Here is a 72,089-nt window from a genome sequence, read left to right as displayed (position 1 = left end):
GTCTGCAGTTATAATATCACATATCATCCATTTATATACTTAAAACATTTAGTTGGGGAAACATATTTTTAAGGTAGAATGATCCAATAAACTTCTGTATGAGTCTAGAAATTATTCTCAGGATTTTAGCACCTATATAGGAAATTATTAGACAAGGGGGCTAGAAAAGAAAGTAGTTTCTCTTCAGATTTTTTTCTGGAATGTGTACATTAGATGCCTTTTTGAGAATTTAAGACAAGAAAAGTGTTAGTGAATTGAGAGTAATTGACTGGATAGAAGTAACACAAAACAGCAGTTGTGTGGGTCATAGATGTGGTGAAAAGTGGGAAGAAAATATGTACAAATTTCATGGTTTATAAAGAGAGAGCCATTCATATTTTTACTTCTTTAGTGCCTTCTATGTGGTAGATATTCTACACAAATAATAAATACATATTCAAATATTTAGATGAAGATGTGGAGGCTTCTAGAACCTTCATAATTTCTCCAAGTTAAACACACAGCTATCAGACTTAGTACATTTGGCAGTAAATTTCAAATCCCACCTATAATCCCATGCTGCCTCACAAGGCTCTTGTCACATGTAACACTTCCTTAATTGCCAAAATAGCTTTGCAAAGTTAACCTTTATTCTTTGCTCTTATTTCATTCAGAAAATAGAAATGATACACATATATGGTACTCATATAAAATATGGTGAACCGTGAACTTCAGGATCAACAGATTTTCTACTACCACACAGCACTGCTTCTATCATAGTATACAGCCACATCCATTTTGGTTTAGGAGACCCTTGTGAGTATATTTTAAACCTTGATAGATTGTAATGAGATTAACTGATAGATGTTTCCCTTCACCTCAAGATTTTACACCTATGATGTCAGGGCCCATGCTTATATGTCTATGGATGCCCCAAATCCAGCAAATAACTTGGCAGTTACTCAATAAATATTGGTTAAAAGAAATTATACAATTCAGCAATTGGCAGGTTGAGCTAAAATTAGAACAAGTCTGATCTCCTTCAGTTGAACCACTGTGATGTGGACTGCAATTAATAATAATTTTCAAATTAACGAAGGTGTTTAGTTAGAAATTTTACTGTGATAACCACAATAGCAAAAAGTTGATGGTTATCTGAATAATGAATTGAACACTGATTCTTTCATAGTTCAATTAAAGTCAGATTGAAACACTTAATTTTGATTGACCTGTACGTATAAGAAACCAAGAGTATATTACACTGTGAGCTTTGACAAGAAAATATGAGTCTAAGAGGGATTTTAACAAAAGGAGATCTCTCTGCACAGATAATTCTAAAATTTGCAGTCTGGAAAGCATAGTGAACTCAAACTTCTAAAAAAACAGTGACCACTTCTAAAATTGTGTCTTACCTATAATAGGTGGTCAATAAATTAATTCAATTTTTGCTTAAATAGATTAATCTATTGAGAATGTCTCTTAAATCCTCACATATTATGATTTAAAACATCTGAGTCTTTATAAATAAAGTACTGATTCTGTAGGTACAGAATATTTCCCATTAATCGATGGAAAACAAAATTGAAGGTGATTCTGAGAATTTCTTGTCAAGCACCATAATACTTCTTAGAAAGTTTACCACCATGAGTATAATAATCTTGGTTTCAAAAGATGTGTTCAGGTGTGGTGTAGTTATAGAAGGATGTAACTGATCCAATAAAGTAGTTTTGTGTAGGAATCAGTTGTGGAGTGAACTCTTATTCTCTCTTGTATTAGAGTTAAAGGTTTAATTACATTTGGCTGCCTAGCTGTGGGTGTAATATCCTGTGTAAGAATCAAAGGGAAGGCACAGCGTTTTGCTGGTAGTCAGCTTTAACTTACTTATACAGTATATTTTGACAAGTTAATTTTTTTGTTTGTTTTTCTGAGACGTTAGCCTTCTTGATGCAACTTCCTGACCCCAACTTTGATAGTGATAATACTTACCTGAAAGGATGACTTTAAAAGAGAAAAATGTGTTAAGTGACAATATGTTTATTTAGCAAGCAATTAATGACCATTTACTATGTACCAAACACAAGTTTGGGGTTTAAAACATTTCATTTCTTCCTTTATTTCTTTCAATTTATACTAAAAATTCTAACATCTAGTTATTGTGCATAATAATCTCTAATTATTAGCATCTAATTATTGTGTTTATATAGAGCATATATATCCAATCAGTATTTTTTAAATAATTAAAAAAAGTATGCTCTATATTTTATTTATGTTTAAGTAAATAATTTATGGATGCTTTCTTCTCAAATTGTTAGAAAAAAGTCAGAACATATCAAATATGTAAATCCTGAGCATGCAATATAATAGCAGATCTGGCCAAAAATTAAGGGGTTATAAAGGTATTCTTCATCTAATGAAACTTGAAATAAAATTACATTTCTTGTACATCACTAATTAAAAAGTTAAGGGAATCAACAACAAATATCCATTACTTCTGTAATTAGCCACAGTTAAATTGACGCATATTTGAAATCTTTACTCAAAATATTATGCTAACCTAAAGAGAATTTTAAGGCACAGAAGAAAAAGCAATACATTAAGAAATGAAACTGTATCTGTCTATTTATACAACTCCATGCATATTTATAAAACCTGAGAATAAAGTAGATTTATTAATCTAAAAATATAGATAAATCATTTATAGGTGACTATTTACATTAAAATTAAACCAATCCTCATGTTAATTATATTAATTTAATAGAAAAACATAGATCCAATTTATGGTATTAATCACTCCTTTCTTTATAGCTTTGTTCTATGGGGAAAAAGTAGCCATGCATTAAGGAAATGCCTTCACTATAGTTGTAAAACTATTATGTTAAAATTAATGTTATGTAATATTATGTTAAATTAATAATCATTAAGCCATCTCTAACTTACTAAATACAGCTAATAAATAAGATTTGAATGAGATAGGAATTTTACTGACATAACTTGACTAATGTTGTTTTGCACTTGAAATAAAGGAAATAAATATGTACAAAGTTTCAAAGAGAATAAAAATACATTCTATTAAATGACACCTGTAAAATTCTTTGGTCTCTAAGGTTGAGGCCTTTTAACAATAGAATATGTTAGCCCTTTTAATCCAATGGAATTATTTACAAATGTGTTTTTTTCTCAAATTTTGAAAAGGAAATGTTTCTTAAGACAGAAAATTTGTACTTTAACATAGAGAAAGTATAGAGCACACTTTGTTCAATTATTTGCAAAATGCTGGTTGTTTGGATATATATGTTTTATATAGGCACAGTAATTACTGTAATTTGACTTGATGGAAAAGAAGCATGAATATACAAAACATTAATTAACATATTCAAAATGGTAAACCTATTACAATTAAGAAAAAATAGGTGTAACATGACAATCAGAACTCTGCGGGGATAATGGACACTTGTTCATAGCACTTTATCAGTGTGTGATTTTTAAACAAAATTTTATTAATGGTGTTAGTTTTGCAAATCCAAAAAGAAAGAAATACAATTAGACAATATAACTGCATTGCTGTTGCCTTCTTTGTGAATATGTGAAACATTTTCATGAACCAGATTGAGTATGCTTATCTAAAACATTTCACAAACCATCCAGAAAGAATCACTCTCTATTTCATTTGTTTTTCCTTAGCACAAATCTCTTTTATATTATCTATCACATCCTCCCAAATTCTTTATTTGGCATGTCTTCCCTATTTGACTAATTTGAGTTCTAAGTTTGTGACTTAATTATCTCTGAAAATCCAGCACTAAGGATATAGGTACATTATTTTTAGTTGGGTGATTTTGCCAAAGAAGGATGAATGAATGAACAATGCATACATAGAATACTCACTCCAAAACCATCAAGTTAGGATGTTCATGAAACACAAAAATAATTAAGAATTCTCCTTCTAAAAATACAACTTAGAAAGCTAGACTGTATTCAAACCAAATTGACATTAACATGACATAATTATGACTGATATGTGTTCAATTATACCAAGATCTTATGCTAGAAAAATCTGTAAGATAACATTGCTATGTACAATATGTATCAGAATTAAATATTAACTAATAAGAAAAAATGTGCTTTATATTCTTTTAGATTTCATAAAAATAGCGAGAATATGAAAATGAGGGGATATAAAGGGTTACTCTAAATTTTTTCATTGAGGTTAAAAGAGGAACAAGCTGCCTAAAATATTTCATTTCATTGACCAGATATTTGTTTTGCTCGTAGAACAAACAGAACACTGTTTTTAGATTTTAGGTCCCATTTAAACACTTTAACATGTGATTGAGTAGAAATTGAAAACACTGGTAACATTAAGTAAATGTATTTTTTCCTTTTTTTTTTCTTTTTAAGTCACACTAAATTCATTTGTTTTACCTCCATTTCTCTAGCCAGTAAACTATAGTTAAATCTAGTTTACTTTCTCAGTCTAATTTCCATTGCTGGGAGGAGGCACAAACCACAAAGCTCTGTCCACAGTGATATAGAATGAAAGCCACATAGAATTCAATGGCTAGGAAGCTGAATGTGCAATATTTCACTCCTGACAGTTCTTTCCTCACACCCATATCTTGCTCCTTTTCTCCCCTCACTCCTGCTTGTTTAGAGTCATCTTTTTGTTTTGCCATTTTACACATTCCTTCCCCTCCAATTCCTTTAGTTTCCAAAATATACTTTACCTTTTCCTTTTCGGTTTCGTTATTGGAATTGACTGCCTTATCCACACATTTTAGAGTTCTTTCTTGAGATCAGAATTATCTTTAAGCAAAATTTTTGGACCAGATTATTTCCCAAGTGGAAATCAGTATTGAGCCTCCTTGGTAATTACTGAAATCTCATATCATTCAGAAAGGAAGTCACCCTGATAGTTTATACTTCAAAAAATGCATAGTATTTTTAAATAACATGATGAAAGCAATATCCAGTTATGTATGATTCTGCTTTCACTTGTGGGTATTCCATAATCCTTTAAGACTTGGGTGGCTGTCCTGACCATATTCGTTCAGGGTGACAGGCCACTTCCAGTAGTGCTACTGAGATTTAAATACGCTTATCACCACAAGGTGATATTTTTGCTTTACAGGCCAAATACCTTTTTGGAGATTTAAGCATAGATATAGAGTCTGATGTTCCATCTGAGTCCACTGCTGGAGGTGTAGTTTCAATCATGAATATGTATTGTTCATATTGGTCAGGAACAGAACAGGTATAAATATTAGTTTTCTTTTTCCTCCCATATTCCTGATGTAACTGAGTAGAGATTCAAATTATAAGTTAGAAACTGATGTGAATTCCAACTTTTGCAGCATGTATAACAAATATTGTTGATATCTCAGAAACCCAAGTGACTTAGTGTAAACTCAAGGAATGAAGTTCCTCTTGTTACTCTTATTGAGATCCACTACTTGGCAAGAATGCCCAAGGCAGTTGTGCCAGAGGTGGCTCAGGAAAGCTTGGACTATGTATTATAACTGACTGTGGGGGAAAATAAAGACACTGCCAAGGCATTAAAATTGGTCATTAAATATGGTAGATTTGGCTTTGAGGAAACTAAAAATATAAGGTGCCAGAATATGCCTTTCTTCTGTTTGCCTCCACTCAGCTCCATAGCTCCACTTGGCCTTAAGAAGCTAAAGGCTGGGCTTCATAAACCTTCAATCTATGTGGCAATGACATTCATGGAAACTTGTTGAAATAAATACAGTATAATGAATAAGATCACACTTTTGGACACAGTAGGACCTGGGTATGACTCTGTTTCTGTCACTACCTGTGTCATTTTAGGCATTGACTGTGCTTCTCTAGAACTCAGTATCTTCATTTACAAAGAGAAAGAATACTGTATACATATTTAAAAAACTAGTATGGTGTTAGATACGTGATACAATTTAATAAATAACTGTTAGTATACTATAATTTATTCAGTCTAACATTTTAATAATTAAAACCTTTAAGTACCATTAAAAAAAAAAAAGCACGGCCAATTCAAATTACAAGGCTTATCCTGATGTTATAGGTATATTGGAATCAATAAAGTATAGTACTACATACTTAAACATCACAATTTATTTCTAGTACTGAGTCCCTTATTAAAAATTTAATAGGGGGCTTCCCTGGTGGCGCAGTGGTTGAGAATCTGCCTGCCAATGCAGGGGACACGGGTTCGAGCCCTGGTCTGGGAAGATCCCACATGCCGCGGAGCAACTGGGCCCGTGAGCCACAACTACTGAGCCTAAGCGTCTGGAGCCTCTGCTCCGCAACAAGAGAGGCCACGATAGTGAGAGGCCCGCGCACCGCGTTGAAGAGTGGCCCCCACTCGCCGCAACTGGAGAAAGCCCTCACACAGAAACGAAGACCCGACACAGCCAAAAATAAACATAATAAATAAATAAATAATAAATAAAAATTAAAAAAAAAATTAATAGGATTTGACAGAAGTGTTGCAACATGGTTTTGTAAAAATTTTACTTGTTTTATTTAACATAAAGTAACATATTATAAAAGTAAATTTTTAAGAAAGCCTTAGTATTTATTTTACTAAGATGAGATGATCAGCAAAATCAAAACTTTTTCTTAGCTATTTTCTGTATGAAATATTATAATGAGACCCTTTCTGGGATTTATACATTTTTTTTAAAAAAGTAATAACAAATCAACCCAAATTAGACTGCTCCTAAGTTGTTAATGATCAAAGATAGATATTAATATGCAGTTTATTAATCTGAGAGTTCTCTTATCTTTTCCAGAGAAATGAGTAAAAAATGTTTACCTGTTTGCTTAATACTTATGGTGAATGCAAAAACAATCATTTTAAAAAATATTATGTCAAAACCTCTAGAATATTCATGACTAGAATAGATATATATGTTTACTGTTCACAAATTGATTAAAATAAAAGTTTGATATTGGAAGGAATATTAGATATTATGTTAAGTCATATTCAAAATATTTGGTTTAAATATAGGTGAAAATAGACAGTTAAAAAAATTCCAATATATTTAAGAAATTTAGTCCTCCACAATGTATTCAAAAAAAAAAAAAAAAAAAAAAAAACTACCTACTTACCTCTTGTCTTTACAAATCAAATCAAATTGGATTCCTAAAAGGTAACAAAATATTGTCCAGCTCTGATTCTTTTTATTCAAACCTGTTCCTACCACATTCTCCCAATCAGAGTTAATGTCCTCAAGATTAAAGACCTTTTTTTTTCTCTAGATTTATATCCAATCATTTAGGAAATCCTTCCAATTAAGCCTCAGATCTGTCACCATCAACTTTCCCACCACTATCACTCTAGTTCAAGACACAGGGTTTTTTTTTTTCACTCAGTAGATTGTAAAGACCTCCATCTGTTTTTCCTGCTTATATCCTTGTAATCTTACTCTTTATTCTCAATGTAGTCACCACAGTTATCCTGTTAAATATTTAATCACATCATCACATCATGTCAGTATATTTTCAACCTCCACTGCCTCCATGGCGCCACATTTTACTCCAAGTAAATGTCATACAAGATTTTATGTAATTCAGTCTCTTGTTAATCCCTCTAACTTTAGCTCCTTACTGAGTAGTTTATTCTACTCAGTCTCCTTACTCTCCCTTGAACACTCCAGACATATTCCCACATCAAGGCCTTTGCACTATTTCCTTTTCCTGAAGTATTCTGATAATATCCACTGGCTTACTTCCTCAAGTTCATCAAATATTTACTCAAATAGTATCCTTTTAATGAGACCCCACCTGACCACCTTATTTATAATTGTAACCACTCTCTCCAGTACACCCAGTTTCATTTCCTTCCTTTAGTTTTTCTCACAGCACTTTATTACTTTGTAATTTACTATATGATTTACTTATTTTTTTAGTTTACTATGTCTCACTCCAACTGAGAAGAACTAACTTGGGTTTTATTTTTATCATTGTTGATATATCTCCAGATAATGCCTGGAACATAGTAGGCACTCAATAAATATTGATTGAATGAATGACTGTATCTACAAATATACCTTAATATACTAGGGCTTGAACAAGTCCCTTCAGCCATGTCTCCATATACAAGAAACTGAGTCATCAGACACCACACTGAGACCACATTTCACTACCATTACTAAATGGTTGGTACCTAAGCTCCACTGATATGTCTATCGGTTACCAATGCCTGTGTTTACAATGGTTTGGGGCAGCAGACTATCAAGTTGGCTTTCTGATGGATTTCCCATAATAATGTTACTCTTACTGTAACTTCTCAAAGTTCATTTTGGAGAACGATTTTGATATCCTTTAAGTGGGTATATAGTTGATAAAAATAGTGGTATAAGATTACTCAAAAGTCTTTTTGCCTATTTGTTTCCAAGATTCAAATATAATGAGTCTTTCTGAATATTTGTAATTTGATAAGTTAAAACATTTTCTAAAATTCTGAGAGAGAAATCTATTATTAATCTGCAGTTTTCTTACAACCTCTTTAAAATTGTGTGCATGATGGATGGGATAAAACATGTGCTATTTGTTGCGCTGTTTCACTCCTTTGGAGATAAATAATGGCTTTTTCACAGCAGTTCCACTTCATCTAATTCAGTCTGATCTGATACCTCCATTGGGAAGTATAGATCACTCAAAACTGATTGTTTTGAGAAGTTTTAACAGATATTTCATATTCAATGGATTAGCATAAATAGCAGACTACGGTTTTACATTTGTTCTAAAAGCCAACTATTATTTGGACCCACAGCTGCCCTGTTTACAGGCAGAATGCAAAGCAGGATAATCTGTAGCGCTCCATGAAAACATAAGTGATTGGCTACACTTATGAAAATTCTGATTTTGTAGATCTGGATATACATCTCAATATTAAAAGAAAACTAACAAAACAAACAACCCAATCAAAAAATGGGCAGAAGATCTAAATAGACATTTCTCCAAGAAGACATACAGATGGACAAAAAGCACATGAAAGGATGCTCAACATCACTAATTATTGGAGAAATGCAAATCAAAACTACAATGATGTATCACTTCACACTGGTCAGAAAGGTCTTCATCAAAAAATCTGCAAACAATAAATGCTGGAGAGGGTGTGGAGAAAAGAGAACCCTCCTACTACACTGTTGGTGGGAATGTAAATTGGTACAGCCACTATGGAGAACAGTATGGAGGTTCCTTAAAAAACTAAAAATAGAGCTACCATATGACCCAGCAATCCCACTCCTGTGCATATACCTGCAGAAAACCACAATTCAAAAAGATACAGGCACCCCAATGTTCATTGAAGCACTATTTACAATAGTCAGGACATGGAAGCAACCTAAATGCCCATCGATAGATGAATGGATAAAGGAGATGTGGTACATATATACAATGGAATATTACTCAGCCATAAAAAAGAATGAAATAATGCCATTTGCAACAGTATGGGTGGACCTAAAGATTGCCATACTGAGTGAAGTAAATCAGACAGAAAAAGACATATATCATATGATATCACTTATATGTGGAATCTAAAAAATGGTACAAATCAACTTATTTACAAAACAGAAATGGAGTCACAGATGTAGCAAACAAACTGATGGTTACCAAGGGGGAAGGGGGGAGAGATAAACTGAGTGATTGAGATTGACATATACACACTACTATATATAAAATTGATAACTAATAAGGACCTACTGTATAGCACACAAAAATCTGCTCAATACTCTAATGATCTTTATGGGAAAAGAATCTAAAAAAGAGTGAATATATGTATATGTATAGCTGATTCACTTTGCTGTACACCTGAGACTAACACAACATTGTAAATCAATTATAATCCAATAAAAAATAATTTAAAAAAATAAAATAAAAACTTCTTAGGTGATTATAATCTACATCCTCAATGTGCATTATAGAAGTAAGGTAGGAATATAAACCTGCGAAAAAATAATTGTATATGTCTAGCTCATTTCCTTTTGATTTCTTCCAACTATCTCATGTTTCCCACCCCAGCAATGTCTGAAAAGTTAAAATTTGTCCACATTTGAGTATACAGAGATAAATGGAAATCCAAGATCATGGCCATTTAGCTGAAAAAAATGAATTGCTACTGTTACATTGAAATCTCTTGAAACAAAATTATTAGGCAGCTCACAGGGAACTATTTTTATTTGTATTCTTTTATTTAATAACTATTAATATTATATACCATGGGTCAGGCTTGTATTAGACTGAACTTATAGATGAACAAAAAAGTCATATTTCATAATTTCATAGAGTTTACTTTCTAAATAGTGGTGAAAATCATAATCCAGTAAACAAATAAACCACAAAATAACAAACTGAAAAATGCTTTATAACAGGTTACTATGATGTGCATAAGTGTGGTGATATGTGTGTGCATGTGTGTGTGTGTGTGGGCAAGTGTGTGTATTGATAGTAGAGATAAAATGTTGATGCTGGGATTGGTTCTTATAGTAGTTCAAAAAGAGATTTCTAAAGAAATATTTTAACTGGTATTTAACTGAGATCAAATCTTATAGGCTAAACAAAATTTGTGGATTTTATGGTAAGACCAATCAGAAGAACTTGAAGATTTTAAGCAAACATGTAGCCTAAATAGATTGATAGTTTTACTTCATTTTACTTGCTATTTGGAGAATGGATTTTGAGGGTTTAAGAGTAAAAACATAGAGAGTGGGTAAGAAGCATCTTCACTAGTAGACAGGAAAACACAAATACAGAGAAATAAGCATACATTCCTGACTTACCACAATATAGAAATATGACAGGAACAATAGGAGCTTAGCACAACAGAAAAAGTAGGCCCCTGAGACAAGTACTAGCAAGGGCTAACAGATACAGAAATTTTATAAATGCCATCTTTCATATAATCCTCACCACCACCTTATGGAATAGATCCAGCTTTTGTCATTTTACACATGAGAACATTATGGCACAGAGAATTTAACCATTGCAATGTTATACATCTAGTAAGTGACATAGCATAGATATGAGCCCAGAAACTTTATTCCAGAGCCTAAGCTGTTAATGATTATAAAGCATCTATGATATTACTATAATGCAATGGAGGAATCTCATGCAGATCAGCTAATACAAGGTATGATCCAAATTTGTTTCATAGTATAGACACAATAGAATCTTGGACTCACCTGAAATTATCTTTCCAATTACTGAGTATTTGCTGCATATTATTAATACTAAAGTTTAAATAGAGAGACAAAAGTTCCAGAATAGCCAACACAATATTGAAGGACAAGAACAAAGGTGGAGGACTGACACAATATGACTTCAAACTTAACTATAACTCTACAAAAATCAAGGCACAGTGGTATTGGTGAACTAATACACATAGAACAATGGAACATAATAAAGAGCCCCAAAACAGACCCCCATAAATATAGGCAACTGATCTTCCACAAAGGAGCAAAATCAATACAATGGAGCAAAGATAGACTCTTCTACAAATGGTGCTGGAACAACTGGACATTCACATGCAAAAATATCAACCTAGACACAGACCTCACACTTTTCACAAAAATGAATTCAACATGCATCATAGAGCTAAATATAAAATGCATAAGTATAAAACTTCTAGAAGTTAACATAGGAGAAAACCTAGATGACCTTGGTTATCCTGATACCATTTTAGATACAATACAAAAGACATGATCCTTAAAATAAACATTTGATAAGCTGCACTTCATTAAAATTAAAAACTTCTTCTCTACAAAAGGCAATATCAAAATAATAAAAGTATTGGGCTGGTCAAAATGGTTTTTTTGGTTTTCTGTAAGATGTTGATGGAAAAACCTGAATGAACATTTTGGTCAACCCAATAGAAGCCATAGACTTCGAAAAACTCTTGAAAAAGATGTATCCGATAAAGGATTATTATCCAAAACATGGAAAGAGCTCTTAAAACTCAATAAGATAATGAACAACTTGATTAAAAAATGGGCAAAAAACCTTAACAGATATCTTACCAAAGAAAATACACAGCTGGCAAATAACATATAAAAATGTGCTCAATATAACAGGTCATTAGGGAACTGAAAATTAAAATAACAATGTATTATCACCACATACCTATTATAATAGCAAAAATCTGAAACACTGATAATGCTAAGTGCTGGCCAGGCTGTGGAGCAGGAGAAACTCTCATTCATTGCTGGGGGGAATGAAAATTGGCACAGCCACTTTGTAAGATATGTTGGTAGATTTTTAAAAAGCTAAACATATGCTTGCTCTACAAACCAGCAATTTCATGTTTTTTTTTAAATTTTTTTGGAGTACAGTTGCTTTACAATGTTGTGTTAGTTTCTACTGTACAGAAAAGTGAATCAGCTATACTTATACATATATCCCCTCTTTCTGGATTTCCTTCCCATTTAGGCCACCACAGAGCATTGAGTAGAGTTCCCTGTGCTATACAGTAGGTTCTCATTAGTTACCTATTTTATACATAGTATCAATAGTGTATATATATATCAGTCCATGTTTAGAACTTTCCCAAGTGAATTAAAATTTATGTCCACACAAAAGCCCTAACAAGAATGTTTATAGCAGCTTTATTCATAATTTCCAAAACTTGGAAGGAACCAGATGCCCTTCAGTAGGTGAATGGCTAAATAAACTGTGGTACATCTAGACAATGGAATAGTGCTCAGTGGTAAAAAAAAAGAAGGATCTACCAACCCATGAAAAGGCATGGAGGAAACAAATAAATATTACTAAGTGTAAGAAACCAATCTGAAAAGTCTGCATATTGTATGGTTCCAAATATATGGCATTCTGTAAAAGACAAAACCATGGACACAGTATAGAGATCAGTGTTTTCCAGGAGTTAGCAGGAGAAAGGAGGGGAACACAGAGAATTTTAGGGCAGTGAAACTATGCTGTATGACACTGAAGTGGTGGATATGTGTCATTATACCTTTATACAAACCCGAAAATATATAACCCCAAGACTGAACCCTAATGTAAATTATGGATGTTGGAGCAAAATAATGTGTTAATATATGCTTAGCAATTGTAGTAAATGTACCACTGTAGTGTGGGATGTCAATAGGGGATACTGTGTATGCTTGAGGGCAGGGTAGTATATAGAAACTCTGTACTTTGTGCTCAATTTTGCTGTGACCAAAGACTACTTTATTTTTTTTAATTAAAAAAAAAATTTTTGACCTATGACTACCTTTAAACAATAAAATTACTTAATTTTTAAAAATCTTTCTGTATCTAATTTAACCATCAGTGCTTAGGTACATGATAGGGACATTCAAATTTTCACTTTAAGTGTTTAGATGGTATATCTTTTTATTGTCCTCAGAACATACACACTATTTATAAAATGTACTGTAATTTCATCCTCTTTTCCTATTTGGTTAAACCCATATCTCCTTTTTTTTTTTTTTTTCCTTAACTAAATTATATAATGTTTGAATATAGCTTCTCTTAAAAAATGAACAAACAGATGTTGGTATCATCACATCATTTACAGCACATGACTCAGTTCAATCACACTGAACACTATGACTTTTGACAATGCTGTGAAACATTTGTTAGTTTTTACCATCCTTAATATCATTGCATGATTCATGATGCATAAGTCACTTACATGTCTTTGGCAAAACAAATCACAGATTTTCCTTTTTATTTTTTCTGCTTTTTTTAAAAAATAATCTTCCTCTTAAAAATGTGATTTTTACCTAAGAAACAAAACATCTGTGTAAGTCTTTTGTTTTTTTTTTTGTTTTTTGTTTTTTGTTTTCTATAGCAAGTAATATTTACTTTGCATGGAGCTAATTTAAGTTGAATAGATCTTTTTCTTTACTCCTTGTACACTTTTTCCTTTCAATGTTATATGAAAGTGGAGATTTTTTTTTTTCAGCTAAGTGACACTTAGAACTCCAAATTCAAGTTAACTTTTGACCTGATGTGGTCATATCAATGCAAATCATTGATGTGACAATCAAATGAACAAAAATGTTGTAGATGTAGCCGGTTGGCTTTTATAGTTATAACAATTAATATAATTCAACTGTTAAGAAACGCATTTTCTCTAAAAAAAAAATGCAATTGCTGTATTTCGACCCTTAGCTTTACTGATGACAAGGAGTTTAATTTATTCAAAGATGGTTTCTTACTTAAATCCATTAGTTTTTCAGAAATTTGACTTAATAATTTCAACATAGATTTAAACTTTTCACCAATATCCCGCACCCTGCCCATAATGATGAGGTGGGAATAGACATTTCTATGTGTCTAATCAGTCTTCATTATACTGCCAAAACCTTTTCAGCAATACATAGTGCTCTTTCAGTTAAGTTTTGTCAGACCAAATAGCACATGATCTTCCTTGATTCAGCTCTCTCCAACTCTGCTGACCCAATGAGATTTAGCCACTTATTCCTTCAGATGAAGTTTGCCACATCATTCTGATAATATGCATCTTTTTGCATTTGCTCTGCCTCTCAGTAGACGTAATCTTGATTTCTTTTAAGTTTCCAAAATCAAAGACCCCAGAAAAACCTTTCTTGCATCAACACCTTGCCTCTTGAACACTGAGTGAAGCTTAATTATAAGTAAATCTATTATACACCCAGCCTTCCTATACACAGAGACTGGAGTGGGGTGGAAAAAGAAAGACTTCTGTATCATTTCTAACTCTCTTTTTGCATAAACATTTCTTTTCCTCTGCATCTTGAAGCTATTTTTTCCTCCCTAGGGCATAAAGATACAATAAAAACAGTGCAAGATGTTGCTTTACTAACCATAACATATTCCTATTTTACCTAAAGTTTTATGACAAGTTGACAAAACAACAAAAGATTGAGTTTTATGTTATGTGTTATGATAAAACCCAACAGAAATGGAAAAAGGAATCTTGGAATGAAAATTTCCCCCTGTAGTTATAATCCCTAGTGACATATTTCATTATCTCTGTATAACTAAAGGGAGGTTTTAAGGTCATGTCTTATACGTATAACAATGTCTTTCCAATTTCAAGAAGACATGGGAGTCAAAATGTAGTTGTGTACTTCTAATTATTGTTCCTATAGAATCACTTTCAAAAGTTTTGCTTCTCATCTCTAGTACTCTGAGGTCCGCTATTCTGATGGTTACTTCCAGGGCTGGAATGATTCCATAAGAGGAAAGTTATCTTCAAATTTTGAACAATTTTATCATTGGAGCTTTTAATAACAATAGGAAAATGTAGAAAAGAAATGTCATGGTGACTAGTCAAGTAATTAACTATATAGAAGTAATAAGGTAGGCACTATACAATCAAAACAATGAGATATATGGCAGAGAATCTAAGGGTCTAGAGGAAATTGAAAGTTTGATAGTCTATTTACCAGAACTCTCATTTTGTATTAAAGGAAATTCAGACCTAGAGGATGGTAGAGACTTGGCTGAGGAAAATATTTGACTTAATTGTAGGGTCAAGGCCAGAACTCTTGCCCTTGATTTAGCAATTGTCTTAAGAAATGTAATGTCAGGAAAATAAAGATAGAGAAAGGGATGGTGTTTTTGCAAAATCTAATATGCCAAGGACCATTTATGGTAGGATTATTTTGTGTAATTTTCAAAAAAGTCAACATGAAGTATTAATAATTTTGCATTAGATAATGATTTGCCTAATAATCTCCTTAAAATTGAAGTAAAGAGTACACTTGCAATGTCATTTTGGAATTATTTGACAGAAAAATTATTCTTGCTTTTCAGATGAAATTCAGGCATAAATATGGACCAATAATGTACTTAGGGTAAGAATCATTTCAATTATGTGACTACAAGCCATGACCTATTTTATTTCAGTCTAAAGTCATTATAAGAATACTAGCATCTAGTCATCAGAAGAATTTCCCTCATATATTCCCCTAAGATTATTCTAATGAAAGCAGAGATTTTTATCTAATAGAACACTAAGATGGATCCATCTGGTGGCCAAATCCAGCTATGTCCAATAAAAGGTAAAATGTAAGAATCACTAAAAGTAGGGAAGAAGCAGAAAGTCATGTTCTTGTCAGAAAGGTTTTTATTTTCATTTCCAAAAAAAATCAGTTTTCAAATATTTATAAAATATTAAACCTGATGGAAAACAATACATGTCATGCTTTGGAAGATAGAAAAGTAGGTCCTCCAAGAAGATTGTAAAAAACATAAAATGCTAACAAGTAGAAGAGTCTTTCATCAATCCTTGTATCTTAAGGAGCCATGTAGCTCTCTAATCTCTGAATCACCATTGGGGTCATTCTTCCTTTCCTTGAAAAATAACACACATTTGTAGCCATGATCCAATAACTCCATCATCCAACCCTGTAGAATACAAGAAGTGTAACAAACTTCTTTTATTCTGTTGCACTGTCTCTGTCCCTTTTAATTCAGACTGGCAGTGTTTTTTGCTGGTATAATTTCATTTATATTCCTGGCTTCTACTGAGATAGGTGATAAGTCCATGAGTCACACTCATGATCTCTTTATCAGCTACATCCCTAGTGTCCTCTTCAGAACACACTTTCTCATGTTTTTGAAATATGGATAAGCTGAGAATTTTCTAAATCTTAAGTTCTGGTTTCTTTATGCTTAACCTTTCTTTCTTTAATTTATCTCTCACTTTCCACATTTTACTATAAGCAGTCAAAAGGAACCAATCTGCTCCTTTAAAACTTTGCTTATAAACCTCCTCAGCTAATATCCAATTCCATTGCTCACAAGTTTTACCTTCCACGAAACACTAGAACACATTTCAGCTGAGGTGTGTTTTTTTGTTTGTTTGTTTATTTTTATTTGTTTTTGCCATTTTATAACAAGGATTGTCTTTTCTCCAGTTTCCAATACATGTCCTCATTTCCATCTGAGACCTTGCTAGAGTTGCCCTAACATCCTTTTTCCTTTTTTTCTAACTGGCACCTCAAAACTGTTCCACCTTCTACCCATTACCCAGTTCCAATGCTACTTCCATGTTTAGTAGTTGTTACAGAAGCACCCCACCCCCAATACTAAAATCCATATATTTCTGCATAGGTTGCCATAACAAATATCATAGATTGTGTAGCTCAAACAACAGAAATTTATTTCTCTCAGTTTTGTAGAGTGGAAAGTCCAAGGTCAAAGTGTTGGTCACTTTGGTCTTTGACGAGAGCTTTCTTCCTGAGTGGTCACATTGGAAGTTATGAATTCTGAGGGTACACAATTCCGTCAATAGCAGTGTTTTAGACTATAAGTTTTGTAAAGAATTTAAGGAAGTTGGAGGTACCTGGGATTTGGGTCATGAAGGCTGTGAAATTTGAATAAAAGTATGAAGAATGAGGAGGAAATTCTGTTTCTAGCAGGTTGTCTGGTTTTTAACCCGGATCAACCCATCCTCTGAAAACATGTAAAAATGTTGTTAAAATGTTTTGTTAAAATGCTCATTTAATGTTCACAGTTAATACTCTGAAGCCAAATATTAAGTGAAAGCAGGAACCCAGAGGGGCAAGAATAGACAAAAACTTGCATTTGCATTGAAGACATTTGAGGAAGTAGGTGAATTCAATTTTGTTTGTCTGTTTTTCATGGCCTTAGCGAAAATTGTGCAGGGTCCACCCATAGTAGAAGACTCCCACTTCCTTCTCCCTCCTGCAAAAAACCGGTATACTAAAACCCAGGGCATTAATGAAGTATAAATTTTAAATAATCTTACCCACTGCTGAGAAGATTTCAGAAAATATCCTGCTTGAAAAATATGTTAAATGCACAGGAAAGTTTCCACAGAGATTTGGTAAACACAAGCAAGCTCCCAGCCAAGTTTTCAGCCCTAATAAAAGTCACTTTGTTCATCATTAAAATTTCAAGTCATGAATATATTGTAAAGTAGTAATAAGAATTATACTGTGCACAAGTTCCTGCCATAAAAAAATCACCCATCTTCTCTAAGGAACACAACTGAAACTTAGGTATTCACAAAGCCTACACTTAATTTTTCAAGAAGTAGGAGTTCAAAAATATAAGGAAATAGGAAGCATGAATAAAAGCAAGAATTAAATAACAGGCAGGCTCATCTTTACTGTTATGATCACATCGCATATTAGAAGTCAAGAATGTGAAATATTTACTGTGTTTGATAAAACAAAATATTGGACTGAATGTGCAAGTAATGATCAAATGACTTTAAAACATAACCAAGTAGATTTAATCAACTAGAACAATAATTCTCCAAGAAAAACATTAAATTAGAAACTAATACCTGGGCAAATGGGACTCAACTCAAATGAGAATTTTTAATTTGGAGAAAACCTAATAAAATTAATATTACTCTGGTTAGAAGCAAGGCATAGGTCTTGTCCACATTCAAGAGGAGGATCTTATACAAGGATGGGGGGATAATTGGGACCCATCTGAGAGTGTATCTGCTGCAGATTACCATCTGTTCTCACACATGTATCCAACGTATAATAGTAAGATAGGTATAGATAATAGTTATAAAAATTACCTTCCAAAAAGGGGTAATCTTGGAGGACTAATGTAGCCACTGGTCTAGTGCAATTCTGAAATCCAGTCTGACAAAATAATTCTCATTGACCTTTTATCTCTGCCTTCCGTACTCTGGTTTGCTGTCTTCTGAGTCATCCTTTGTAGTTCATGAAATGTATCACATGTTGAAACTGAGCACATTTTATCAACTTGCTTCTTGATGATAGAATTTGGGGCCACAAAAAAAACTATTTTCATTTGTGCCCTCTCTGTCTCTTTCAACTAAATTGGCAGAGTTTTCACTGAAGTAATTTTCTCAATTTCTGGATCTTCCATGAAATTGAAGAGGTTGGGAATCAAGTCAGGTTTCCTTTTTTTGTTTAACAGTGTCTCAAAGTATCTGTCAGCTATTATACTTTACAATAAGAAACATGAAGAAACAAACAGTAGCTTCAACACTATGCCTGAAAAACTCCTTAGCTACCCAACCAAATTTATCACTTACATGTTCTGCTTCCTACCTAACTATAAGCAAACTTTTACTGTTTTCTGCCATGACATATTGGAAACACAAATTTTCAACATGTTCTTTACTTCCTTTTGCACTCTCAGTGACAGTATCCTCAAAATACAGATTTATAATAATAAAAGTATGTTCAAGACAAATTAAACTTTATATGTCATATCATCAAAATTCTTTCAGCCTCAGCACATTGCCCAGTTCCAAAGTTACCTTCACATAATTAAATATTTGTTACCACAGCAACCTCTTTCAAGTATTAAAAATGTGTTTCATACATTGTTGCATAAGAATAGTACCACCAACTTAGCAGCAAAACAAACAAATAAAAACCACATTTATTATCTCACACAGCTTCTGTGGGCCAGAAGTTTGGATATGACTTAGCTTGGTCCTCTGCAAGGTTGCAGTGATGGTGTTGGTCAGGTCTGTGTGCTCATCTGAAAGTACAGCTGGGGAAGGAGCTACTTCCAAGCTCATGTGGATTGTTGGCAGCATTCAGTTGCATGCAGGCTTTCAGACTGAGAGCGTGGGCATCTGACTGCCTGTTAGCCAAAGGCTGCCTTAAGTTCCTTGTCAAAAACCAGATTATAGCTTGGCAGTGTGCTTCTCCTCAGCCAGCAAGGGAGAGAGCTCGAAAAACTGACATTATAATCTTAAGTAACACTACTGTTACTTAAGTGTTACAACTTTTAACGCTGTGGCAACTTTTATCAAATTATCTTGGTTGGAAACAAGTCATAGGTCTTGCCCATACTGGAATAAGTTACAGAAGGGGAACATAAGGAGATTCAGGGGGTAGGAATAACTGTGGTCCATCTTTGAGATTTTCTACCACAGCTTCTCAGAAATAATGCAAGTTAGAAGATAATGGACACATAGCTTCCATATGATGAAATATTGCCTCATTTCATCATTTGTGAAAGGGACAAAAAAAAAAACATTTTTGATCAAACAAAAGATGTGTTTACTAAAATGACTCTCATTAACAGAAATTGTAAAGATGATTAAAAATAAAATTTATTTCAGTGGAAGAGCTGGATTACAGGAAGCATTAATAAGCAAATAAAATGATAAATATGTTAAACATAAATGATTACTGAATGTAAAAATTAATAATAATTGCTTTTTAGTTTCAAAGTTTTCAAACTAAAACACCAAATAAATAAATGCACAAGAAGAAGGTGATGAGAATCAAACTGTTACAACCTTTTGTGTTATTTGGAATGAGAGTATAGACACTGATTAAGTTCAAATACTGAAAACAGATATAGGTATTTTTTAATTAAAAAAAATTCAAATAGAATTATAGTGTTCAACTTTCAGATGACTTGAAGAAAAAAGTAAGTGCAAAAAAATCAATACAAAAAAAGCAATTAAAGAGGGAAAATAAATATGAAAAGCAGGGGTATGGGGAGGTAGAGTACAAATAAGATGATAGAGACAAACACAAATAAATATAAACACATTTGTATAAGCACATTTCTGAGTCACACATAAGTTAAAGAAGATAGTATAATACAAATGACAAAATATTACAAATTGAATGATATTGAAAATTTATAGCTTGTGGATCAATTAGTGTCATCCTGTTAATAAAAGAGAACAAAAAATGGTCATCTAAATAGATGCAGAGAATGCATTTGAAAAAAATATCAGTACTCATGTGTGACTAAAAAATAATCTCAGAAAACTAGGAATAGAAAGTGTTCTTCTCATTCTGATACTATATCAATGAAAGTCTATGGTAAACCTAATATGTAATAAAATATTGAGGTACTTTTTTCTGATTTGGAAATAAAGAATGCAAAATATCATCACTACTATTAAACACTATCCTTGAGGTTCTAGCTAGTATACTGTTCATAAAGAACAATAAAAGTACTTCTAAGGTGCCTATCTTTGTCCCTGGATGACAAATAACACTTCAGGCAGTACGTCATGCCACCAAAGCTCACTCTTGAGCCTTGACCATTTGTCTCAGTTTGGGATTTGGTTTTGCCCTGAGGTCATGGCTTTTTGAACTGGAAGACTCCTGATTTATTTGGAAGCTGTGGCTCTGTTTCTGTCTGCATATACATGACCACACATTGACCCAACTGTGGTTTCCAACAAGGTTGAACCAGTGTCACCCAGAGCTGACAGAATGACAATCTTTACAGTCCTTGCAAACCCTAGAATTAGAAATGTATAAATGTGAACTTCCCCACCTTTATTATCCTTATCTAACAGCTTTTCTCATGGTAAAAATAATTGGTAAATGTTCAATTTTTCTATTTAAGTTCTTTTTAAAAAAAAATAAAATCAAGGTTTAAAGTATGCAATAAAAAAAAGATATAAGAACCATAAAAATAAGTAAAATTGTCATTCAAAAATAATTTGATTACATTTTTTGAATTAATTAAAGATACATAAATAAGTGGAGAAGTATACACATCCTGGGCTGTAGGATCTAATATCATAAACATATCAATTATCCCAATATTTATCATGGATTCTAAACAAATTAAAGGAAAACACCACAGGTTTATGTGAAAACTTAAAAGCTGATCACAATGTATATGGAAGAACAATGGCTTACAGTAACCAAGGCATTTAAAAAGATCATGAACAGGATGCAGTAAGAAATATAGCTTACCAGTTATCAAGTATTATCATAAAGCTACATTAACCAAACAATAATTTATGGGTGTAGAAATAAATCATTTGATGAATGCATCAAAAACAGATCCACATAATTAAATTCTTGACATGACAAAGCAGTAAGTCAGAATAAAAAATATCTGTGTAAGTTTAACTACATTGAAATTAAGTATATCTGGTTGTACAAATTAGGAAAAGACTTTGCAGTCACATAGATAATAAAGGATAAAGAACTCTTAATCCAATGAAGAAAAAAGGCAAACCTGCTAATATGAAAATGGGCAAACATTTTGAACAGGGATAGCCTAGAAGAAGAAACCTATGGTCTATAAGCCTGAAATACATTAGTGATCAAGGAATCACAAAGTCAACCACATTAGATACACACCAGCTTGACAAACATATTAGAAGGCTAAAAGTTTTCAGTGTTGGTGACAATGTAGAGAAACAATAAATATTATCCACAGCAGAAGGTGGTGAATTTTCATAAATCCAACTTGAAAACCACTCTAGCATTGTCCAGGAATTTTGAAAATTTCTTTATAACGCAGTAATTTCATGACAGTGTTTCTTGCAGAGAATGACTTCTACATATGCACCAGGCAAAATGCACAAAAATGTTCATAGCAACGATTTTTTAAAACAAAAAGTAGTAACTGATGTATCTATCAACAGTAGCAGAGAGAAATAGATTGAAATACAGTCATGCATAGGATACCATATAGAGTGAATTACTGCTCTATGGGACAATATTGATGATTATCAGGAGGACAATATTAACTAAAAACAAAGTTTCAGAATGCATACATAATTCTATTTAACTAATTTGAAAAACATGTGAAATTAAGTGTTCCATTGTTCAAGATATAAGTATATGTGGTGAAATTATAAAAGAGAATACAAGGTTAAATACAGGAAAATTCTCTCTGAGGAAGTAGAGATGGAATTGGAGTATACAGGCTTTCTATATATGATTAAAATGTATTTTTTCTTAACCTGAGTCATGAGTACACTTTTATATTCTTCATTTTTCACCCTAGTGTCTGATTTAATATTAACATATAGGTACATATCAATACAATACTAAATATTGGATATCTATCTATATATGTATATTCAATATTAAATAAAATACTATTATTAAAAACAATGAGTAGGTTTTTAAAAAATTAGTCAGAAAATGTGACAAAGGTAATCCATGTTAAAAAAACTGGCATGACTAAACTTAATGGCTAGATTCAATATTTCATTTTGGTTAGATTAGTTAAAGTGGAGGATCTCTGTCAGTAAATGAAGAAGGATGATGTAGGCTGGACATAGGTGTCAGATTGTCTTATGTTCTGATATCAAGGCTGGGAAGGTGAGTTTGATTCTATCAGTGGTGGCATACATTGTACTTTTTTCATCTACAGAGCTAATATGATACTAATGTAACACTGCTATTCAAAATATCAATAGTTATGCTTAATTTTTTTCAATTTTAATAAAAATGTTTAATAACAAAAGCTGCCTAGTGGGGAGATAAGGCCTTTGTGGAATATGCTGGAGGTTGATTTCACAATTTCTTGGATTAAATTCTCACCAATTCTTTTATGTCTTGCAGAATTGAACTTCCCCCGTCATCACACATAAGATAATTTTTAGAATTGAATAATCTTCCTTTTAGCAAGACTAGATAAGAAAATATGCTGATGCTATTCAGTTACAATGCAGAGTTCCCTTGGGTTACGGTTCTTGCTTGTTCTCTCTTACCAAATCAAAAATGGAGAACAATTTCCTCAGGCCAGTGGGTAATGCTCTCCTGAATGGTGTTATTAAGGGACTCACATATACATAGTATGGACCACAGCGCCTTGCACTTAGCAAGTGGTTACTTCATTATAATTAAGTTACATAAGTTATATCCTCTTTGAACATATCTCAGGGCTGGGACGCACTAGTTTTTTTTTTTGTTTTTGTTTTTGTTTTTCACGCTAGTTATTTAATAGTCATTATTGACTATGTATGAATGGGAAAAACACAGTCATATTTAAATTATACATCTCCAGTCTCAGGAATTTATGATCTAAGAAGTATATTATTTCAAAGAGAATATCAAGAATGTGTAAAATATTGAGGAAATATATAAATTAAATGGCAAATATAAATGTTTGCCCACACTTAGTTCCTTTATCTCAGGTTCCTCACCCAAACTGTGAGGATTATACTCCCCAGTTCAAAGGAGAAATAACAAATTGTTGACTCCAATATCCTTGAAGAATGAAAATGCCAGTAAAATGCTTCAGATATAAAGAATTCAAGAGAAAAGGAAATCTCATGCTGTTTAAATAGTGAGTGTAATAAAAGAATTCCTTAAAGAACACTTCAGAAACACTGAAATACAAAAGGATCCATCTTTCAGGCTGTTAGTATTCTGGTCCTGACCAAGGACAAATAAAGACCAGAGCATATTACCAACTGCTTTGTTAAAAGCTGAGCCCCTCCCTTTCCTTTTGCCTGCCACAGAACAGCAAGTTTCCTGACTGATAAACAAGTTTTCCACATGTGATCTGAATATATTTTAAGAGAAATTAAAAAAATTGAAGTGTACTGTTTAAAAAATATCCTGGTGATCATCATATTTAAACAAACTCTTTAAACATTAAACACCAAGTCTCTTTTTTCAAATATATAAGTAATGCAAAGGTCGTGTGAGAATTAGTTTTCTATTCTTCCACTCGATGTCCACGTTGCTCATGCAATGAAAAGAAAAATAATGTGTCAGCATATGCCACCAATAATTAGTACAGGTAGAATCAATTATAAGTAACTCTTCATTTGTATATATTTTGAAACTACTCTTTTCTGTAAACAAATAAAAGTCATTCACACAACCAGGCACACAAAACAATAATAATAATAATAGCAGCAATAGAATTGGTGGCAATAACTTTCCTACATTGAATGTATTGCCAAATCTTCTTCTAGCTGCATTCTGGTCTGAAAACTGACAGTACATTCATATTTTTTTAACTTATTAGTCAGAAATATCATCTTCTAATTTTAAAAGCTACATAGCTATGATTCATTCACATCAGATTCAGGCCATGCCATGGCTCAGCAGCAGATCAGAATCTGATATGCCATAAATTCTACTTTCTCCAGAGATCTTAGATGGAAATAATATGGGTTTTTTTGTTTGTTTGTATTAAGTTCCCCCTTTCTAACAATGGGAAATTTTGCATTGCTGTATTTCAAAAATAACACTGTTTATAATTTTCATAGGGCTGCACTTTACTTGTATTAATGCAGCTCTGTGTGGAAGTATAGAGATCTTTTAAATAATCTCATTAATCCCACTGATAGTCGAAAGAACTTTGTCAGGCAAGCAGTAGAAAGAAATGATTAACATGAGTTCTTGATGATCTATATATGCTGTGTTTCTGATATGCCTATTAATGACTGTGACAATTCAGCACTGCCTGTATATTTTTAAGAGCGAGTGCATATTTGAAGAATGAAAATTTTCATCACATTCTTAACAAAATGTTATTCACTTAGTACTCATCATTGTGAATTGTTATGAAACATCTATAAAAATTTGTATAGATATTATGACCTCAACTATGTGAAAATGTGAAGACTGAATACCAGCTACTAAAAAGAAAGAATAATTATGTAATGTGATAGAGGTGCCAATTATTGCTACAATGGCAATCATATTACAATGTATAAATGTATCAAATTAATATGTTGTACACCTTAAATATATACAGTGTCATATGTCAAATATATTTCAATTTAAAAAAGACTTGAAAGAAAGAAAAAAGTTTATAGGTTTAAAAAACTAAAGCAAAACAAAACAAAAAATTATAGACAAAATTCTAATATTTAGTGAAAGAGAAAATCTTAATCAATTTTTTTTAAATGTTAGAAGTGTATAGATTTAACTCTGCACTTGATATAAGTGAGTTAAAATCAATTAAAATATTAAGGTAAATTTAAGATTTAGCATTTCCCCATTTAAAAAATATAAGTTTGAAGTATAAATCACTTGTTTTACTAGAGTTCCAGAGTTTATTTTTGAGAGACTCATAATTTTATTTACCAGGCACATAAAATTTAATGTTGACAAAATATATTTTATCTCTAATCAGAGTTTATCAGTTAAATGCAGGATAAGATGCTGATTCTGAAACAAGGTAGAAATGAGGCAGGATGATGTCTTTGTGTGATGAACATATTGGGAACTGGATATTGTTTCTAATTGAATAAATATATGGAGTAAAAGAAATCAAAGTGGGAGTAAGGAAAGAAAAGAGGTCAAAATATTAATATTATAGTCAAAACAAAATAATGAAACAAATCAAGAGACAAAGAGCAAATTACTAGTAATCTCTGACTCTTTAATAAGCTGTCAGTGATAGGTCATTTTATCTACTGTCTGGAGGAGGTTTTCTTTATCTATATATCTATATCTATATGTATATATATAAAACACCTTCATAAAAAGGCTATTAATTTTTCAGCATTGTTATTATTAATTCTAAAGGAATTTATAAAACATTGACTAACACTGTTGATTGGTTCCTTTGCAGAAGGATTTTAGTTTGATATAGTTCCACTTATCTATTTTTACTTTTGTTGCTGTGTTCTTGGTGTCGTACTCAAGATATCATTGCCAAGATCAATATCATAAAACTTTTCTCCTCTTTTCTTCTATATTTCATTCATTGAGAGTTTTTATCCTTCCTTCTGTTAATATAGTGTATCACACTTTTTTACTTGCATATGTTGAACCGTTCTTGAATCATAGGTATAAATATCACTGGTCACATTGAATTATGATTCTTTTATTGGGCTGTTGGCTTTGGTTTGCTAGTAGTTCAGGAATCTTTGCATCTATGTTCATCAGGGCTACTGATTTTCTTGTCCTGTAATGTCTTTTTTTTTTCCCAGTGTTTCTTATTTGTATTGGGGGGTGGGGGTGGGGAAATGCAGGGGTAGATAAAAGGGCTGGAGAACAGGTGACCCTTTCATTTTTATTTTTACTGAAAGAGGAAGTACCGTCACTCTGATAGCAGGTTCACCTGAAGGATACATCTTGAGAGTTTGTAACAGCATCCAGGACTGTCTTGTTGAATTTCAAAATGAGAAAACCTTTTTCCCTTTTGACAAATAATGTGCACTGGAATGTAGAGCTGCCTTTATCAAAGTCTTTGTGTGAGGCATTTTATGCTAGGCTTTTGTTTATTTTTAAAATAAGAATTAGAAGTAAATCCTCCAAACTTCTGTCATTCCAAGAAAAGGTGAGGGGAAATTTAAAGTTTTGCACAAGTTGTTGGGAGTAACTAACCTGCCATCTACCTACCGTTGCTGCCAGATCCAGGGAAGACCTGGCTTGGAGGATGGGTAGTAGGCAATCCGAGGCATGCCCCACAGAGTCCACCCATGGTGTCGCCTCAGGTGTGTGACAGTCACTTGGGCAGTGGTCCTGTAATGTCTTTGTCTGGCTTTGGTATCAGGATAATGCTGGCTTAAAAAAAATGAGTTCAGAAGTGTTCCCTCCTCTTCAGTTTTTGGAAGAGTTTGAGAAAGATTAGTGTAGATTATTTAAATGTTTGGGAGAATTTACCAATGTAGCTATGTGGTCCCGGGCTTTTCTTTATTGGTAGGTTTTGATTACTGAATCAGTCTTCTACTTGTTACTGGTCTGTTCATATTTTCTATTCCATCATAATTCAATATTTATATGTTGTATGTTTCTAGGGATTTATTCATTTCTTTTAAGTTATCCCATTTGTTCTTATATAATTATTCATAGTAGTCCTATTTACTCCTATTTACTCTGTGGTTTCAGTTGTAATGTCTCCACTTTCATTTCTAAATTTCTTTATTTGAATTTTATCTCTTTCTCTTTTTTCTTAGTCTAGCTAAAGTTTTGTCAATTTTGTTTATGTTCTCAAAAACCAGTGCTTAGCTCTTGGAGGGCACACACAAAGTAGTGTGTGCATTGGGACTCAGGGGAAGGAGCACTGACCTCGGGGGAGACTGAACCAGACCTACCTGCTCGTGTTGGAGGGTCTCCAGCAGAGGTGGGAGGTGGCTCTGTTTCACCATGGGGACAAGGACACTGGCAATGGAAGTTCTGGGAAGTACTCCTTGGCATGAGCCCTCCCAGAGTCTGTCATTTGCCCCACCAAAGAGCCTAGGTAGGCTCCAGTGCTGGGTTGCCTCAGGTCAAACCACCAACAGGGAGAGAACTCAGCCTCACCCATTAACAGTCAAGTGGATTAAAGTTTTACTGAGCTCTGCCCACCAGAGCAACAGTCAGCTCTACGCACCACCAGTCCCTCCCATCAAGCCTCTTAGATAGCCTCATCCACCAGAGGGCAGACAGCAGAAGCAAGAAGAACTACAATCCTGCAACCTGTGGAACAAAAACCACATTCACAGAAGATAGACAAGGTGAAAAGGCAAAGGGTTATATACCAGATGAAGGAACAAGATAAAACCGCAGAAAAACAACTAAATGAAGTGGAGATAGGCAACCTTCCAGAAAAAGAATTCATAATAATGATAGTGAAGATGATCCAGGACCTCGGAAAAAGAATGGAGGCAAAGATTGAGAAGATGCAAGAAATGGTTAATAAAGACCGAGAAGAATTAAAGAACAAAAAACAGAGATGAACAATACAATAACAAATGAAAACTACACTAGAAGGAATCAATAGTAGAATAACTGAGGCAGAAGAACGGATAAGTGACCTAGAAGACAGAATGGTGGAATTCACCACTGCGGAACAGACTAAAGAAAAGAGAATAGAAAGAAATGAAGACAGCCTAAGAGACTTCTGGGACAACATTCAATGCAACAACATTCACATTATAGGGGTCCCAGAAGGAGAAGAGAGAGAGAAAGGACCAGAGAAAATATTTGAAGAGATTTTAGTAGAAAAATTCCCTAACATGGGAAAAGAAATAGCTACCCAAGTCCAGGAAGCACAGCGAGTCCCATACAGGATAAACCCAAGGAGAAACATGCCAAGACACATAGTAAGAAAATTGGCAAAAATTAAAGACAAAGAAAAAATATTGAAAGCAGTAAGGGGAAAATGACAAATAACATACAAGGGAACTCCCATAAGGTTAACAGCTGATTTCTCAGCAGAAACACTACAAGCCAGAAGGGAGTGGCATGATATACTTAAAGGGATGAAAGGGAAGAACCTACAACCAAGATTACTCTACCCAGCAAGGATCTGATTCAGATTTGATGGAGAAATCAAAAGGTTTACAGATAAGCAAAAGCTAAGAGAATTCAGCACCACCAAACCAGCTCTAAGACAAATGCTAAAGGAACTTTTCTAAGTGGGAAACACAATAGAAGAAAAGGACCTACAAAAACAAACCCAAAACAATTAAGAAAATGGTCATAGGAACATACATATCGATAATTACCTTAAACGTGAATGGATTAAATGCTCCAACCAAAAGACACAGGCTTGCTGAATGGATATAAAAACAAGACCCATATATATGCTATCTACAAGAGACCCACTTCAGACCTAGGGACACATACAGACTGAAAGTGAGAGGATGGAAAAAGATATTCCGTGCAAATGTAAATCAAAAGAAAGCTGGAGTAGCTATACTCATATCATATAAAATAGACTTTAAAATAAATAATGTTACAAGAGACAAGTAAGGACACTACATAATGATCAAGGGATCAATCCAAGAAGAAGACATAACAATTATAAATATATATGCACCCAACATAGGAGCACCTCAATAAGTGAGGCAACTGCTAACAGCTATAAAAGAGGAAATCGACAGTAATACAGTAATAGTGGGGGACTTTAACACCTCACTTACAGCAATGGGCAGATCATCCAAAATGAAAATAAATAAGAAAACAGAAGCTTTAAATAACACAATAGACCAGATAGATTTAATTGATATTTATAGGACATTCCATCCAAAAATAGCAGATTACACTTTCTTCTCCAGTGCACACAGAACATTCTCCAGGATAGACCACATCTTGTGTCACAAATCAAGCCTCAGTAAATTTAAGAAAATTGAAATCATATCTAACATCTTTTTTGACCACAATGCTATGAGATTAGAAATGAATTACAGGGGAAAAAAACGAAAAAAAACAAAAATAGATGGAGGCTAAACACTACGTTATTAAATAACCAAGAGATCACTGAAGAAATCAAAGAGGAAATCAAAAAATACCTAGAGACAAATGACAATGAAAACACAACAATCCAAAATCTATGGGATGCAGCAAAAGCAGTTCTAAGAAGGAAGTTTATAGCTATACAAGTGTACCTTAAGAAACAAGGAACATCTCAAATAAACAATTTAACCTTACACCTAAAGGAACTAGAGAGACAGGAACAAACAAAACCCAAAGTTATCAGAAGGAAAGAAATCATAAAGATCAGAGCAGAAATAAATGAAATAGAAACAAAGAAAACAATAGCAAATATCAATAAACGTGAAAGCTGGTTCTTTGAGAAGATAAACAAAATTGATAAACCATTAGCCAGAATCATCAAGAAAAAGAGGGACAGGACTCGAATCAATAAAAGTAGAAATGAAAAAGGAGAAGTTACAACAGACACCGCAGAAATACAAAGCATCCTAAGAGACTACTACAAACAACTCTATGCCAATAAATTGGACAACCTGGAAGAAATGGACAAATATTTAGAAGGGTATAACCTTCCAAGGCTGAACCAGGAAGAAACAGAAAATATGAACAGACCAATCACAAGTAATGAAATTGAAACTGTGATTAAAAATCTTCCAACAAACAAATGTCCATGACCAGATGGCTACACAGGTGAATTCTATCAAACATTTAGAGAAGAACTAACACCCATTCTTCTCAAACTCTTCCAAAAAATTGCAGAGGAAAGAACACTTTTCAAACTCATTTTATGAGGCCACCATCACCCTGGTACCAAAAGCAGACAAAGCTACTACAAAAAAAAGAAAATTACAGAACAATATCACTGTTGAATATAGATGCCAAAATCCTCAACAAAATACTAGCAAACAGAATCCAACAACACATTAAAAGTATCATACACCACGATCAAGTGGGGTTTATCCCAAGGATGCAAGGATTCTTCAATATATGCAAATCAATCAATGTGATAGCCCATATTAACAAACTGAAGAATAAAAACCATATGATCATGTCAATAGATGCAGAGAATGCTTTCGACAAAATTCAACACCCATTTATGACAAAAACTCTCCAGAAGGTGGGCACAGAGGGAACCTACCTCAACATAATAAAGGCCATATATGACAAACCCACAGCAAACATCATTCTCAATGGTGAAAAACAGAAAGCATTTACTCTAAGATCAGGAACAAAACAAGGATGTCCACTCTCACCATTATTATTCAACATAGTTTTGGAAGTCCTAGCTATGGCAATCAGAGAAGAAAAAGAAATAAAAGAAATACAGATTGGAAAAGAAGTAAAACTGTCACTATTTGCACATGACGTGATACTATACATAGAGAATCCTAAAAATGCCAGCAGAAAACTACTAGAGATAATCAATGGATTTGGTAAACTTGCAGGATACAAAATGAATGCACAGAAATCTCTTGCATTCCTATACACTAATGATGAAAAATCTGAAAGAGAAATTATGGAAACACTCCCATTTACCACTGCAGCAAAAAGAATACAATACCTAGGAATAAACATACCTAGGGAGACAAAAGACCTGTATGCAGAAAACTATAAGACACTGATGAAAGAAATTAAAGTTGATACAAACTGTTGGAGAGATATACCATGTTCTTGGATTGGAAGAAGCAATATTGTGAAAATGACTATACTACCCAAAGCAATCTACAGATTCAATGAAATCCCTATCAAATTACCAATGGCATTTTTTACAGAACTAGAACAAATCATCTTAAAATTTGTATGGAGACACAAAAGACCCCGAATAGCCAAAGCAGTCTTGAGGGTAAAACACGGAGCTGGAGGATTCAGACTCCCTGACTTCAGACTATACTACAAAGCTACAGTAATCAAGACAATATGGTACTGGCACAAAAGCAGAAGCATAGATCGATGGAACAAGATAGAAAGCCCAGAGATAAACCAACGCACCTATGGTCAACTAATCTATGACAAAGGAGGCAAAGATATACAATGGAGAAAAGACAGTCTCTTCAATAAGTGGTGCTGGGAAAACTGGACAGCTTCATGTAAAAGAATGAAATTAGAACATTCCCTAACACCATACACAAAAATAAACTCCAAATGGATTTGAGACCTAAATGTAAGACCGGACACTATAAAACTCTTAGAGGAAAACATAGGAAGAACACCCTTTGATATAAATCACAGCAAGATCTTTTTTGATCCACCTTTTAGAGTAATGGAAATAAAAACAAAAATAAACAAATGGGACCTAATGAAACTTCAAAGCTTTTTTCACAGCAAAGGAAACCATAAACAGATGAAAAGACAACTCTCAGATTGGGAGAAAATATTTGCAAATGAATCAATGGATAAAGGATTAATCTCCAAAATATATAAACAGCTCATGCAACTCAATATTATAGAAACAAACAACCCAATCCAAAAATGGTCAGAAGACCTAAATAGACATTCCTACAAAGAAGATATACAGATGGCCAAGAAGCACATGAAAAGCTGCTCAACATCACTAATTATTAGAGAAATGCAAATCAAAACTACAATGAGCTGTCACCTCACATCAGTTAGAATGGACATCATCAGAAATTCTGATGTTTTCTCCAACATTCTCCAACAAATGCTGGAGAGGGTGTGGAGAAAAGGGAACCCTCTTGCACTGTTGGTGGGAATGTAAATTGATACAGCCACTATGGAGAACAATATGGAGGTTCCTTAAAAAACTAAAAATAGAATTACCATATGACCCAGCAATCCCACTACTGGGCATATACCCAGAGAAAACCAGAATTCAAAAAGACACATGCACCTCAATGTTCATTGCAACACTATTTACAATAGCCAGGCATGGAAGCAACCTAAATACCCATCGACAGACGAATGGATAAAGAAGTTGTGGTACATACATACAATGGAATATTACTCAGCCATAAAAAGAAATGAAATTGAGTCATTTGTTGAGATGTGGATGGATCTAGAGACTGTCATACAGAGTGAAGTATGTCAGAAAGAGAAAAACAAATATTGTATATTAACACATGTATGTGGAACCTAGAAAAATGGTACAGATGAACCAGTTTGCAGGGCAGAAATTGAGACACATATATAGAGAACAAACGTATGGACACCTAGGGGGGAAAACCATGGTGGGGTGTTGATGGTGGTGTGCTGAATTGAGCGATTGGGATTGACATGTATACACTGATGTGTATAAAATTGATGACAAATAAGAACCTGCAGTATTTAAAAAACAAATAAACAAAAACAACTAATACTAAACTTTCTTTGGGTTATTTGTATGGAAATATGTTAATATAAATGTTTCAGACATTACATGAAATTTCTAAAAATCTTATATGTTCTGGTATAATGTTATGTCATATTTCTAGTTATTACTTTAAAATGTATATCTCAGAAATAACTAAATTTCCTTGTCAATTGCATTATTATGAAATTTCATCAAATCTTTAACCATGGTCATTTTTAAGTCTTTTGCCATTTACAGAGAGTCCTGGGTGTACTGTGATGCTTTTGCAAAAATGTTCCTATAAAAGGGTTTCATCTTCAAGGAATTCATGGAAAAGACTCTGACAAGTACAGGTTTCTTGTAACTGACTATACTGCTGAACTGAATGAATAAGCATTATCAGAACTCTAATGGAAAACTGATGAATTCATAAAAGTGCTAACAAAAGATCAAGATGAAAAAAAACATTAATTACATGGGACTGAGTGAACTGATGAGGATGATTATAATTTTTATGACTTTCTGTTTGAATAAAAAAAAAAAAATCCCACGAGGACTCGGAGGCAAAAAATATACAAATCAATTTTCACTGCAAAGTAAAGGAACTGTTACAGGGGAGGATTACTGGACTGAATGTCAATATTATGACATAGTATGAGTGTGTTTCGTGTTTGGTAATTGCAATCATTGTTGCTTTTGTTGTGGTCATCCATTTACAATGCTTGGTGTCAGTTTATTTATCTCTTGTAAAAATAAAATACAGTGTGTGTGTGTGAAAGAAAAAAAAAAAAAAAAAAAGAACCTGGGAAAACTTCTTTCACAGTGAAGTCCCTCTATGGCTCGGAGCATGTAGGAGAGGAGTGAGGAAGGAATCCGAGGGCCAGCAGGACTTTGCCCAGGACTGGTGCAAAGTCTTACTTCAATCAACCAAATGATAATGAGGCAGGAGTTAGATGATCCCCAGGCTGAGCAGCTGGAGTTTGTCCCCTGTGGACAGATACTCCAGGATGAAGACAGTAGCAGGAGGATAATAGGAGAAGTTAGGCCCTGCTCAGATAAAAGAGACCACATATTCCTCATTCTCGAAGTCAAGGAGACCTTCCCGACTGTACATGTACAGAAATGCTCCTTAGAGGTCAAAAAGGAGTGATGTCAACCTACCCATAGGCCTCTTTGCTAGAATCCATCTTGGCTAAGAGATATGCATGCACACAAGGGAGGACCCTGAGATAAACCAAATACAGACTCAGAGCCAGGCAAAGCAAGATGATTGTCCAAAGGAAACCCAGAAGAAATGCCCCATGTAAGTGATTAAAACTACTATGAGGGTGTGACTTTTTCTCTGAGCCAGGCTGTGTGTGCCTGTTCACATGTACTCTTTTTCCTCCTAATAAACATTTGTTTCACTAAAACAAAACAAACAAAAAAAAAAACAACAGTGCTTTGTTTCCTTCATTTTTTTCTATTGTTTTCCTAGTATACATTTCATTTATTTCTGCTCTAATCTTTATTATTCCCTTCTTTTGGCCAAATTTTGACATATATTTTTTCTAGCTCCCTGAGGTGTAAAGTCATATGTCTATTATATATATATTTATAATGCAGATATTTTTATCTTTGAAATTCCCTCTTAGAGTTGCTTCAGCTATATCCCATGAGTTTTGGTACATTGTGCTTCCATGTTTGTTTGTCTCAGTATATTTTCTAAATTACATTTTAATTTGTTCTTTGACTCATTTGTTTTTCAAGAGTGTGGTGTTTAATTTCCACATATTTGTGAATTTTTCAGTTCTCCTTCTCTTATTGATTTCTAATTTCATTCCATTGTGGTTAGAAAATATATTTGGCATGATTTCAATCTTCTTAAATTTATTGATTTGTTTTGTGTCCTAATAAGTGATCTATCCTGGAGAATGTTCTTGTGCACTTAAGAAGATGTATATTTTGCTGCTTTTGGATGCAATGCTATGTTATGTATAAGTCTGCTAGGTCCATTTGGTCTATAGTGTTGTTTCAAGTTCACTTTTTTCTTACTGACTTTCTCTCTGAATGTTCTATCTATTATTGAAAGTATAGTAACAAAATCTCCTTTTATTACTGTACTACTGTCTATTTCTCCTTTCTGTTCTGTCAATATTTGCTTTATATATTTAACTGCTCTTATGTTAGGTGTATATATATTTAGAATTGTTATATCTTCTTGGTGAGTTGATCCTATTATCATTATATATAATGTCCGTATTTGCATCTTATGACAATTTTTGACTTAAAGTCTATTATGTCTGATATCAGTATGGTTACCTTTGCTTTCTTCAGGTTGCTATTTGCATAGATTTTTTTCCCATTTCTTCACTTTCAGAGTCAAGAGACTATATGTATCCTTAAATCTAAAGTTAATCTCTTGGGTCTTATTTTACTATTCATTTAGCCTCTCTATGTCTTTGACTGAGAAGTTTAATCCATTTAAGTTTAACATAATTACTGATAGAGAAGAACTTTCTGTTGCCATTTTGTTCATTGTTTTCTGTCTGTGTTGCCATTCTTTTATCCCTCTTCCTCTCTTGCTGTCTTCTTTTGTGATTCATTGATATTTTTATAGTGATACAGTTTGATTCCTTATCTTTGGAGGTATCTTCTATAGGTAATTTCTTTGCTGTTACCATGAGGTTTATATAATTTGTATTTTAGTTATAGCAGTCTATATTAAGCTGATAACAACTAGTGTTGCTACTGCATGGAAAGAAGAAAAGAAAATTTTATGATATGATGGAAGTATTGCATATTTTCATATGGCTAATGGTTACCTGGATATATGCATTCATAAAACTCATCAAGCTCTATACTTTTAATAGTTAAAATTGTTATTATGTATTAATTAGAACTCAATAAAAAGCACTCAGTAGAAATTGTACTTAACTGTTCTCAGAACATCTTTACAGTCTATTCACTTTATAGCAGTATCTGTCCCTAATTCTATGCCATTGTTATTTTCCTGAAAATGTTTTTTTAATAATATCTTACTTTCCCCAACATTTGTCTAATGCTTTCTTCAAATTTGTCTTTTAAAAGGTTGAAGTTTTTGACACTTGTTTATATATTTTTTATAAAACAAAAATATTTTTATTTAACAAAAATCTGTCTATACAGGTGCTGAGGTATTTTGTAGCTCTGGATAAAATATTCTTACATATATATATATATATATATATATATATATATATATATATATACATAAATTCATATTCAATGTTTAAATATTTTGAGTTAATTCTTTTGATAAATAGTACCCTTTTGCTTCTAATCATTTTTTACAAATATATTTGCAAGACAAACTTATCAAATAAATTGTATCTACTCATAGTTAGCCTGAATATATTGTCACATTTAGATGCCACAGAATCATAGACCTCTTCAATTATATTTCATTCAAGACAGAAAACATACTTTTAAGATTCAAATTAGAGCTCACCAAAATGTTCTTTCCAGATTTTGAGTTATTTCAAAAGGCAATTATAGAATTTCAAAAGTAAAGTTTTATACAATTTGAATGTTCAGAACTTAACTTATTCAGTTATTTCATTTTAGGCATACCCTTTGATTATTCTTCTTTGCTAGGTTTGTTATTAAGTCAATAGAAGCATTAAAACATAACCTTTTGACATTCTATTAATGAAAAGTTTATTTAAAGATACCTAATTTGTTTTGTAGAAAAGGCAACAAAAATTTAGAAGAATCATTTAAAATACTATCCAATATAATAATTGCATATGTAAATAAAAATTTTAAGTAGTTCCTCAAATGCCCAGGCATTGCTAAAGGTGATTTCTGCTCCTGGACTTACTGGTTTAAGACGTACCAGATGTATCCTCCTACCTTAAAAAGCTAGATAAATGGACAAAATATTCAAAACAACTCTTTTAAGCCATTGGAATACAGGCAGTGCAAAAATATAACCCTTGAGGAAACATAAATAAATGAGATAAGCTGAAAAGCATGTCAGTTTGGCTGAGTTAACACAACAGGAGTAGGAGTTTGGGGAAGTAGAAGCAGCTGAAATTTGTAGGACAATGTATTGCCTTATTCAAAGGCAAAACAGAGAAAGAATTCTAGAAAACAACATAGAGGTTCCTTCAGGTCTATTACTGAATAAAATACTATTGCATAGTATGAGGCTTCATAAACTTGACAAAGAAGCTATTTGGCACTTGGATGCAGAACCACTCCCATAGCTTACACAGGATATGGAGACATTTGAGCCCTAACCAGTCTTAGTATTGATATATCATTGAACACCAAGATTATTTCTTATGGATGCCAGAATTATCACACATTGTAGTAGAAATTAGCACTTGAGTAAAGAGAAATCTAGTTCTGGCCCAACATAGTATAAAAATATGTCTCATATAAAACAAGCTACTCCAACATGTACTTAGATATTTGACAAATAAAAGCAACACCCTTTAAAAAATAATAGTGAAAGCAGACATTCAAAAATGTATCATTTTCAAAAACAATATCATTTTCCACGTTCAGCATTTAATTATAAATTTCTAAACATGCAAAGAAACAGGAAAATATTACCCATAAACAAGAAAAATTAATTATATAAAGATAATAAAAAAGAAACAATTATTGAAATTGACAGGTAGGGTCTTTAAAAAGTTACTAGTAATGTGCTCAATAATTTAAAGGAACTATGGTCTCAGAAGCTATGAGAAATATATAAAGAAATTCATTTTACTAAAGATTTTACACAAAAAAAGGTATAGGTCCACAAGTTTTCACTTGTAATTGAGTCCATCATGAAGGAATAAATAATATCAATCCTAAACAAACTCTTTCAAAAAATGAAAGTAACAGTTATCAACAAATCTTATTAGACCAGAATTACCCAGATACAAAAATGAAAGACATTAAGAAAACAAAAGCACTTAAGAAAATATATGCAAACCTACCAATATTAAAAAAAAAAAAAATAAAAATCATGAACTGATGAGGTTTATCCCAGGAATTCAGGCTTGTTTTACATTAAAAATTTATTTGTTAATTATCAGTAATTTTTCATTAATGACTTTTTTATATTAAGAGGTGAATAAAGAAGATAAATGGTCATCTTAACCCCATTTTTCTTTGATTAGTTTCTCGACTTGGAATTCTTTTTAATCAGCAATTTGTTAAATAATCTGTTTTACTCCCTGATTTGGAATATTGTCTCTGTCACATATTTCTACACACACTCACAGCAACATTTTTTCTCCCTTATCTAATTCTCTACTCTATCAGAAGAGGTAGTGCGTGTGGTGGTGGTGGTGGTGGTGGTGGTGGTAGGATGATGGTATGTAACGGGAAATAAATTTCACAGCATTATACTTTGAGAAGATTAAGCAATCACATTTTACCAGGCAGGGATAACTCATTTCTGAATTTTGTTTTTGTTTATTGTTTATCTTAGAGAGTTGCAAGCAGATAGAACAATTAAAACTATATGGTAGTATTTAATATGATTATACTGCCATTATCAGAGAACAAGAGAAGAAATAGATGAGCAGAAGCAGATTCAAGGATGCAGATCTTGAGTATGCAAACTCAAGAAAATTGTTTTAGCTAAAGTATGTTTTTCCTTCATGGCAAAGTTCTTATCTGCAAGACCACATGTTGCTATCACATCCTCGATTTTTTCAGTGCTGCCAAGCTGCACATTAATATTTACTTCATGATTAGGACTTTTTTATTATATTGGCATTGCCATAAAATGATACAAGCATTACTGGGGAAATTATTTGTGTATTTTTTGCGGTACAGCTTTGGTAAATATATTTAACATTTTCAAAGGAGGTAATCTCTGTGAAATGTCTCTTTTCTTTTGTGTTACTTAAATAATCCAATCTCCATATAGGTCCATCTCTTTTTTTCTCATTTGCCCTTCCCCATAAGTTCTCATAGACCTACAAAGGAGTTTTTGTTTTTTTGTTTGTTTGTTTGTTTTAAATCAAGTTACCACTTTACCTTCTTGAGGCAATTTAATCTTTTATTAAGATAAATCCTTATTCTGATCAATACTAATCCTTACTCCTTACTCATTTAATACATTTAATTAATTAAATGTATGCAATATATGTTTATTTGAAATTCTATAATACAGGTTCTGTTCTAGATTGTGTATTTTTTGTGCCAATACAATCATATTTTGACCACTCATAAATATTCTGAATACCATGTAGAACAGAGATCCGGAAATTTGTTTTGTAAAAAGCTATACCCAAAATACCTTGTGCTTTGGGGGCCATATCACCTCTGATGCCACTACTCAATTCTACCATTTTAAAGGGAAAGCAGCCATAGGTATTTCAAGTACTATTAATTCCAGTGAATCAAAGGAAAATTAATTGTAGTGTATATAGCTGATAAGATATATAATATACACCATATATAAATTCGTGAAACATGGTGGGGCAAATAAATCGATCAGACAATGGCAGAAATATATTTCAATATGGGGTCCACAACAGGAGAAACATAAAGGGTTAATAATCATGTAATGTAATATACAACTTTACCAATGAGCAGAAAAATGGCAATTAATGTAATACCAAAGTAGTTATTTTTCCTAAATTTAAATATTAATCCACCCTACCTTGACTGTACAATATTGGAGGAAAAAGAATGTTATATACTTATTGTGCAATACTAAATTGGGGCAGTATGTTTGGATGGCATTGCTAAAACAATGCAATTCTACTTAAGAATTCCATCCTATGAAAATAGTTCCTCATATATAGAAACACACACACACACAGAGAACACAATAGCAAAATAAAACAAACAAACAAAAAACTCCAAATCTGTAGTCTTAGTTTCCTAGGGCTGCCATAACAAAATACCACAGACTGCATGGCTTAAACCAACAGAGATTCATTATCTCACAGTTCTGAAGGCTAGAAGTCCAAATTCAAGTCCATTAGCAGGGCTGTGTTCCCTCCGAAGCTGTTAAGGAGTATCCTCCCTTCTGTTTTCCCAGCTTCTCACCATGGCTGCCATTCCTTGACACTCTTGACTTGCAGTTGGAGAGCTGCAGTCTCTGCCTCTGTTGTCACATGATGTTCCCCTGTGTGTTTCTCTTCACATCATATTTCCTCTTCCTGTAAGGACGCCAATCATGTTGAAATAGGAGCCTATCTTACTCCAGTATGACCTCATCTTAACCAATTATATCTACAATGGCCCTAGTTCCAAATAGGTTCACATTCTGAAGTATTGGTGGTTAAGACTTCTTTATCTTTTGGGGGAACACAACTCAACCCATAACACCTGCATTTATATTTGCTATTTCCAAAAATGGATTACTACATAGCTAATAAAGTATGAAGCAAGTCAATATATGCTAAATTGAACAATGTTACTAAGATATTATTAATTTAGAAAGAAACAGGTCATAGATCATTGTGCATTTATTATATAATACTTAAAGGTAATCATGTACATATATTTTTATTTCTGGATTTTATTTAATTATGCATTATATATATAATGTTCTAAAATATACATAATATTTACATAATCCTATAAATCTAAATATACATATAAAGGTGAAATTTCTACATTGCTAGAATAATATGCAACAAGCAGTATTAGATATTTCACAAGCTGGGGAATGGGAGATCAAGTGAAAGAGAACTTTTATTTTCAACTCGACAGGACTGTGTTGTTCAGTTAAAATCAGCAACAACTTGGATGGATCACTTGATAATTTGAAATCGTATGCAATGCAAAAATATATATGTCACACCTATTATCAAAACAAGGTAATGTGTAGGACTGGATAATTTCCTCCTCTTCCCCAAAAAAAGAGAAGAAAGAAAGAAAAGAGATGGCAGTAAGTATACTGTCAGAATGGTGAAGTTCACTAGTAGCTTAAGGTAGATTCTATTTATGTTTATCTAATTAAGAAACATTTAAAAAAAATTAAAAAAAAAACATTTATATATCTGTTTATATGGAGTAGGAAGAAGAATATAAATTTTTATCTGTAATCTGATCCTATAACCAGGAAACTGTCTTAAAGAAAAACTCAGTGATATATGTAAAAATTGCATGTCTCCTGAGATTCAGCAACATATAATTATGTAGGTATGTAACACAGTGAACATAGTAAATGATGGTTGAGATATTACATCATCACTAAAACTATTTTTTCTAACTATATAATGATATAAGAATATTTGTATGATACATTATTGTTAAGTGAAAAAAATGATTTGGAAAACTTTATATTCAACAACATATGAAATACAAATACAGTACGCACAAACAATCTATCCATATTGGAAAGAAAATTAAAGAACTGACATGAAGTATTAGCAATAATTACATAAATAAGAGCTAACTTACCATATTTTATCAATGGCTACCCTATACAGATTTCCACCCGCATCAAAGTAATAATGTTTTTCTTTACTGCCATATTCATAATTTAAAAAATAAATCAAGAACTTTTACACTGTTTGAAAAATAAATATTTTTTGATTTCTAGATTCCATAATCTGGAAATCAGTGTGATTCTTGTTAAAATAGGCACTGTTCTAAGGGAAGGGCAGACTTAAGCAAAACCAGGTTATTCTTTTATATATATCAAGTTTCACTCATCAATTTATTTTCTCATGAGTGAGTAAACTCTCCTCTTATCAGATGTTCTGCCAGATAAGCTTTTAAGATTCATTAACAATTTTACTTGTGTAATGAAGTTTCTCTATTTTCATAAACTGCTCAGTTATACTTTCTGAAGTATAACTAAAATTAAAAAGTTTAATAAACATTTAATATTATTAAAACTCTAGTACAAGCTTCTGTGTATTTGTGTCTCTTGCTGTTTCTGTTGAGAATTAACATTTCTCACTGCTTCCTGGCTTTATTTAATTTCTCTGGGATTTCATTTTACATATTCTAAAATCTATTTAGTTATAGAGTGTTTTCTACTTTTCTTTTGTACTGAGGTATTTGTTCCAAGTAATTGAGCACATTTTCACTCTGTCTTGAGGCTCATTTATATAAGCATATCAATTAGATATGTTGACAGCAGATTTGAGCCCTTTTCTTAATTATGAGTGAAAGTACTTATATAGAAGAGTTCTATTCAACTCAAAACTTTTGATTAAGTAGTTTTACTATTGCTAATATGTGATGGTAAATATAAATTGATGTACAGAGATAAGATATATTTGTTTCCTTCCACTATGCCTTTGATTTTATCTACTTCTATCGAGATCCAAGAATCATTTATCAAGACTTATTTATATGCAACCATACAGCCTTTTAAAAGGAAAGACACAGGTTCACAGAGCTCACACCTGATCAGGAAGTGTATTTTCCTATGTTAGATTAAGAGTTTTGTCTAAACTAGGTTTAAAAGATTAAAGATGGTGGGTATCAGCACTTCCCCAGGAAAATTATTTCATGAACTGCTAGTCCTCACTAGCAAGAGACACACTGTACATCTTGATTCTGATATTGATCTGTGGAAGAATTTATCTTGGTGGAGTGAGGAAAGGTCCCTGACTCAAGTCATATGACACCTGTCTAGAGAAAAATTTTAATCTGTTATAGGGGCTCACCTGAAAGTTCCCAAGGAGCAGGCAAAATATCTTCAAAGGCTTTCCTGTCATTGACCTCCATAATTTTAACAAGTGAATTACTACTTACGCTAGAGTTAAATTAAATTTTTACCTGTTTCATCTTTGTAATACTTTTTTTGACTTTTCTATAATCCCTTTCTTTCTTTGAATACCTTAAATTATTTTCCTAGAACAATTTTACCTATGAACAGAGTTGATAATTTCTTTAAAAAGTTAACATTTTTCGGTTTTTCCTCAAGAAACCAGGACAACCGTGACTGTCAATAATTTGCTTTGTTTTTCTGTCCTCACTGCAGATTTGTCTTGCTATCTCTTTGCGATGGGTGGAAATGGATTTTCCTCAGCGTGGTACTTGAATATTTCAGTAGGCCAATTGTTCAAGCCTGAAAGTGCGAAGTAACAGCCAGGACTAGAGAAATTGTTTTTAGGGCATTAGGAGACACATTGTCAAGAACATCAGCAGAAGCAGACTGTGTTGCAGCTGTTCTCTTACATTATATAATAGGATACCCATATTTTAACTCTTGGCTGTCACAAGCAATTAACAAGAAATGAAGAAAATAACTTCAAATATTCATAAATAACTAGGAACTTCCACACACTTTGAAATAGGCCATTATAGACTTCAAGTTTTCCTATCAAAATATTCAAAACGTTGCACCATTTCAAGAAATGTTTTTCAGACAATTTATTTTGGTTTATTTTTCTCTGGGTACATTTCTATAGCTATGAAATATAGTAGGTGATTATTTTATTAGGAAATACATATTTGTCTTATTATAATTTTTGTTGCCCTGAGATATTTGTTGTGTTTAATCCCTCCTTTGATAAGAAACAGAAATAAGAAAGTGGATGTATTAAAAAGGTATTCAACCTTCTAGTATATGCTGTTTACTAATTTCACATTAGGCATCAAATACAACCAATAGTGTTACAGTGAAGTCCTTACAAGAGTCAAGAGTTGATCTTTGTAGGATGCTGGAAAAGCTATAAATGCAGTGTTTGTTGAAAATTATATAATAGCATTTCAGTCAATGTTTTAAAATTTATGCTTGTGTCTGCTTTGCCAAGCAAGCCACAGTCTTTCCCAGAATACAAAAGGATCAGGTGGTGCTCAAACACACTCAAAGAGAAAAGATTTCAACAATATACTTTACTGCAACACATAAGTGTCTAAAATTTTAGAAAATTTTCCTAAAATTACAGAAAAATAACTAAATGTCTTGTAACAATGCATGGATTTTAAATTTTATTAATCAATTTTATTTTGTTTTTTTGGTTTATGGCTTACAGTGACTACAGTTGAATATTGATTATACAGTTCTTTGTATTCTAAAGATGTAAATACAACATCTTAGATTTTAATTCCTTCTTAGACTTAAAAATTGTAAGAGCAAAAATAATTTATTCTCTCATTTTCATTATGACTTTACTTTGTATGTAATTTTTATAGACATGATGAAATATTTTAAAACATGTAATTTCATTTCTCTAAGTCTTGCTAGCGAGCATAAACACAGGTGAAAAATTGTGTAACCTCTACATACTGTAAAATATGGTACTCTTTAATAAAGGGAAAATTGATTTGCTAAATTTTTATTCAATTTTATCATATTCAAACTAATTTGGACTTCTATGGTAATAGAAATTTACATAAATTGTACAATTAAAAAAGAACACTAGAAAAAGTGAAAAACTAATTTTAATACTAGAATAAATATAAATATAATTAAGATCTTCCAGAGATAAAATAGCTTATATATGAATGAATAAAGCATATTATACAGGAAATATTAGATGCATCAATATTGGTACTGAGGTAAAGAGGAAAATGATTTTTAGAATATTGATTGGAGCCAAACTATGGAGGAGTCTTTCAGTGAAGGCAGGAAATATGGATTTTATTTAAAGTAGTGACTTGATAGTTCAGGATGGTTAATCTGAGAGTTAGTGCACACAGTAGAAAGGAATTTTTTAAGCATGTATTTTAATTGCCTACACATATATTGATGAGCATTAAAAAGATTGTTAAGAAGTTAAGAAATTATTAATAATCTTTTAAAAGTTGTAAACTTGTGTAAGTGTAAATATTCAATTCAGGATTTTTATTGCATCTCTATTAATTATCTTTCACAGCCAAAATAAATAAATAAATAAAAAGGAAAAGAATAGCATTTCATTTTAAAAAATGGATTAAAGACCTAAATGTAAGGCCAAACACTATAAAACTCTTAGAAGAAAATGCAGGCAGAACAGTTTTTGACATAAATCACAGCAAGATCCTTTATGACCCACCTCCTAGAGTAACGGAAATAAAAACAACACTAAACAATGGGACCTAATGCAACGTAAAAGCTTTTGCACAGCAAAGGAAACCATAAACAAGATGAAAAGACAACCTTCAGAATGGGAGAAAATATTTGCAAACTAAGCAAATGACAAAGAATTAATCTCTAAAATATAAAAGCAGCTCATGCAGCTCAACATCAGAAAAACAAAAACCCAATCGAAAAATGGGCAGAAGATCTAAATAGACATTTCTCCAAAGAAGACATACAGATGGCCAACAGGTACATGAAAAAAATGCTCAACATCATTAAGCATTAGAGAAATGCAAATCACAACCACAATGAGGTATCACCTCACTCCAGTCAGAATGGCCATCATCAAAATATCTAAAAACAATAAATGCTGGAGAACATGGGGCAAAAAGGGAATCCTCCTGCACTGTTGGTGGGAATGTAAATTGATACAACCACTATGGAGAACAGTATGGATATTCCTTAAAAAACTAAAAATAGAACTACCATATGACCCAGAAATACCACTACTGGGCATATACCCTGAGAAAACCATAATTCAAAAAGAGTCATGTACCACAATGTTCATTGCAGCTTTATTTACAATATCCAGGACATGGAAGCAACATAAGTGTCCATCAATAGATGAATGGATAAAGAAGATGTGGCATATATATACAATGGAATATTACTCAGCCATAAAAGTGGAACAAGGGCTTCCCTGGTGGCGCAGTGGTTGAGAGTCTGCCTGCCAATGCAGGGGACACGGGTTCGATCCCTGGTCTGGGAGGATCCCACATGCTGCGGAGCAACTAGGCCCGTGAGCCACAACTACTGAGCCTGCACGTCTGGAGCCTGTGCTCCGCAACAAGAGAGGCCACGATAGTGAGAGGCCCGCACACCACGATAAAGAGTGGCCCCCGGTTGTTGCAACTGGAGAAAGCCCTCGTACAGAAACGAAGACTCAACACAGCCAAAAATAAATAAATAATCATTAAAAACAACAACAACAAAAAAATGGAACGAAATTGAGTTATTTGTAGTGAGGTGGATGGGCATAGAGTCTGTCATACAGAGTGAAGTAAGTCAGAAAGAGAAAAACAAATACTGTATGCTAACACAAATATATGGAATCTAGAAAAATGGAACTGATGAACCTAGTGGTAGGGCAGGAAAAAAAGATGCAGACGTTGAGAACCAACTTGAGGACACAGGTGGGGAAGGGGAGTCTGGGATGTAGTGAGAGAGTAGCATTGACAAATATACACTACGAAATGTAAAATGGATGGCTGGTGGGAAGCTGCTGCATAGCACAGGGAGATCAGCTCATTGTTTTGTGATGACTAGAGGGGTGGGATAGGGAAGGTGGGAGGGAGACGCAAGAGGGAGAGGATGTGGGGATATGTGTGTGCATAGCTGATTCACTTTGTATGGCAGAAACTAACACAACATTGTGAAGCAATTATACTCCAATAAAGATGTATAAAAAAATGAAATATATACAAATTTAATTTTAAACAAACAACTTTGAAACTTAAATTTTCTGAAATGATAGAATTAAAAAAATACTTCTGAGGCTCTGTTGTTTTTCAAGAAAACAAAGTTTATTATACTCCCAAGTCTAGAGACAGGAGGTATGGCCTGACATGCAGAACCACATGGAAAAACATCAGAGTGGTGAGGAGGCAGAAGACAGGTGTGAGGATGGGGATGCTTAAAGCAGCTTTTATTGGCTTTTCATTAGGCCATAGTAGACACCTTAATATTGGTTAGTTGAATAATTTTTTCAGTGAGCTTTAGGCTATAGGAGTGGTCTTGAACTGATTGATGCCTGACCGAGAGATGATTATAGCAGAAGAATATTCCCCTTTGAGGTACATGGATCAGAAAGAGGAGGTATGGCTCTGGATTGGATAGTTCCACATAATGATCTCAGCTGCACCGTTTGTTATGTCTAAGAATTGACGGGCCTATGGAGGGGCAGTCTCTCATCAGCCAGAAAGGTTTCTTTTTAAGATGTCAAAACACTATATATATATAATACACACACACACTACAATCAGTCGTCTGATATGTTGCATCATATTAGGAAAGTTCAGGGTGATGGTAGTGCATATTTTTAGAAAGTAGGGCTTAAGTTGGCTTAAACAGCCTAGAAAATATTTTATTTTGAGAGTAGAAAGGAGGAACACAAAAAATACAAGGAGTATATGCAGTTCACCCCATAAGTAAGGATCCTTTTCACATGGCATTAGCCAAGAAGAATAGATTTGAAAATTTGAGGGTCTCTAAGAATATCTTGGTGGAATTGGAAAAATGTGTTAGACTCCTATTTTTTTTTTTTAACATTTTTATTGGAGTATAAATGTTTACAATGGTGTGTTAGTTTGTTCTGTATAACAAAGTGAATCAGCTATACATATACATATATCCCCATTTCTCCTCTATCTTACATTTCCCTCGCACCTACCCTACCCCACCCCTCTACGTGGACACAAAGCACTGAGCTGATCTCCCTGTTCTATGTGGCTGCTTCCCACTAGCTATCTATTTTACATTTGGTAGTGGATATATGTCCATGTCACTCTCTCACTTCGTACCAGCTTACCCTTCCCCCTCCCCATGTCAAGTCCATTCTCTATATCTGCAGCTTTATTCCTGTCCTGCCCCTAGGTTCTTTAGAACCGTTCTTTTTTTTTTTTTTAATTCCATATATATGTCTTAGCATATGGTATTTGTTTACTCTTTCTGACTTACTTCACTCTGTATGACAGTATCTAAGTCCATCCACCTCACTACAAATAACTCAATTTCATTTATTTTTATGGCTGAGAAATATTCCATTGTATCTATGTGCCACATCTTCTTTATCCACTCATCTGTCGACAGACACCTAGGTTGCTTCCACGTCCTGGCTATTGTAAATAGTGCTGCAATGAACATTGTGGTACATGACTCTTTTTGAATTATGGTTTTCTCAGGGTATATGCCGAGTAGTGAGATAGCTGTGTCATATGGTAGTTCCATTTTTAGTTTTTAAGAAACCTCCATACTGTTCTCCATAGTGGCTGTATTAATTTACATTCCCACCAAAACTAAAAGAGGGTTCCCTTTTCCCCACACCCTCTCCAGAATTTACTGATTTTAGATTTTTTGATGATGGCCATTCTGACTGGTGCGAGGTGATACCTCATTGTAGTTTTGATTTGCATTTCTCTAATGATTAGTAATGCTGAGCATCCTTTCATGTGTTTGTTGGCCACCTGTATATCTTCTTTGGAGAAATGTCTGTTTAGGTCTTCTGCCCATTTATAGTTAGGTTTGTTGGTTTTTTTGATATTGAGCTGCATGAGCTGCTTTTATATTTTGGAGATTAATCCTTTGTCAGTGGCTTCATTTGTAAATATTTTCTCCCATTCTGAGGGTTATCTTTTTGTCTTGTTTATGGATTCCTTTTCTGTACAAAAGGTTTTAAGTTTCATTAGGTCCCAATTGTTTATTTTTGTTTTTATTTCCATTTCCCTAGGAGGTGGGTCAAAAAGGATCTTGCTGTGATTTATGTCATAGAGTGTTCTGCCTATGTTTTCCTCTAAGAGTTTGACAGTGTCTGGCCTTACATTTAGGGCTTTAGTCCATTTTGAGTTTATTGTTGTGTATGGTGTTAAGGAGTGTTCTAATTTCATACTTTTACATGTACCTGTCCAGTTTTCCCAGCACCACTTATTGAAGAGGCTGTCTTTTCTCCACTGTATATTCTTGCCTCCTTTATCAAAGATAAGGTGACCATATGTGCGTGGGTTTATCTCTGGGCTTTCTATCCTGTTCCATTGATCTGTATTTCTCTTTTTGTGCCAGTACCATACTGTCTTGATTACTGTACCTTTGTAGTATAGTCTGAAGTCAGGGAACATTATTCCTCCAGTTCTGTTTTTCTTTCTCAAGATTCCTTTGACTATTCCGGGTCTCCTCAGTATCCATACAAACTGTGAAATTTTTTGTTCTACTTCTGTGAAAAATACCATTGGTAGTTTGATAGTGATTGCATTGAATCTCTAGATTGCTTTTGGGTAGTATACTCATTTTCACAGTGTTGATTTTTCCAATCCAAGAACATGGTATATCTCTCCATCTGTTTGTATCATCTTTAATTTCTTTCATCAGTGTCTTATAGTTTCTGCATACAGGTCTTTTGTCTCCTTAGGTAGGTTTATTCCTGGGTATTTTATTCTTTTTGTTGCAATGGTATATGGGAGTGTTTCCTCAAATTCACTTTCAGATTTTTCATCAATAGTGTATAGGACTGCAAGAGATTTCTGTGCATTAAGTATGTATCCTGCTACTTTACCAAATTCATTGATTAGCTCTAGTAGTTTTCTGGTAGCACCTTTAGGATTCTCTATGTATAGTATGATGTCATCTGCAAACAGTGACAGCTTTACTTCTTCTTTTCCAATTTGGATTCCTTTTATTTCTTTTTCTTCTCTGGTTGCTGTGGCTAAAACTTCCAAAACTATGATGAATAATAGTGGTGAGAGTGGGCAACCTTGTCTTGTTCCTGATCTTAGGGGAAATGGTTTCAGTTTTTCACCATTGAGAACGATGGTGCCTGTGGGTTTGTCATATATAGCCCTTATTATATTGAGATAAGTTCCCTCTATGCTTACTTTCTGGAGGGTTTTGATCATAAATGGATGTTGTATTTTGTCAAAACGTTTTTCTGCATCTGTTAAGGTGATCATATGGTTTTTATCATTAAGTTTGTTAATATGGTGTATCACATTGATTGATTTGCGTATATTGAAGAATCCTTGCATTCCTGGGATAAACCTCACATGGTCATGGTGTATGATCCTTTTAATGTGCTGTTGGATTTTTTTTGCTAGTATTTTGTGTAGGATTTTTGCCTCTATGCTCATCAGGGATATTGGTCTGTAGTTTTCTTTCTTTTTTTTTTTTTTTAATATTTGAAATTGTCCCTTCATGTCCCTGGAAGTTTTCACATCCCCCAGCAGCACACTGTGTTAAGATTCGGGACTGTTCTCTTTTTTAAATTAATTAATTAATTAATTAATTATTTGGCTGTGTTGGGTCTTCGTTTCTGCGTGAGGGCTTTCTCCAGCTGTGGCAAGTGGGGGCCACTCTTCATCGCAGTGCGCCGGCCTCTCACTATCGTGGCCTCTCCTGTTACGGAGCACAGGTTCCAAACACACAGGCTCAGCAGTTGTGGCTCATGAGCCTAGTTGCTCTGCCGCATGTGGGATCCTCCCAGACCAGGGTTTGAGCCCGTGTCCCCTGCATTAGCAGGCAGATTCTCAACCACTGTGCCACCAGGGAAGCCTCTGTAATTTTCTTTTTTTTTTGTGACATCTTTGTCTGGTTTTGGTATCAGGGTGATGGTGGCCTCATAGTATGAGTTTGGGAGTGTTTCTCCCCCTCCTATATTTTGGAAGAGTTTGAGAAGGATAGGTGTTATCTCTTCTCTAAATGTTTGATAGAATTCGCCTGTGAAGCCATCTGGTCCTGGGCTTTGGTTTGTTGGATGATTTTTAATCAGGGTTTCAATTTCAGTGCTTGTGATTGGTCTCTTTCTATTTTCTATTTCTTCATGGTTAAGTCTTGGGTGGTTGAGCTTTTCTAAGAATTTGTCCGTTTCTTCCAGGTTCTCCATTTTATTGGCATATAATTGCTTGTAGTAATTTCTCATGATCCTTTTTTATTTCTGCAATGTCAGTTGTTACTTCTACTTTTTTATTTCTAATTCTACTGATTTGAGTCTTCTCCCTTTTTTTTTCTTGATGAGTCTGGCTAATGGTTTATCAAATTTGTTTATCTTCTCAAAGAACCAGCTTTTAATTTTATTGATCTTTCCTATCATTTTCTTCATTTGTTTTTTATTTATTTCTGATCTGATATTTATGATATGTTTCCTTCTGCCAACTTTGGGGGTTTTTTGTTCTTCCTTCCCTAATTGCTTTATGTGTAAGGTTAGGTTGTTTATTTGAGATGTTTCTTCTTTCTTGAGGTAGGATTGTATTGCTATAAACTTCCCTCTTAGAACTGCTTTCACTGCATCCTATAGGTTTTGATTTGCTGTATTTTCATTGTCATTTGTTTCTAGGTATTTTATGATTTCCACTTTAATTGCTTCAGTGATCTCTTGGTTATTTAGTAGTATACTGTTTAGCCTCCAAGTGTTTGTATTTCTTACAGATTCTTTTCTTTTAATTGATATCTAGTCTCATAGCATTGTGGTCAGAAAAGATACTTGATAGGATTTCAATTTTCTTAAATTTAGTGAGGCTTGATTTGTGACCCAAGATATGATCTGTCCTGGAGAACATCCATGAGCACTTTAGAATAAAGTGTATTCTTTTGTTTTTAGATGGAATATCCTATAAATATCAATTAAGCCCATCTTGTTTAATGTGTCATTTATAGCTTGTGTTTCCTTATTTATTTTCATTTTGGATGATCTGTCCATTGGTGAAAGTCCCCTACTACTATTGTGTTACTGTTGATTTCCCCTTTCATGGCTGTGAGCATTTTCCTTATACATTGAGTTTGTCTTATGTTCAGTACATAAATATTTACAATTGTTATACCTTCTTCTTGGATGGATCCCTTGATCATTTTGTAATGTCCTTCTTTGTCTCTTTTAATAGTCTTTATTTTAAAGTCTGTATTGTCTGATATGAGAATTGTTACTTCAGCTTTCTTTTGATTTCCATTTGCATGGAATATCTTTTTCCATCCCCTCACTTTCAGTCTGTATGTGTCCCTAGGTCTGAAGTGGGTCTCTTTTAGACAGCATATATATGGGTCTGTTTTTGTATCCATTTAGCCAGTCTATGTCTTTTCATTAGAGCAGTTTGCCCAGTTACATTTAAGGTCATTATCGATATGTATGTTCTTATTACCATTTTCTTAATTGTTTTGGGTTTGTTATTGTAGGTCTTTTCCTTCTCTTATGTTTCCTGCCTAGAGTAGTTCCTTTTGCATTTGTTGTAAAGCTGGTTTGGTGGTGCTGAATTCTCTTAGCTTTTGCTTGTCTGTGAAAATTTTAATTTCTCCATCGAGTCTGAATGAGATCTTTGCTGTGTAGAGTAATCTTGGTTGCAGGTTTTCCCCTTTCATCACTTTAAATATCTCCTGCCACTCCTTTCTGGCTTACAGAGTTTCTGCTAAAGGATCAGCTGTTATCCTTACGGGGATTCCCTCGTATGTTAACTGTTGCTTTTCCCTTGCTGCTTGTAATATTTTTTCTTTGTATTTAATTTTTGATAGTTTGCGTAATATGTGTCTTGGTGTGTTTATCCTTGCATTTATCCTGTTTGGGACTCTCTGAGCTTCCTGGACTTTATTGACTATTTCCTTTCCCATATTAGGGAAGTTTTCAACTATAATCTCTTCAAATATTTTCTCAGTCCCTTTTTTTCTCATCTTCTTCTGGGACCCCTATAATTAATTCGAATTTTGGTGCATTTAATGTTGTCCCAGAGTAGACTACTATTTTAAAATTAATATTAATCTGATGAAATGTTTGACACAATGGTCAAGTCTGAAGTTTTTCTAGATCCATGTTATATGTGTTTGCATATATTTCCTTGTTTATGTGCTTTATCTTTCCCACATACATTTCTGATGATTCATTTACTATTTCTTAAAATATTCTGTTCATTGTTACTAACACTGATGTTATCTTTAGAGTTTCTCACATAATAAAATATATTTAACAGTTCTTTTCCTGAAAGCCTTTATCATTTGGTTTGGACTAAGTGTGATATCTTCTGCACTAACACAGTAGTTAAATACTATTACGAACCAGTAGTCAACAAGCAATAGATCCTACTGAATTTTAATGTAAACTATAGGAAATGTTCCTGAGCATTTCTTTCTTAAAATTTCTGACTAGTTAAAATTGGTTTTGAATTTCAAAGATAGTACTATAGCGTCTACTTAGTTTTAAATCATCTTTAAAGGAACATTTATATTATCTGCTACTGATAAATATCATTAGTGTTAGAATTTTTGGTGCAGAAACTCTTAAGCAACATGCTTCCTTATTTCAGATAATACAGTTATGGATTTCAGTCACTAGTTACTATATATTGATATGTAAACATCTCTCTTAATGTTGGGACAGTTGGGAAAGGACTCAAACTTAAACCTTCTTCAACATCTCAAAACAAAAATCCTCAAATTTATTTATTTCAATAGAAGCATTAAGTTAATGTCATGTTTAAAAATGTAACATTTCATATAGATTGAGAACATAAAGTAATCATTAATAAACCGTTAAAAAAAATAAGTTTATGGGAGCTGAGGAAGATTTAAGAATTGATTTTTCTCTTATAGAACTTTTTTTCTCTCTTTCTCGTGCTATTTAATCTTCATTTTGGACATGTGCCCAATGCACCATCTCTACTTTCTATATTTTATGTTAATTTTTTCAACATCGTATCTTCTTATTAACTCAAATTGTCTACTTTCTTATAATTTAGAGCTTCTGAGAGACTTCTACCCTAACTTCCTCTGACCCACACTACTTTCATCACTCTTCTTGCAACCTATCCACTTCTGCTTCAGATATTAACAATATCCTCACCTCAGGAGTTCGTCTTTAAAAATTCTTAAGAAAGATAAAATGATGGACACAATTCATTTTTTTTTTTGCTCGAAATATTGCTCAACATACAGCATACTGTCCATGGTTTAAATATTCCATGCTGATTAGCTATTTTTGGAATAGAGGAAGACTTTTCATAATATAAAAATAGCAAGCTATAATATTGAAAAAAATAATTCTACATTAAAGGGATTTGTCATAATATTAATACTGTAATTAATATGTTTCTTTAATCCACATTTATTTTAAATGGAATAATAAAACAGAAATAGTCACAAATCAAACTTATGACAAGAAACAAATCCACATGATCTCTCAATAACTAATACATAATATGTTATTTTTATCTGTGTATCTGAATGGCTGAGCGACTTATGGGAGTGTTTTTAGGAGAAGAAACAAGTAGTGAATCTAACATTAACACAATTGTCAGAAACCTCTGTGTACCCTTCGCTCCCTGGGACCTGATAAATATTCCTGGAAAACAACTAACTCCTTTTACTGGGTACTCTGTTGATTCTTCAGACCTTAGCTTCTATCTGAACTCATTTAGAAAGTTTTCCTGAAATTTTCAAGATTATGTTAGCTGAAAGTCATATGTGATGCCATTTCATAAGTCTGAACCCTGGATTGAAGTTGCTGAAGTCTGGAGACTTGGGAATTCTTCATATCAAAGATAACACCCATACCAAAGGAACAGGAACTACAATTGTTTATGTTATTTTTTCTAAAGAAATCAAAATTATCTACATATCATCAGTGATATCCTGGGGAAAAATTACCAAGAACATGGAAGACAAACATATTCTCACATTTCTTAACACGTTTATTACGTGGCATATGTATGAGAGAAGAAACTGTTCTTATTCTCAAAAAAGTACCTTTCTGTCAATTGTTTAAACAGAAAAGATGCAAATATTTACACTTAAATGTATACTTCATATATTTTTAAGATGCTAATATGATCACGTTAAAATGAATTATTTGTGAAGAGAATTTTAGATCTCTAATTCATTGACATGATTTCCAACAATGAAAATAATCACCCCCTTATGTAATATATTACACAAACCTTTTTTAAAATTCATAAAATTTTCAAAGATCATAAAAACAGAAGCACTAAAACTTGGAAAGTTCTGTTTTATTCTGTCTTTATGCTTAATGGGTTGAACTGGATCTTTTTGTAAGTATAGCAACTAGAGTAAACTAATACTCTCAATTTATTTTAGAGAATAACTAGGCAGAAAAAATTAAACAGCTGGTGACAGTTTAATCTTACCATCCACTACATAGCTAAAAACTTAAGAATTATATCAGGTGGATAAATATACTCCCTAAAACAGAACATCTCCCATTTCAATAGCACCAGCAATGATTCAGTCAAGTATGAGGCATGAGGTCTGTTCAACATCAACACATATAAGATATGTATCCTTTCCACAAGAAAGCTACAGTAAATAGAGATTTGACAGAAAAAGAAAACTGAGGGAAGATATATTTCTATTTTGAAGGAATGTGGAAAATGTTATACAACTGTATTAATGAAGAGGAGATGGGCGTGAGAAATGAAGCATTCCTAGGAATGGAGGAACTATAAAATGGATTGACATTTCAGAAAACATTTGGATTTTAAGGTATCTCTTCTGACTATGATGGAGTTCTTCCACAATAAAGAACAATAAAAGCTAGAAATGCATTGATCGACCAAGACTGTCATAGCTTTAGGAACAAAGATCTTGGAGATCAAATAAATCCATTAAAGTGAGCCTTACTTTTACCATAGTTTCTCCTCCCCATCCTCATGAAGACACTTAGTCATTCACAGCATGGGGCATACAGCAGCCTAGAAAGTATAACCGTCTCACTAGACAAGGTTGGGAAAATGTTCACATCAAGCCTACTGGGTCAGCCAGAATTTAAGAGGTTAAATCCTTGAGAAAAGGGACCTGAGAAAAATGCATCACATTATCCACATTACATTATGGATGTAATTAGTTTTCAAAGTTTTTGCTGAAACCTAAGCTGTCAGGTATCAATTTAGAGAAGGAAACACAATATAGAAAGCAACTACTGTGGTGTTAAAAAACAACAAGCTAAAATTTTGTCAGACCTACAGTTAGGGAAGTAAAGACACAGAAATAAGGGCATGCCAAATAGTGGGGCTCTAGTAAAAGCACAAACTTTTTGATGTTTCCTCTAAAGTTCTGTGTCCAAGGAATTAAGGCAAACCAGAAATAGTGTAACCTTTCCAAAGTCTGAAATGTAATCATGATTGGATCAAACTGATCTGCTTGTACTTTACCTGCCTTCCAGAGGAAAATTAAAGGAGAACAATAATACCGCTCCCCCCAGACCATAAGTTTTTCATATGCCAAACTCAACATTGAATTAGTGCAGTCATTCCAGGTGACAGGATCATATGACTAAAATTCAACAGGAGAAAAGATGCAATGGAAACAGACCTAGAGGCATTTATATATTGTAGTTTTTTAAAGACAGATTTATAGCTGTTATTAAAATATTGAAGAAAATCGATGGAAAGAAGAATTGGCCAGAAAAGTAAAAGCAAGTGGAAATTCTAAAACTAAAAACACACAATAATTAAAATTCAAAAATTAGAACTTAAATTTGAAAGAATGTTAGAAACAGAGGAAGAGAGGATAAGTGGACTGGATAATGGCCAGTAGAAAATATCCAGTTTGAAACACTAGAAAAAAGGAAGGAAAATTCAGAAGGGAGGCTAAGTGACTGTGAAAAGCTCTACTCTGCCAATTATTATGATAAACCCACTTGTACTCTGAGTTAAATGATACCTCCTACCCTCTGTAGTGTGGAGACTCTATTACTATTACTAATACTATTGCTGCTACTCTATTACAATTACTACATTACTATTAATGGGTCACACATTCTAATGACATCTCCTACCATCAATCTTTGCCTACAGAACTGAGTCGCCATGCAAACTTCTTGGTAATGTCAAGGCCCCTTCAGCAGCACATTCTTGGGGTCTTGGTAAGTGACAGATATATCATCTGAGCACTCCTGTGGAATAAAGTCATCTGGTGTGTTTGTTGACTTCAGTGAATTCACTCAGTAGATCCATTTCTCTCAGCCTTTCAATCCCTTCTTTTACCATCTACTACAGTCTTTGTATTATTTTACCTCAGTTTATGCCACTGTTTATTCCTTGCTTTTGTGATTTATCCTAGCAGCATATTTATACAAATTTTCTTGTTAAAGCATGTATATTGGGAGCAGGCTTACATATGATAAGCTTTTTATTATCTAAATTTATGTTCTAGCTCCCTAGGTCCTGCACAATCAGGTTATAGAACCATACATCCCAATGAAGGTTTTAGTTCAACTCATTGGGAGCTTTGGTGTTAGGAAAACCCTTTAGATTTGTCCCCAGTTGTCTTGATGGGCTGAGATTTTGTACCTTTGTATTGATTATTCTTTGGACGGATCTGTTCCTGGAAAGACTGATGACCTTGGATGAAGTAATACTCCACTTCTGAGGCAATCAACAATGATGGTTAATAGCCTAGGTCCATCTTCCAGCAGTAATCTCAGCAGCTAAGGGAAAAAGGATCTGGGTGGTATGTAACAGTGTCCATCAAAACTAAAATAATTACTAAAACTCTAGCAATATTTTTAAGGGAAAAATGAGACAAGTTAGCAATTTCCAAATCAAATGGAGTGGAAACATTGCTATAGATGTTTATAGTAATTTTAAAAGACGAAGGAATATATTCTTTAAAAATTTGTGAATACATTTATTGAGAACTTAGTTGTAATGAGTAATTCTGTGAAAAGCACAACAAATGAAAACTATAAGAGAAGCAAATGTATGAACAATTTTATATTTATTAAAATATTGAATCCGAATGTAAAAACCTTTTCAAGAAGAAAATTCCAGACTTACATTGTTTTGCTTGTGAATTTTCCAAACATATAGAACAAAATAATATTAAATCTATATGTTATTTCTTAGTAAAGAAGAAATAGAAAACATTTCTCAACAAAATGTGTAAAGAGTGCATAATATTTTTATGCACATCTGACAAGGATATTTATAAAAAAGGAAATTATAGTCTAATATTTGTCATGAAAATAGATATAAAACCCCAAAAAAAAGTTATTTAAAGAAATTATACTATATATTGAAAAATTAAAGTATCACAATCAAGTTGAAGTTGTTGCAAGACAAAATTATGTCTCCTGGAAGATAATACAGAAGAATATTTTTATGATATGGGGGGGGTCAAAGGGATTTTTTTTTTTAAATCCAGAACACAAACAATACAAACCAAAACAGCAAAGATTTCTAAAATGAATTTCATTAATTTATTATCTTCTATGTATTAAAATGTAGTATTAGCACAGGGAACTCTACTCAACATTCTAATGGCCTATATGGGAAAAGAATCTAAAAAAGAATGGATATATGTATAACTGGTTCAGTTTGCTGTATGCCTGAAACTAACACAACATTGTAAATAAACTACACTCGGATAAAAACATCTCTAATTATTAGAGAAATTTTAAAAATTAAAAAAAATATGTATACTTTTTAACCTAAAAAATAATGTGTTAGGAGGGAGAAGGTACCACTTTCAGTGGAATCTTTGCTTTGAAATTTCATACTTTTTATAGTTAGTCATAGGAGAAACCCTAAAGAAAATAAATGAAAATGAATTTTTTTTTTAATTTAAAATAAAAAAATAAAATAAAATGTAGTATTAAAATAGTGAAAGGACAAGTCACAGAAGGGAGAATATATTTGCTGTGCATCTGACAAAACTTTCTTACACATAATACATAAAATACACTCAATTTTTTTAAAAGACAGACAATCCATTTTTAAAGTGTCAAAAATGGGGCACCCAGGTTTTGCCGCTGGAGTGAGCAGCTTCCAGGCCTGAGGTCGACCCATGGATCACCCTGGGAGGAGTCCTGCCCCCTGAGGCAGCAATCCAGCGGGGGCAGTTCCGCAGGCAAGAGGCTGTGGAACCGCAGAAGCCTGGGCGAGATATGTTTTCTGGAGATTCTGTCCCTTCTCAGGAGAAACAGCCGGGAAACAGGATATGGCTATTAAGCAGACGGCAGCAAGGTCTCAGGTGTCAGTGATTTTCGAGGATGTGACTACGCTCTTTTTGCGGGATGAGTGGAGAAAGCTGAGTCCTTCTCAGAGAACTTGTACCAACATGTAAAGCTGGAGAACTATGGTCATGTGGTCTCATCAGGACCCCCCCAATTAAAAAAAAAATGTCAAAAATGGAAAGGAATTTTACATGAGACGATCCTAAATACCAATGAGCACATGGAAAGATGTTCAAATGATTAATCATTAGAGCACTAAATATTAAAACCACAGTGACGCCTCTCTGTACTCCAACCAGAAATGCTAGTGCAAAACTTAAAAACTGGCAACATCAGTATTAGTGAGACTACAGTGGAACTGGAGTGCTTATACTAAACTGTACAGGACTGTTTATGATACAAAGGTCTTGAGAAAGTAGTCTGAAACAAAATTTTATAAGGCCTTTGCTCTTGCTCACAAGAGACTCATGGGAAATTGTGTCCTAACAATGATGATCTTGGAATAAAACTATTCTAAGGTTTTTTGGTGTTTTATTTTCATTTCAGTTGAATTTCTCTGGAAACTATGAAAGCCCATCCCTCCTCTTGGACTTGAGAAAAGCTTACCCCTCATTTAAGGGAGGGAGAGGTTGTCTTCCTTTTCAAAAAGGGCAAAAAAAATGATCTCACAGGGTGTATTTTTAAGATTAAATGTGATGATTTTGGTGAAAGATTTAGCTCAGCACAAGGACCATGATAACATTCAGTAAATGGTACTTTTCCTTCATGCTATATTCCCATTCAAATACCTGAGACAACTGAGTAATAATAAAAACATTTGGAGAAATAAACTAAAATAAACATTTTGGATGAAAGATACTCTATCAGTTGCAACCATTTTTTATAAAGTAATATTAAGTTTACAGTCTTTGCGTGATGAGGTAAAATTATAAAATTCAATATGCTATTAGATCTTAAAAGGACATTGCCATATTTAGTTTGTTAAGTGATGGTTAAATGAAGAATAAATATTTTCTATTAGAAAGATGGCTTTAATTAAACAACATTTCAGCAATTAAAGATATCAAAAACAGCACATAGATATAGGATATCTTTTCTTTTTCTCTAAGCTCAGCTATAATATACACATGCTGACATGTAGCATTGATTTTTTCCTTTATATATGGCTATATTATCTTTCAAAGTTCACACAGACAAATGTGTACCTTTCAGAAACAGAAGCAGCAAAATGACTAAGATCCTGGGTAGAAAGCTTCATTATGTTCTTTTCATTTAAATTTATGCATTTTTTAAAAGCATCAATTTTTTACATTTTCTAAGATGTTTACTTCCTTAGATGGTTTTGGGAATTCATTGTAACATTTAATGTATAATTTGTGTATGCTCTGTAACTCATATTTAATTCAAGATGTAGAAAAAACTTTATTTCTTTAATCATATTTTATAAACAGAATACCTGTAAGCAATCATGCTTTTTATGTCACTTTCTTATCTAAAAGTATAAAACATAAACAGTCAGCAGCATCAGGCTTGTTTGTGTATCTCTGAAGTCCCTGTGTAGTGTTTATTCTCAATATTACCAAAAGCAATAGAATATAAATTATTAAGCTGATTTAAAACTCTTCATTTTAGTGTTTAAAATACTCCTTAACAAATTCCTGAAGATTCAACATGCATAACTTATCCAGTGTTTCCTGGTGCATTTCTTGGAAATTTTCACTTGGGCTTCAATCAAGGGGCTAAATTAACTACTAGCTTAATACCTATTGCTAAAGCAGATATGTCACTGCCAGCGTGCATTGTTTCAGCCAATTGTATACTACAAAAGTTGACCTCGCCAATCCTGTTCCCTTACTTGGGTGATTTTTTCCTCTCTAATCTAGTTTTAAAATAATAATAAGAAAAAAAAAAAAAAAACTACCATCAAAATTCAGAACAGAAACCAATCACTACATTTAATTATTATTTGATTTCACTTTTCTCCATCCCCCCAATCTCATTTATGTGCCTTTTCTCTACATTTCCCATATGTCCACGATTCTTTGGATGCCATAATAATTTAAGAAAATAGATACTACTTTCTCTAATGAATTTTGGAAGACTTTATTGAATTCTTGATGTTGTAAATATCAGGAATATAAGCCAGGAAATATTTCAAGCTCAGTTTCTAGAAGCATATTTTGATTAAACCCTCTCCACATTGCAGTTTCTTTTGCCAGTGTGTTAGACAGAGAGATACTCTGTCCAGTTCCCCTTTAAGAGAAGATTTGATACTCGTCTATGGGAAATGCGATCAGCACTCAAACTCCATTTTTAGTTCCTTCTAGGTCTAACTCAGCTTCAGAAACTAACTGCCTCGCCTGAGGTCATTTCCTGAAAAATTTAAGGCTGTAAATGCCTGGACTTCTCAGCTTAACATGGAAACCTATTTGCTCCAGAACACCTTACTAATCTGGACAAGGTTTTGTAAAGCCTTTATGACTGCTAAACCATCCATGCCTCTTTTTGTTCCTTGCACAGTTGTTCCTACATAATAAATAATTGGTACCCCAAACTCCATTCCAACTTCTGCTTCTAGAGAACTGCAAGAGTTGATGCCAGAAGCAGGCTGAGAAAATAAATGATAAGCTAATCCAGTTTGAAATGATAACTGCCATCACTAGCAGGAAATGGAAAACAGAGAGCCCCTGGCTATTCAGCTTTCAAAACCCTTACTGATGGTGAATTGGCAGGGTGTACTCGTAGAAGGGAATAAAATAGATGGTGCTATGTATCAAATGTTTGAGATATAAAGAAGAAATAGAAGTTATAAGTAAAATAAGATCAGATGACAATTGCTAACTGTCATTAATGTTCTAAAGCAAAATAATAAACAGTTTGGCTACTGGCAGGTTCAAAGCAAGATGTGAAAGTTAGAGGGAATCCTTAATTTCATACAAAGAAGTTCCCATCTTTTACATCATAATGGTAGAGGCTAGGAACAAGTTCAAGACCAAGTCCAGGATGTAAGAGTGAGTGGCTAAACATCGTTTATGATTAAATGTCCAACAAAAGCAACTATTTTTGACAATGTCAGGGTTCTAATTGGAAAAACCTGGTTCCTCGACACAACAAATGGTTACATCTGCATGGATGCCCTGAAGATTTTAATTTTAAAGATTTCTTTGAACGTTTTGAGCCTGCTCATTTAATCCATTCCTACCTGTTAAAAAGTAGAATTTCTTTCTGTTTTGCACTTAAAGACAATATAGAAGCCTCTACCCTACAGTGAAAAAATATCTCCACTCAGGATTTGCTCCCTTCTTTCCTCCTGACCACTGGACTTAAAATTAAGATTAAGTTACAGCAGGACTCAGTTTGAGATATGCCAATCCACATAAGGGAGGAAAGTGGCTATTTCCCAAATAATAGCTAGCTACTTTATAAGAGCAGCATCCGACGAAATGAGCAGGGGAGTAAACTTTGAGGATCCTTGTCTCATAGAGTAGTATATAAAATTAGATAAGAAAGAGTGTTTTGTTTTTGTTTTTGAGAGTATACTCTCCATACAGGATGTAGCACTCTAACAATTTTTCAGGAGATGGTGAGAATTGCTACTAGGATGTCCCACACTGAGCAAAGTTGAAATGCAAGAATTGCCATGACATATGCTTCAGAGAAGAAAGCAAGCTGAAATGGATATTATATGCCTGACTAGAGGACCTATCAGAAGATTACATTCCATGGGAAATCCCAAAAGAACTACCATTTATCAGGGCTATGAGGAATATCTTTGTGGAGACACCAACATCACTAAAACGTTCATTAGTGATATTATGCTGACAAGTCAGAATAAGCAAGTGGTTGTTTAGAAAATCACACTGGTTGTTTAGGAAGGCATCTTTATTCTCAAAGGCGAAAGATAAACTCTGTGAAGATTCAGCAGCCTGCTATATCTATAACATGTTTAAGTTTCCATTGGTCAGTGGCATGTCAGTACATTCACTTGAGAGTAAAAAGGAAAATGGCATTTCATATATTTTATGACATAGAGGAGGTGCCTCTTCAGGTTCTGGAGGCAGCATTCTTCTCTTTTTAAAAGTGCTGCTTCTACAGATATACTAGATAACAGAAAAGGTAGCTAGATTTGAATAAGACCCATAGCAGGAAGAGGTTGTATGGCAGCTCCATACTGCAGTACACTCAACCCTGCCTGGTAGGCTTTGAAATTCAGTAGATGGTCTATGTTGGAGCTGAGTGAGGGGGAAAAGTAACTTGTAGAGTTGATGAGAATTTCTTTGAACAACAATGCTTGACATGATTTGGGGCCATTTAGAAAGGAGATACCTGAACACTAAACACAAATTGACCACATGACTGAGACTGCCCATCATGAGCAGGATCGTATCAGACACAACAAGGTGATAGGTCAAGATGGCTCAACAACAATTTGAATACCTCCAAGTGTAGTAATAGAATCCTTGAAAATCTAAAAGCAAACCAAAACAGAATTATGATGAACTATAAGAGAACTAAAAATGGTGTAACATATGCATAAGAAAGAGAACAAAGAGAGAAAGGAACAGAAGAAATATTTGAAACAATAATGAGAATTTCTACAAATTAATTTTAGACACAAAATCATAGATCCAGCAAATTCAGAGAACATTAAGTAGTATAAATGTCAAAAAAACCTCCAACATTCAAGCATATCATTTTCAGACTAAAGAAAATCAAGGAAAAAAAAAAAAAAAAAGAACCTGAGAAAAGCCAGAAAAAAAAGAAGCAGTTTACCTATAGAGGAACAAAGATAAGAATTATATCCAACTTCTCCTCAGAAACCGAGCAAGCAAAAAGAAAATGGAATGAAATATTTAAAGTGTTGAGAGAAAAAAAACACCAACCTAGAAGTCTGTATCATGAAAAATTATCCTTCAAATTAAAGGATAAATAAGGACAATCTCAAATGAATGAAATTGAGGGAATTTGTTGCCAGTAGACCTGCCTTGCAAGAAAAGTTAAAACTGGTTATTTGGTGATATTTGGTCTTTGACCCTGGTTCTCAACACAGATCCCCTACATCTCTTGGAATTTTCTGAATGATCAGTGTATTTTGTTCTAATGAGGTGACTACTGGGCTCCTGGCTGGGGGCTGGTCACCAGAAAGGCCAAGTCATGATCAGAAGCTTAGAATTTTCAGCCTCACCTCCCATTCTACAGAGAGAAGAGAGGGGCTGGAAATTGAGTTAATGATCAATCACACCTATGTGATAAAGCCTGTATAAAAATCCCAAGACTATGGGGCTCAGGGAGCTTCTGAGTTTGTGAACATGTGGAGGTGCTGAAAGTGACACACTTGGATAGAGCATGGAAGCTTCATGCCCCTTCCCACATACCTTGACCTATGTATCTCTTGCATCTGGATGTTCACCTGTATCCTTTATTGTATCCTTTTATATTAAACTGGTATAACAGTAAGTAAACTGTTTACTTAAGTTCTGTAAACTGCTCTAGCAAATTATTGAACCCAAGGAGGAGGGGGCTGTGGGAACCCTGATTTATAGCTGGTGGGTCAGAAGCATAAGCGACAACCTGGGGCTTGAGATTGGCATCTGAAGTGTGTGTGTGTGTGTGTGTGTGTGTGTGTGTTTGGCTGTCAAGTGAGACAGAGTCCTTAACCTGTGGGATCTGAGGTTATCTCAGGGTAGATAGTACCAGAATTCAGTTAAATTGTAGGACACACCCAGCTGGTGTCACAGAGAAGGAAATAAAGGAAGCAAAGGTCATTGAGGAAATTTACAAAAGCAAACTATGACTTTATTAGCAGAAATATCATCAAGTCAGGTATCAACTGGCATTCAATGCCATAAAATTAATTTAACTTCTAAGCATTTAGTTTTATAGATTCTTTAGCTAGGCACACTATTGGTCAGTAAAGGTTCTCATTTCAAGATTTTGGTTAATTAATAAGTTTCCTTATATTCAAATATAATTTAAAACTTTGAATTTACTCATAACTACATATTAATGCCAATGCATGGCAGAGACTCCCCTATGGATAAAACACCTCCAGATGTCACAGATATATCTAGTGCAAAGTTACAATCAAATTGAGGTATATATCTTAAAAGTTGATTTATTTTTCTATTGTGGATTTAATTTTGGATCCAGGACATTTTGTACATATATGTTTTTGTTGTTGAAACTGATATATTATAAGACAGTTTTGTGATTGTTAACATGAATATTCAATCATTTTATACCTTGTAGAACATAAAACAAAAGCAACAACCATGTCTAGCTGTTTTATATAAATGTGTTATTTACTTTGGTGATATTGTATTACATCTCTAACTGTAGTTTCTAGAACTAACAATGAAGAATAAAGAAATATGGCATTTTTTTTGGTTCAATGTAATAACTTGCATTGTTTGTACTGCACATGGAAAGAGACATTTTGCATTAGAAAATAGAAAATTGTCCCGAGCTAATTTTAAACTAACCAGACCTTTGTTCTAATTAATTCATTATACATGAGAGTGACTTTTACTTTGTTTAAAAACATATGGCTGAATCTATTGTTTGGATAGATTTGAATAGATTTTATTCTTGGTTCATATATAAGAATTTTAACTAGTTCTCCTTAAACACAATATTTCTTCCCTGAATAATTTTCAAGCAAACAGACCTAACAGTATGAATCTTATGACATATGATGTGGTTTTGGTACATTTGTATTTGAGGTTTATTCTCACATATTTTAGATTGCTATAATTAACGTTTTCTTTATCATGGTATTTTAAACACTGCTAGGAGTGTTTATAGAATTTGAAATTTGAAAACTTAGAGTCAAATAAATCCATAGTCTACCATCAAAATAAATGAAAAAATACATCTCAAATCATTCTCGGATTTGTTATTTTTCCACTTCAAAACCGTCAATACATTTCTTGTTTGTTTGTTTTTTTTTCTGAATTTTATTTTATTTACTTTCTTATACAGGAGGTTTTTATTAGTTATCTATATTATACATATTAGTGTATATATGTCAATCCCAATCTCCTAATTCACCCCACCACCACAACCACCCACCCACCCTGCTTTCCCCCCTTGGTGTCCATACATTTGTTCTCTACATCTGTGTCTATATTTCTGCATTGCAAACTAGTTCGTCTATATTTCTGCATTGCAAACCAGTTCATTTGTACCATTTTTCTAGATTCCGTGTATATGCGTTAATTTACAGTATTTGTTTTTCTCTTTCTGACTTAACTTCACTCTGTGTGACAGTCTCTAGGTCCATCCATGTCTCTACAAATGACCCAATTTTGTTCCTTTCTATGGCTGAGTAATATTCTATTGTATATATATACCACATCTTCTTTATCCATTTGTCTGTCGATGGGCAATTGGGTTGCTTCCATGACCTGGCTATTGTAAATAGTGCTGCAATGAACATTGGAGTGCATGTGTCTTTTTGAATTATGGTTTTCTCTGGGTATATGCCCAGGAGTGGGACTGCTATGTCATATGGCAATTCTATTTTTAGTATTTTAAGGAACATCCAAAATGTTCTCCATAGTGACTGTATCAACTTACATGCTCACCAACAGTGCAAGAGGGTTCCCTTCTCTACACACCGTCTCCAGCATTTGTTGTTCAGAGATTTTCTGATGATGCCCATTCTAACCAGTGTGAGATGATACCTCATTGTAGTTTTGATTTGCATTTCTCTAATAATTAGTGAGCTGAGCAGCTTTACATGTGCCTCTTGGCCATCTGTATGTCTTCTTTGGAGAAATGTCTATTTAAGTCTTCTGCCCATTTTTTGATTTTTTTTTTTTTTAATATTGAGCTGCATAAGCTGTTTATATATTTTGGAGATTAATCCTTTGTCAGTGCTTCGTTTGCAAATATTTTCTCCCATTCTGAGGGTTGCCTTTTCATCTCGTTTGTAGTTTCCTTTGCTGTGCAAAAGCTTTTAAGTTTCATTAGGTCCCACTTGTTTATTTTGTTTTTATTTCCATTACTCTAGGAGGTGGGTCAAAAAAGATCTTGCTGTGATTTACATCAAAGAGGGTTCTTCCTATGCTTTCCTCTAGAATTTTATAGTGCTTGATCTTACATTTAGGTCTTTAATCAATTTGGAGTTTATATTTGTGTACAGTGTTAGGGAGTGTTCTAATTTCATTCTATTACATGTAGCTGCCCCGTTTTCCCTGAAACATTTATTGAAGAGACTGTATTTCCTCCTTTGTATATCCTTGCCTCTTTTGTCATAGATTAATTGATCATAGGTGAGTGGTTTTATCTCTGGGCTTTGTATCCTGTTCCATTGATCTGTATTTCTACTTTTGTGCCCATACCATATTGCCTTGATTACTGTAGCTTTGTAGTATAGTCTGAAGTCAGGGAGCTTGATTCCTCCAGCTCCATTTGCTTTTTTCAAGATTGCTTTGGCTACTTAAGGTCTTTTTTGTCTCCATACAAATTTTAAGATTTTCTGTTCTAGTTCTATAAAAAAAATGCCATTGGTAATTTGATAAGGATTGCATTGAATATGTAGATTGCTTTGGGTAGTATAGTCAGTTTCACAATATTGATTCTTCCAATCCAAGAACATGGTATATCTCTCCATCTGTTTCTGTCATCTTTGTTTTCTTTCATCAGTGTCTTACAGTTTTCTGAGTACAGTTCTTTTACCTCTTTAGGTAGGTTTATTCCTGGGTATTTTACTCTTTATATTGCAGTGGTAATTTCCTTAATTTCTCTTTCTGATCTTTCATTGTGAGTGTATAGGAATGCAAGAGATTTGTGTGCATTGATTTTGTATCCTGCAACTTTACCAAGTTCATTGATTAGCTCTAGTAGTTTTCTACTGGCATCTTTAAGATTGTCTATGTATAGTATTATGTCATCTGCAAACAGGAAGAGTTTGACTTCTTTTGCAATTTGTATTCCTTTTATTTCTTTTTTTTCTCTGATTGCCCTTTCTAGGATTTCCAAAACTATGTTGAATAATAGTGATGAGTGGACGTCCTTGTCTTGTTCCCTCTTAGAGGAAATGCTTTCAGTTTTTCACCACTGAGAATGATGTTTGCTGTGGGTTTGTCATATATGGCTTTTATTATGTTGAAGTAGGTTCCCACTATGCCCACTTTCTCGAGATTTTTATCATATATTGATGTTGAATTTTGTCAAAAGATTTTCCTGCATCCATTGAGATGATCATATGGTTTTCTTCTTCAATTTGTTAATATCGTGTATCACCTTGATTGACTTGCGTATATTGAAGAATCCTTGCATGCCTGACATAAACCCCACTTGATCATGGTGTATGATGTTTTAAATGTGTTGTTGGATTCTGTTTGCTAAAATTTTGTTGAGGATTTTTGCATGTATATTCTTCTGTGATATTGGTCTATAATTTTCCTTTTTTGTAATATCTTTGTCTGGTTTTGGTATTGGGGTGGTGGTGGCCTTGTTGAATGAGTTTGGGAGTGTTCCTCTCTCTGCAATTTATTGGAAGAGTTTGAGATAAATAGCTTTTAGCTCTTCTCTAAATGTTTGATAGACTTCACTTGCAAAGCCATGTGGTCCTGGAGTTTGTTTGTTAGATTTTTAATCACAGTTTCAATTTGATTACTTGTGATTGGTCTGTTCATATTTTCTATTTCTTCCTGGTTCAGTCTTGGAAGGTTGTACTTTTCTAAGAATTTGTCCATTTCTTCCAGGTTGTCCACTTTATTTACATATCAGTTGCTTGTAGTAATCTCTCATGATCCTTTGTATTTCTGCAGTGTCAGTTGTTACTTCTTTTTCATTTCTAATTGTGTTGATCTGAGTCTTTTTCCTTATTTTTAATGATCAGTGTGCCTAATGCTTTATCAATTTTCTTTATCTTCTCAAAAAGCAGCTTTTAATTTTACTGATCATTGTTATCATTTCCTTAATTTCTTTTTCATTTATTTTTGATATGATCTTTATGATTTCTTTCCTTCTGCTAACTTTGGGATATTTTTGTTCTTCTTTCTGTAATTGCTTTAGGTGTAAGGTTAGGTTGTTTATTTGCGATTTTTCTTGTTTCTTGAGGTAGGACTGTATTGCTATAAACTTCTATCTTAGAACTGTTTTTGTTGCATCCCTTAGGTTTTTGGTCATCTTGTTTTTGTTGTCATTTGTTTCTAGGTATTTTTTGATTTCCTCTTTGATTTCTTCAGTGATTTCTTGGTTATTTAGTAGCATATCATTTAGTCTCCATGTGTTTGTGTTTTATAGTTTTTTTCCTGTAATTTATTTCGTATCTCATAGCGTTGTGTTTGGAAAAGATTCTTGATAAGATTTGAATTTTCTTAAATTTACTGAGGCTTGATTTGTGACCCAGGATGTGATCTATCCTGGAGAACGTTTCATGTGCACCTGAGAAGAAAGTGTAACCTGCTGTTTCAGATGGAATGTCCTATAAATGTCAATTAAATCTATCTGGTCTATTGTGTCATTTATAGATTGTGTTTTCTTATTAAAGTTTTGTCTGGATGAACTGTCTTTTTGTGTACATGAGGTGTTAAATTTCCCCACTATTATTGTTTTACTGTTGATTTCCCCTTTTATGGCTGTTAGCGTTTGCCTTATGTATTGAGGCGCTCCTATGTTGAGTGCATATATATTTATAATTGTTATATCTTCTTCTTGGATTGATCCCTTGAGCATTGTGTCGTGTCCTTCCTTGTCTCTTGTTACATTTTTTATTTTAAAGTCTATTTTATCTGAAATAAGTATTGCTACTCCAGCTTTCTCTTGATTTCCATTTGCATGGAATATCTTTTTCCATCTCCTCATTTTTCAGTCTGTGTCCCTAGGTCTGAAGTGGGTCTCTTGTAGACAGCATATATACTGGTCTTGTTTTTTATCCATTCAGCCAGTCTGTGTCTTTTTGTTGGAGCATTTAATCCATTCACATTTAAGGTAATTATCAATATGTATGTTCCTATTACCATTTTCTTAATTGTTTTAGGTTTGTTTATGTAGATCTTTTCTTTCTCTTGTGTTTCTTGCCTAGAGAAGTTCTTTTAGCATTTGTTGTAAAGCTGGTTTGGTGGTGCTGAATTCTCTTACCTTTCGCTTGTCTGTAAAGATTTTGATTTCTCTTTTGAATCTGAATAAGGGCCTTGCAGGGTAAAGTATTCTTGGTCGTAGGTTCTTCCCTTTCATCACTTTAATATATCATGCCACTCCCTTCTGGCTTGTAGAGTTTCTGCTGAAAACTCAGCTGTTAACCTTTTGGGAGTTCCCTTGTATGTTATTTGTCATTTTTCCCTTGTTGCTTTTAATAATTTTTCTTTGCCTTTAGTTTTGTCAATTTGATTACTATGTGTCTCAGCATGTCTCTCCTTGGGTTTACCCTACCTGGGACTCTCTTTGCTTCCTGGACTTGGATGGCTATTTCCTTTCCCTTGTTAGGAAAGTTTTTGACTATAATCTCTTCAAATATTTTCTTGTGTCTTTGTGCTCTTTCTTCTCCCTCTGGAACTTCTATAATATGAATGTTGGTGCATTTAATGTTGTCCCAGAAGTCTCTTAGGCTGTTTTCATTTATTTTCATTCTTTTGTCTTTATTCTGTTCTGTGGCAGTGACTTCCACCATTCTGTCTGCCAGGTCACTTATCCATTCTTCTGCCTTAGTTATTCTGCTATTGATTCCTTCTAGTGTACTTTTTTTTTTTATTTCAGTTATTGTATTGTTCATCTCTGTTTGCTTGTTCTTTAATTCTCCTAGATCTTTGTTAAACATTTCTTGCATCTTCTCCATCTTTGCCTCCATTTTTTTTTTTTTCTGAGGCCCTGGATCATCTTCACTATCATTATTGTGATTTTTTTTTTTTTTTTTTTTAGAAAGTTACCTATCTCCACTTCATTGAGTTGTTTTTCTGGGGTTTTATCTTGTTCCTTCATCTGGGAGATAGTCCTCTGCTTTTTCATTTTGTCTGTCTTTCTGTGATTGTGGTTTTAGTTCATGGACTGCAGAATTGTAGTTCTTCTTGTTTCTGCTGTCTACCCTCTGGTGGAATATGCTATCTAAGAGGCTTGTTCAAGCTTCCTAATGGAAGGAAGTGGTGGTGGGTAGAGGTGGGTGTTGCTCTAGTTGGCAGAGCTCAGTAAAACTTTAATCCACTTGTCTGCTGATGGGTGGGGCTGTGTTCCCTCCTTGTTGGCTGTTTTTCCTGAGGCAACCCAGCACTGGAGACTACAAGCTATTTGGTAGGGCTAATGGTGGACTCCAGGAGGGCTCATGCCAATGAGTACTTCCCAGAACTTCTGCTGTCACTGTCCTGTCCCTCTCTGCAGGAGACCTTCTGACACTAGCATATAGGTCTGGTTCAGTCTCCTATGGGTCCACTGCTCCTTCCCCCTGGGTCCTGGTGCACACACTACTTTGTGTGTGCCCTCCAAGAGCATGCAGTCTCTGTTTCCCCCAGTCCTGTTGAAGTCCTGCAATCAAATTCCACTGGCCTTCAAAGTCCAATTCTCTGGGAATTCCTCCCCCCTTGCTGGACCCCCAGGTTTGGAAGCCTGATTTGGGGCTCAGAACCTTCACTCCAGTGAGTGGACTTCTGTGGTATAATTGTCCTCCAGTTTGTGAGTCACCCACCCAGCAGTTATGGGATTTGATTTTATCGTGATTGCGGCTCTCCCCCGTGGCTCCCCCCACCCTATTACATTGCAGCTTCTCCTTTGTCTTGGTTGTGAGGTATCTTTTTTGGTGAGTTCCAGTGTCTTTCTGTCAATGATTGTTCAGCAGTTTAGATGTGATTCTGGTGCTCTCACAAGAAGAAGAGCGCATGTCCTTCTACTCCCCCATTCTGACCCAATCTCCAGAGCCAATCCGCATCCATACACAAGTTAACTTTCTCTTTATTAAAACCTTAAGTTTCATTTATGATTTTTTTTTTAAATTTTAGTTCTCCCTCCAAAGTTATGTAACACTTTTTGCCTTATAAATTTAAATGTAACAGATGGCCTAGTTATGATATTTCATACTCAGGGATACACCCTAACATTCTGGAGGAAACCTATTCATCTGGTATTTGATTCTGGAGTTTAATTCCAGTATTAATGACCTCGCATATCTGTTGTTAGAATATGTATTATTAGCTTTCAGCACCTGTCATGGCTTGAAACAAATGAAATGAAAATTAGAGTAAGATGATAATGAGAAGAATATGTTGTTTGCCTATTGGACAACATATTTTTGTTTTTGAATTAAGTAGTTAATATACTTTTTGATTTGAAATCAGCTAAACCTTTGAGATTTTATAAATATATATATATATATCATATAAAACATTTTGTGTATATTCATACAGCTGTAAAGTATAG

Source organism: Balaenoptera ricei, chromosome 18 (genome assembly GCF_028023285.1).
Source record: "Balaenoptera ricei isolate mBalRic1 chromosome 18, mBalRic1.hap2, whole genome shotgun sequence".
Taxonomy (NCBI): Eukaryota; Metazoa; Chordata; class Mammalia; order Artiodactyla; family Balaenopteridae; genus Balaenoptera; species Balaenoptera ricei.
This window is presented reverse-complemented; position numbering follows the sequence as displayed.